This window comes from Mesoplodon densirostris, chromosome 18, assembly GCF_025265405.1.
Source record: "Mesoplodon densirostris isolate mMesDen1 chromosome 18, mMesDen1 primary haplotype, whole genome shotgun sequence".
Lineage (NCBI taxonomy): Eukaryota > Metazoa > Chordata > Mammalia > Artiodactyla > Ziphiidae > Mesoplodon > Mesoplodon densirostris.
In genome coordinates this window covers 52,574,089-52,633,853 of record NC_082678.1, presented here as the reverse complement: position 1 = coordinate 52,633,853, position 59,765 = coordinate 52,574,089, and the positions used below count along the sequence as shown (strand labels likewise).

Genomic DNA, 59,765 nt, shown 5'->3' with positions numbered 1-59,765 from the left:
CCGCACAGCTTGTGGGATCTTAGTTCCCCGACCAGGGATTGAACCTTTGGCCGCAGCAGTCCTAACTAATCCCTGGACCACCGGGGAATTCCCTCCTTTGGTCTCTTAAAAGGACATTTCTCTTAGATTTAGGACCCAGTCACATAATCCAGGATGATCTCATCTCAAGGTCCTCAGTTTATATCTTCAAAGACCCTTTTTCCAAATAAAATCACTATCACAGGTTCTGGCGTGGACATGTCTTTTTGTGGGCCACCATCATTCAACCCTGACGATGGTGTTTGGCTGGAGTGGAGTGGTGGTTGGCTGTAAGTTTGTCTTGCTAGGCTGTCCCTTTCCTGGTCCTTTGGCTACAGAGAGCAGGCTTTTGTTGGGGCTTTTTTGTCTGTGTCTGTTGGCATTTCCATGTTGCTGGCTTCTTCAGCCCCAAGTCTGAGATACATAAGACAACAGAACCCTAGGAATGCACAGTACTGAGTTCCTTGAGTTTTGAGGTCCCTCGGCCATCTGTCAGAATCTTCTTATGTTTGTTTTATATTTTTTCCAGGGTTTTTAGTTGTACTTAGCAGGAGGAATAGGGAAATTATGCTATTCCATCTTCTCAGAAGCATGAATTCTGAAGCTATATAATAGACTTTAATATCAAAACAAAAATAGAAGTAGAGATGAAAGGTAAATACATCTCTTATGAGGGGTTTTCCTGCACAGGGAGCAGAGTGAGCATCTAGCTCCTGTGTTAAATATGAAGGATTTAGTTCAAGAAGTGAGATTTATTCAATTATTGAGAACTATTGTGACAACTGTGATTGGCGGTCACACACTCATTTAGGTATCTCCTAAACTGGTTCAGAACTTTCCATACGTATGTAAATCAACCAGTGTCAGAATGGATAGTTTGCTCAGCTCAAATCTACTGCTGCATTACTTGTTTCCTGTGTCCCATGTCTTCCTCCTTCTTGGATTATTCCTTTATTTTAGTGGAGCACTTCCTCCATTTCCTGAGAAAGGGTGCCCAAGAGGTAAATATTTTGAAAGGTAGAGGTCTGAAAATCTCTTTATCCTACATTTGACTGTGACTCATTAAGAATTCTAGGTTGGAGATGATTTCCCCTCAGAATTTGAATGCATTGCTCTGTTGTCACCTAGGATACAACCAAAAGTTGATGCCGTTCTGGTGCCCATTCGTTTGTAGGTTGTATGTTTTTTCTCTTTGGAAGACTGTGGTATCTTCTCTTTATTCTGTCTTCCTAGGTTGGTATAACACTCAGCTACATAGCTCATTTAACTCCTGACCCTATGGGTAGATGAATTTCTGACACCCGCTTTAAACCCACTAGATTATAAATTCCTTGAGCTTTTGTATCTTCTGTAGCAATTATTCTCAATCCTGCTTGCATGTTAGAATTTCCTGGAGAGCTTTTAAAAATAGCAAAAATTGTGATTTAATTGGTACTAGTGGCACTCACTTTTTTTTTTTTTAAGAAATGAAATTATTCTATTATGAAGGCAGATTTGGGAGTAACTGCTCCAAAGTAACCAAAAGTCCAGTCTCCGTAGTACTTTTTTTTGTAAATCTAGACTTTATTTGAAAGACTCTCCTTTATTCTGAAATTATCCTTCTTGCTCTTTTTGTACTGTGTCCTTCTATAACATGAAAGTGACAGTAGATGTCAGGTTTGCTTGTTTCGTTCATAAATCTTATCTGACAAAAAGTCAAAAATTTTTTGAATGTATATTACTGGTCTATGAAATCCGAAAGTCTGGGATCTACTTATTACCCTACATTTCCTGATACATGGGCATCTGATAAATACTTTTGAACTAAAACCAGTACTTTTCTTTTTAGAAAACAAAAACCATATTCAAAATAAAACTAATCTCTCACAAAAGCCTCTCTCTCATGGAATTTCATGTTGATTAAATGAAAAGTGACCTTTCTATGTCACTTCTATTCATTAGTCTTACATAAGGCAATGTTAGAAAACTTGCAGTTTTGTAGAGAATTAGACTTTGTTAATGTAATCTCAGGAGACGTCTCCATGTTCTTAAAACAGCTTGTGGAAGGGGGAGCAAGCATATGGTTTTTCTTTAGAGGTGAGAGCTGAGGATTGAAGTTGGCAAAACCGTGTGGCCATAGGGAAGGAAACGATGATGCTAACCAAGAGCAGGTTACTGTGCTAGATCCCTTGTTGAAGGGGGCATTTTAATCCCATTTTACAGTTGAAGAAACAAACTCAGTGTCATTAAGTAACTATGAGTTTTGAAGCCGCAAAGGCACCAAGGTTGGCATTCAAATCCAAGGCTGTCGACTATCAGTTCTTCTACCACAATACCCCTCTGCCCACACTACCCAATGTCTCAGGGCACCAGTTGGAGATGAGACACTTGGAAATATGGCTTACTAAGACATGAGTGAATGTCTCCCTCTCGGGAATTTAAGATTCATGAGGACAGGAACAATGTCTGGCTTATTCATCTTTTGATCCTCATGCTTAGCTTAAGGCAAAGGCCATAGTAGGCGCCCAGGAAGTATTTAACGAATAAGTAAGGTTCCTTAAGGCTAATTACCCACATGGCTACCTTGGTCCGACCTTTCCCTACAGGGCTGCACAGAAGAACCAGCCCCCAAAATGAGAATTAGGGATAGACAGAATCCATTCAGAAGAAAATCTTAGTTGAATTAGTGAAGAAGCTAAGATTTATTGGGCCCCTGTTACGTTCTAGGTACTTGTATTACGTGATTCATAAATTTGTCTCAAAATATAAAAAGGTTTTATTCTGATATCTGTATAACTTCACCCCTTCTCTGGAGTAATGAGCAATAAATCTAGCAGAGAGGTATATGATTGTTTAGGGACAGGAGGAGAAAGAAGTGACTGTAGTTTTGATCCATGGGGACTGGGAGAATCCTTGAAACAGGATCTGAGTCTTATTCAACTTCTCATTCCCAGTGCTTAGGACAAGTGCTGGCACACATTCACAGATGACTGACAGAACGGCTGCTAGTGGTAGCACGCTACAAGAGCAGGTGGAAGCTGTTTGGGTTCTGAAAAAGAATGGGGTAGCATGGACAGAAATATGATTCCAGGAGATGGTGCACCTGCAGGTAGCCCCTGGTTGAAGCTTTGCCATGTGGATAGGATGGTAGTCAGAAATGGGAAAAGAGAACAGATGAAATTTAGTAGTCCAGGAGATAGCCACCCTGTTCTCTAGAACCAACTTTATAACGTGATTCATCCATGTGACACTTAAGTAGCAATCTTGTTTGCCTAAGAATGTACTTGAGTGAATTTTTACCTCTGTATAAAAATCAACCTTACACTTGTACAAATAGTACATAGGAATAGAATATGCTCCAGAAACTGGATCGTAGACTATGTACGGAGAACACCCGAATGCATGGTGTGTACCGTGCTGTACTCTGGTATCTCACCTGGTTGGAGGGGAGACTGCATACATGAGAGAGAAGACTGAAAACATAGTGAATTCAGATCAGGGAGGACGAATATGATTTTTACGCTGTCAACAACTGGGAACCATCAATGATCCGTTTTAATATGGTTCTTGGTATAGTTAATAAAACCTCATGTATTTTCCCTTTTCTAAGATCAGCATACTATTTAGATTAACAAACAAAATATAAATTGAATGTTTAGAAACTATTTCTTCACAGTGAACTTCCCGTTTTACTTAATACAAATTTACTATGTTCCAATTCTGTGCTAACCACTTATCCATTTTACCTGGTTCCCAGTGAGAAATCATCCCTCTTCTTGAACTCCCTTATCTGTTTTTTTAGATTTTTAAAATATAAGAACTACAGAAAATAGGCAGTACATTTAGATTTCAGAAATGGCAGTGAAAAGCCGCCTTCATACCTGTCCTTTCATCCAGCCATCTTCTCTGAAAGCAGTTGCTTTTGTGTATCCTTTGTCATATTCTATAACCCAAGCAAATATGGGCATATATTAATTTTTCAAATTTTAAAAAAATGGAACTTATATCTTGGCATTTGTTCCACATTGGTTGAAAACAAACCTTCCCGATCCCCTTTTTATGGCTGAATATTTCCACTTATATGGATTATAACTTACTTAACCAGTCTCCTGATGACTTGTGTCTAATCTGCTCTTTTCAACAGTGGTCACAGTTTGTCAGTTTACATGTGTTCCAGTTTATCTGTAGGATTAAATTCCTGAAGATGAAATTGTTGGGGCAAAGGTTAAACGCATTGTGATTTTAATGGGAAGTACCAAATTGCTCTCTCCAGAGATTGTACTAATTTATTTTCCCACCAGAAATGTCCTGAGTACCCACTTCCCCATTTTTTTTTTTTTTTTTTTTTTTTTTTTCTTTTTGCGGTATGCGGGCCTCTCACTGTTGTGGCCTCTCCCGTTGCGGAGCACAGGCTCCGGATGCGCAGGCCCAGCGGCCATGGCTCACGGGCCCAGCCGCTCCGCGGCATATGGGATCCTCCCAGACCGGGGCACGAACCCGTATCCCCTGCATCGGCAGGCGGACTCTTAACCACTGCGCCACCAGGGAGGCCCCCACTTCCCCATTTTTTAGCAACAGTATTATTAGCAAGCTAAATCCATCTGTGTTCTTGATCTCATTCCTTCCTTTTTCTGGTAACTTGCATCTTTGGTCTTCTCTGTGTCTTCCTCAGTATACTTGCTCAACCTTCCCATCCACTCTCCCCGGTCTCTTCCTTTGCCTGTTTCCTTCTTCCTATGGCCCCGTTTTTCACATCTTCATGATGAACTTCTCCCAACTCATTTTCCATTTACTAAGCTCATTAAACCTGTTTTCTATCACTAAACTCCCTTGAAGGTGCTATCATACTCATTTTCTGTTACAGCACTACCGTTTCCTTTTTGAAACTCTCCTCCCTTGGCTTTGTCACTGCGTATTAGTTCATTTTCATTCCTTCACACCGAAACAAACACCACTCAGTGATTACTTCTTGGGCACTTGCTTCACGACAGGCAGTGTTCTAGTAGTTGGATATTTCACCTGGAGGACTACAACAGCATCCTAGTGATTCTCCCTCTGTAGAGCTTCTCCCCTCCCAAGTTCTTGTAACCATGGCTCACCTATAACACAAATGGGTATGTGTCATGTCTGTGCAGTAAATCTCCAAATACTTCCTACTGCCTGAAATCCAGTCATTAGCATGGCACGTAAAGCCTTCAGTTCATGTGGCAAATGTCTGAACACCAACTAAGATCATGAGGCAGTACTAAGGCCAGTGAGACTGACTTGGCAGTCTAATGAAAAGGAAACAGGTGCTTAGAAGAAACACACACAAACACAGTGAGCTTTGGAAGCAGAGGGGTGCTCAGCTCAAAGAATACAAAGCAACATGTTTACAGGCAAGCTAGTACTTGTAAATAAAGCAAGCACAGTGGAATTGTCAACACTTCCGTAAGGTTTCCCTCAACTCTTCTAAGTTAATTTCAACAAACTATTGACCTCACTGGATGTAGTATACAATTTTATTATATAATATATTGTTATACGTTATCATTTGTATCCCACTCTTAATCTATGGGCTTTTTGAAGGCCAAGATAAAGTCTTTTTCATTCAAAAGAAAATGAAAAAAACAAAGATGGATTAACATTAGGTTAACTAATATTGACATTACTCTGGACTATAAATTTTAAAATATTTATGTAATACCATAAATAACATACTAGTTGCAACTGATGTTACTAGAACTGAAAGCAGGATTTCACATTAATTTTTCTCTTAATTTCTTATTAGCTCTGACGGGTGTAATTTTTTTGGATCCTTACTATCTTAGCCGAGCCCAAATTTTTGTGCATGTATTGACAATGCATAATAATAAAAAACAAAAACAAAACAGAATACAGCTTTTATATTATTGAACTTTATGTACAAAATCATTTGATTTCAAATAAACATTTAATGTAAAAACAAACGTTCTTTTAAACTGATTTTTTTTTTTTACATCTACTGTACCATTCAAATGCTTTATCATCTTACATGATTTCTTCAAAATCTCTTAACAAGGGTACATATAGAAAAGAATTTTTTTTTTATAAATAGAAACAAAGGGATTTTTTCAGCTTTTATTATAAGATGACATAAAAAGTTTACTCAACAGAAGTAATTTCATTACTATTTGGGGGAGGGAATCACCAACTTTTTGTGCAAACAATGCTAGCCTTCTTTTAAGCATTTAAGAGCATAACTGCTTAAGAAATGACATAAGCAATAATTCTACACCTACATCTCCCCTAAAATAATCTATTTTTTTTCTTTTTACATATGTGCACAGCTTTATTAGCAAATTAAAGCCCGAGAAAAATGCTCGAAATCCACTATCCAGAGGCATAATCAGAGTTTACTGTAACTCAGCATTTGGAGAGCTTACCAATCAAGGAGTCTGTAATGAAAGCTGCAGTTTCCCTCTTTCCTATTTTTTTTTTTTAACACAAAAATCAATGACTAAGAACTTAATACTGGATGACAAATCACATCCACACTATTAGTTAAATAGCCTCACAGTTAAACACATCTCAAAGACCAATCAAATCAGTATTTACATTTTATAAATTTCTGAAGACACCATTAGAAAGCTTATATATCCCTTCATTAAACAAAATAGGGAACTGCATCTGATGGTGGTGGAATGAAATAAAAAAATTAAAAATACCTGTATTTACAGCAGCATTGATCCTTTATAAATAAAGAATATGAAAATGCATTTATCTTTAAGGATAATAAAAAATTGAGGTGATGTCACTCAACCACAGTGCTTGGAGTTGGACCAAAAACTCTATTGGTGCTTGTTAATGTGCCAGTAGTGAAACCACTTTCTGTTGGAGAAAATCCAACTGCAAATATGTGCATAAGACACATATAACACAGGGCAAAATTGCTCAAAACGATTCAAGTCAGCTTATTTGTATTGGATATTCTAATCGTGAAATACATTACGAAGACATCCTTGTGAAGAAAAAAAAAGTATCATTTTCTGATTCATTTTTATAGAACATTTCCTCCCTCAAAAGTGGCATCTTAAAAACCTCGAACTCATTCTTCCCTTGGTTTACAATCCTAATGAAGAGATATGGACAGCTGAATTTTCCATGTGATTACCTAATTGGGAAAGAAAAACAAGAAACAAAAAAAGCCAGCAAAATGTTCAAGTTTAAAAAAATATACTGGGTGAGCAATGCACCAAAATTATCCACATAAAAACAAATGGATGGTCAGTAACCTTATAAGCCAACACATTTCACCATCGACAATGTGAAAAATTAACATGCTCTCAAACAGGCATAAGATGAAGAAGTGCTATTTTTAAATTGTAAAATGAACTTACATCATGTAAAATATCTTATGTCGTAATTTTTCATTCCAAATTGATAAATGATTTCAAATCAAGGATCAAGGTTTGACTGCAAATAGTAATGCAACATAATTTCACAAAAATCTTCAATTTCTAAAAAAGGGAATCACATTCCAATTTTCCCTCCCCAAGAAAATGTCTCACAATTACAAAGTAGAAAAACAGCCAGTCACAACTGCAAAAAACCATAATTTAAATATATGAAATAATTTCTCGATTATCAAGTCAATATATTTCATAAGACAATTGTTGAAGTTAAAAATACTTTCTTTGAAGTATTGCTTTTCATGCTCAAACTTGAGAATGTTTTAATGACATCAATAAAACTGATATACATGTAATGCTGCATAATGAAGTGAAATAGAACCCTGATAAAAATATCCTTGTTGAAATCATTTACTTCATCTGACAGTGCCTGTTTGGAACTTATGATTAAAAACAAAAACAAGACTCTTCCTAGAGGCTGAATTCCCTAGAATGAAATTTCAGTGTTTGTCCATAACATGGGGTTAGGCCTTTTCAGAGTTTTTGTTTTTTGCTCTGTTTTGAAACCCCTGAGACACCATCTGTTTCCAAAGCTTTCTCTTTTGAGTTAATTTCACTAAAGCCATTTGCTGTCCCATTTTGTTCTTCAGTGATTTCTTCATTTGCAGGGGAAGCAGATTCTCCTTTTTCTAATTTTTGTTGCATTTCACGGAGCTTGGTAACAGCTTTATCTATTGACATTATGCTAATAAGGTTAAAGTCATGCATGCTGACTAGATGAAGCATGAAGTTTCGACATAAATTCTTCTTAATTATTTTCTGTCCATAGTTTTCTACAAACAGCATACAGGCATGATTCATTTGATTGTCAGCAATAAACCTATTTAATAAAAAACAACACAAAACATCAATAGCAATACAAAGCATTTCTGTCAAATGCCAGTGATAACCATTATAGAACATTAAGACTATATCCAAATCCAGTTAAGTGATGACTTAACAGGTAGTAAAACTATACTGAATCTGAGATTCAATCACCTGAATGAGCTTACGGTTTTAGAAATTTAAACAAATTTAACCAGAGCTTAAATAGATGTCATTTCTGTTGTTCCTAACAAAATAGGAACTCAGCAGTTAAAAGTATAAAACATTTTCTCTTGCCAGCACCACTTTCATTAACTATATAATACTAACTATTCTCTCAGTTTCCTATTTCAGAAGCAGTGTTTCCTCTACATTTTCAGTTCATGGTAAACCTCTGAAAAGATGAAGATGTCACAACAAATGTGGTACAGTGTGATTGTTTTGGTGGAAAGCAATGAATAAAATTTGAGATGCAAGTTAAAATAGGAGAAGGCTGCTCAGTTACCGACTGAAACTGAGACTCTAACAGAGCCTGTAAAAGCCTGCCTGCAGATCTGATAAAATCCAAATAGTTTACCAAATACCTGCCAGTCTGTAATGCCAGTGTATCATGAACCCAGTAGTTGTTATGCTAACAGATTTGGATCAGGAATTAAAACAGAACTCAATTAAGTCATCTGACTAAAATTCTATCTTGAAACTGGCATATCAGGACAAAAGGAAAAACAGATTTCAGGCAAGCCTTCATATACATACTTTACTCATAACTGAGTTTTAGTGACTAGACCAGGGATCAGGCAAACATTTTCTGTAAAAGGGTAGATAGTAAATATTTTAGGTTTTGCAAGCCATATATGATCTCTGTTGTCTTCCTCTTTTTATTTTTTTACAACCCACTAAAAATGTGAAGAATACTCTTAGCTCAAGGCAGTTTACAAAAAAAAAGGCTATAGGCCATGCACCCAGACATCTGGACTAGAAGTTACGTACCAACTCCTCTTCACTCCCCAAGAGTAAGGAAACAAAAGTGCCCCCTCCCACTTATTTAACTATAAATGAAAAAACCTTACATGCTTGTGCTATACAAGAAAGCCTTATATGAGGATCTAATACTAATGAAGGTAGAGAAGAAAAATATATGTACTGACAGGTAAATAGTTCACATAGGGAAGGAAGCAGATCTGCAGGAAAAACAATGCTTCAGCCACAAAGGCACAAGAAATAAGGACTGTTCTACCTTGAGCTTTATGAAATGGTAATAAGAAATCAGAAAAGCTGCTTATATTTTATTCTGAATAATTAAGCAATTTTTAAAAATTGTGGCAATAAGTGTGATAGTTTCCAGGAATTCCAGGTGTGTAGCACATGGCGTATTATTTATGTATCCCCTAGCAATAAAAGGAATAAAAATTGGATTATCATTTTAAAAAAAAGGACATTAAATAAAAACCTGTTAGATGGAGCTAGCACCTTCCTGAAACATTCTTGGAGGATAACCATTTTTCTTTATAAGACTTGAATTAGGATATTTAGGACAAATTATATCTAAACAGAATTTTAAGTAAGGGTCTAACAGATTTATAGAATGTGAAGCAACAAAAAGAACGTAAAGGAAGTGGAATATTTGAATTTAGAAATACCCTACCCATGCTTCATGACATGGAGATTCCAGAGTTTCATCACTTCTTTCTCTCCTTCATTAACATCAGAAAATTCCTCAATTTGCTTTAAAAAGAAAAAAGAGAAAAAGAAGAAATATCTATTAGATACAGAATAAGTATAATTGGTATTTCTAAGAAAAAATTGTGTCAAAAATAGAATTTTTTGCAACTAAAAATACCACAACTTACTTATATAGCAAAGTGGCAATGTTTCTTAAAATCATCTATTTAGGTAGTAACTTTAAAAGGGAAATTCTATGTTATGACAATAGTTACCTTTAAATAAAATGAAAAAACACAATACAGAATCACAAGAAGAAAATCTATATTTCCTTTAGTTGGTTACTGTTAAAATGACACAATTATAAAAATTGTAGATTCCTGAATTCCTTAATTTAGAAAAAGCTCCTTTATACTAAATCAAAATGTAATTCATATTAAACATTAGTTTTCAAACAAAAATCATTTAATCATAAAATTCTAAAGTCACTGTCAACAATAATGATGATAACAGCAACAACAACAACAATAATAATAATTACAGTAATGGTTTTTTCTCTTAGCCATTCAGGATCTTTTTCATCTTCACTATCTACTTCCATTTCTTGTGGACGGAGAGGTAAACAAGTATCACTATGGAAATACAGACGATTGTGTCCACTACTGTATGTTCGTTGCTGTTCCACTTCTCCATCTTCGGATTCAAGAAATTCAGACATGCTTGCTTTTGTTCGTTTTGGCCTAATGAAAAGCAATGTTGATGTAATGTTAAGTAACACAGAGAAGGCTCACACCCCCCAAATAGAGTACTTTCCATTCCTACAGGTTTCTACCTAGGTATGCACACACAAACTTCCACTGGGAGACACTTGAATCCCCCTATAACCACTAGGGCAGTAGCAACATTAACAACACAGGAAAAAGCTGTAAGGAGGAAGTGAGAAAACCTCTGTAGAAACAGGAGTCGTGGGAGGGTTACACAGCACTATACCACCCCAGAGGCTTAGCTAATACTGAAATAAGGATTCCCACCTAAATGTAGCTTTGTCTGGCTTCCCTTTGTTCCTCCAACATCATCAATAGAAGTCAGAATAAATTTTTGTTGTATGACTTTTTTACCTACCTGCACACAAGAATGTGTGTGATAGGTGTTCTCTTTACTGGTCCATTGCGACTAAAAGCAAATCCAGGTTGGCGATGAATATCCTGAGGATTTCCTGCATAGGAGCCATCATAACACTCGTTGATAGAAACATCTATCCTAGCACCTTTTGGATGATACTGTAACAAAAATGGCAAGGTGTTTAGGAAAAGAAAATATTAATTATCCTAACTTAAATACCTATCCTTCCAACTTAATTAACTAAAAAGTACTTGTGGGTTCTTAATGTTTCAAAAACTAAAATATGCTAGGTATACCAGCATGGTGAACAGGAAGTCAGAAGACCTGGAGTCAAAAAGATCTATGTTAAAATCCTGGCTGTGCCATTTATTGGCTTGGTAACTTCGTACAAATGATTTCTTGACTGAGCAAGGATAAGGAAATTACCACTTAATTCAGAGCTGGTGTGAGGATTATGTGAGTCATTATAGGTGTACTGTGCAAATATACATAAACTCTGAATCATTCACTGTTAATTCATGCATAAGCAATCCATCAGTGTAGAGATTTTGGTATTTTGCATAAAGTACAATTTCTGAAAGTCAAATTGTATTATAATGTACAATATATTATGAGTAAGAAAAGATGAAAGTCACTCACCACATAGTTGAAGATAAACCTGCTATGGCAGAGTTTAAGATGTTTGAGCAAGCTGTAGAGTTTGCGGCAGTTCAGAGTGCACCAAGGGCAATGCAGGTCATCTCTTGCTTCAGTTTGCTGTCTTGTATTGTTGTTATAAAGGAACTTTAAAAATAACAGAAAACAAAAAGAAGAACAGCAAATCTCCACTTACATATCTCAAGATATTTTGTTTCACTATTACCTTTAAAAATAGTTAAAACAATTTAAAAGGAAAATCAAGTCAGAGGCATTCTTTTTATTTAAATATGCCAAAATATTTCAGATACAACATGCAAAACAAAGGCATCTCGTGATTACTTAAAAAAGAAGGGTAAGCTTTGTTTACCTGATAAAATATTCTTAATTTTTGTCGGTTTTCATTTGAAGTATCTTTTTCTTTTCTTGTTTGCAGATCTGTAGTCAACGATTCTTTAACAGCTGAAAACACATACTTTTATATTTAATGAAAATAGTTGCTTCTTAAAAGTGAAGTAATACATCTTGTGAAAATAATTAAACAATAAAGGTTTCACAAAATTCTTCTTGTGGTATTTAATACAATGTTTGTTCTCACCCTCAACTGATGTTCAGGGGAACAATCCCCTTAATCAGCAACCCTAATCAGATAGTAACGTCTTTATTGGCAGGAGCCATTTTTTTTTCCTTTAAAAACCACCTATAATGTCCTAAAACATTCTAAAAATAACCCCAAGTAATTATATGTAGTCACTGTAATGCTTTCAGCACTTTGAGGTCAGAGTATGGTTTTGATTGGACTTTGTATTCCCAGTGCACAGCAGTGAGCAGATATCCACTAAATGTTGGTTTAACAGAAATTAAAGTGATTGCACTAATATCATTCCAAATCCAAAAGGTAATCATTTGTTAATAATTCCGGTATATTACTTTACTGACTTAAAAATAAAAATTTTTATTTCCCCTGACATAAGTAATCATTTCATATGTACAATTTTGTATAAAACTCTTCTTCTCAGTTTCTTTGAAACTCTTTTATCTACTTGGCCACAGAATTCTTTGAGAAGTGCCCAGACCACAATTTACTTGGGAAATCTTTCCTCTGACATGGGTCATTTCTTTTATCTCTTGAATCTGACTCTTACAGTGACCTGCACACAATTAATGGACATGAGTGGTATATGTCAAAGACAGCTGTCTTAAGCCTTCTGCCTTCTTAAACAGTCTTAGATAAAAACATACAGATGCTCTCAGGTCAAGGACAGTGTTCTTATCAGGCAGATAAACAAAATGAAAGAATACTGCAACCTGGGCCTTAACTAAGCAGAGCTAACTGCTACAATTTGTAAATGTTTTTCCTCTTAAAAATTTACTGCAAAATTTAACCTGGTAAAATTCAGGTTATGATGATCCTTTTCCAGCCCTAAAATTGTACAAACACTCTGAAATAATGAAGTCAGTTCCATAACATAAACAAATTTTTATATGAATTTTTAAAAGCATACAGTTCCAAAGCCCTTTAAAGCTGCAATTCCAACATCTAAAAAGCTCTGAAAAACAATCATTTTCTCATGAGTTTATTTATTTAATTTATTTAATGGAGACAAATTTATTTAATTTATTTAATGGAGACAAATTTATTTAATGGAAAAACCCTAAACTGACATAAGGCTATCTATAAACCTAATTTGGAGGTGTTATATAGTATACAGCATATATCCTATATACTATACCACACTTATAAAATTAAAGAAACCAAAAAACCCCCAAAATTCCCACATACGTCTGGCACAAAGGTTTTGAGTAAAGGACTAATAATAGGAGAACCCTAATTTACTCATAATATGCCTAATAAGTCAAATAATATTTCCAAAGATGACTGGAGCAAAACACAAACTAATTAATCTAAAGCCTAAGTCCTAACTCTGCAAAGCATTATTTTGACAGCAAAGTTTTCGTACCAATAGTTTGAGTAGGTTTAACTGAACCAGGCTTGTTTTCTTGATGGAGACTCTCTGAATTTCTAGTGGCAAGAGGTTTGGCGATAGGAGCTGTAGATTTATCATTGGTCTCTCCTGTCCAACGAAGAGTGAACTGCAACGTAGGTCCCTGAGAAAATGTTTCAAATGGAGGCAGTCTCTTAAAAAGAAAAAACATGAGAACAGTGAAGATTCCAAATAATGAACTGAAAGAAATTGTAGGAGTAAAAAGAAAATATTTATTATGACATGTTAATGTGAATTTGACTTAACAGATTTTTCCTTAAAAACCCCAAATGCCTACATGGATGGCCAGGCAAATAAAATAAATGTATAGTGTAGTAGAGCCTGTAGTACTGGAGGGCTCAGATTGTCTACAAGAGTGACTACTTATTGGCAATTGCTGAATTGTTGCCCCATACAAACAATGGCCCAACACAGCCAGATTTTCAGATCTTTTTCCAAGTTTCCAAGAGAAATATTCCAATTTTTATTTGGTGGTAATTAAAAAATTAAAACAAAAAACAAAAAAACTATGATACCCAAAGCCTACTGGTCTGCAACCTCCCTTAGATGACCAATTACTTTTTCTGTGTAAACTGAATGATTATTAAAACAATTAGTAATTTTCCTTGACTTCTCTCAGCTTCACTGACGACTGCCCTTACTTCTCTTCTTTGGATTTTAGGACACTGAACTATCTTGGCTTTCTTCCTCCACCTCTAGTCACTTATAAAACCACTCTTCTCTTGGCCTCCTTAATTCCTAGGTAACATTTAGCCATATGCCCGAGTCTCTCACCCATCCTCAAGGATTTACCCATTAGAGAGATGATCCCAAATTGGTTCTCCATTCTTTATACTTGAGCTCTAAACACTGCCACTTGGGTATCAAGGTCACCCTGAACTAAAATATGTTTTTAGATGTGAATGTATTATCTTTTCTTTCCTTCTCAGATACAATTATTTTTGTTCCAAGCATTATCAGTCTACTAGTGACCCTAAACTAAAAATTTCAGAATTACATTTGACCCCTATTCTTGCTTCTGCTTTTCTTACATAATCATCAAGTATAGATCCTTACTATCTTATCAGTACAGTATCTTAGCTGCTCTCCCAGCTTCTAATTTTTACTTCCCAATCCATATCCAGGAGACCAAATAATCTTCTCAAAGACTGCTTTCATGCTATTCCCTTTTACAGAAACCTTCAATGGGCTCCTATTTATTTTTACTGCCACACAAGTCTAATCTCCCTCTACATCTTTATTACAAATAATCCTCTTAAAACTATAATTTTAGACTGGAATGAAGTGAAAGTGTAATCATATAAACCAATTTTGACACAGTTGAGTCCATATCTAGGAATTTATCTTATAAAAATACTTGCAATGCAAAAAGATACATGTATGGGTTGGCCAGAAAGTTTGTTTGGGTTTTTTAAGATCTTACGGAAAAATCTGAACGAACTTTTTGGTCAACCCAATACAAGTATACTCACTACAATATTTTTGAAAATGTAAAAAAAATTAAAATAATCAAATTATCCATTGAAGTGACACTGGTTTAGTAAATTATGGGACATTATTTAAAAGAATAACACAGAGCTGTTAAAAAGAAGCAAATCTATATGACCTGACTTAAAAGGATACCCATTTCATATTGCCTCAATTTCTTGGGAAAACCCAACAACTCATATAACAATCCTTATTCTCCCATGGATAAACGTAACAAACTTTAAAAAAGAAATTTAAAACAGCAAGATAATAAATACCTGCAGAAAATTCAAGCACTGTAGATACATATAAAGAAATAAAAATTATTTAAAATCCAATCACCTAGAGGTAACCACTATTATGATTAGTTTTATAAAAGGTGGATGTATTATTATATAAAAATTAAATATCATGGAAATCTTGTCAAAGTATTGTTCTTTCAATGTATCTTTTTAGAGTTAAGGTGTTTCCAATTTTTCACTATTTAAAATTTTCAGGCAAGACTTGTAATCTACATCTTTTCAGTTAAACAGTTACTACCTTGTGACAAAACTGTAGAATGAAAATTAACTGTTACATAAAACTGTTAATAATTATATACACAATCAAAATTTTTATTCGTATCGCCAGTCTGCCCTCCAATAAGGTTATACCAACTTATTCTTACATTAAAGCATTATTTGAGAGCATGTGTCCTCACGTCTCCAACTAGAAACTGTCAACCCTTTTTAACTGTTGTTAAACTAGTAGTCAAAAGTAGTATCTCTGATTTTGTTTGCATATCTTTGAATACTAGTAAGGTTGAATATCTTTTTAAAAGCTTACTGGTCATCTATATTTGTTGCTTTAAAAACTGTCAGACTGTTCTTTATCCATTTTTTTCTAATTAGATTGCTTATGTTTTTATTAACTGCATATTCATATTAGCCTTTTGTTATGTTACAAATATTAGCCCCAGTCCATCATTTGCTTTTAACTTTAGCTTTGTGCAGTATATGATTCACTTTAGTCATTTTCATTTTATGCTTTCTAGCTTTTGTAGCATACCTAGAAGGGCTTTCCTCATAGCAAGATTACATTAATATTCACCTATATTTTTTTCTGAAGTTATATAGTGTGAATTTTCACATTTACATTTATGAGCCTTCTGGAATTTATTAGGTCTAAGTTTATTTCCAGATGGCTAGAGACCAATTCTGTCACATGGATAATGAACAGTTTATCTTTCCCACACAGATCTAACACCTATTTTATCACAGATTAAATTCAAGATATACAGAAAACTATTTCAAGACTACGCTTCAGTGATGTGCTTATCTATTGCTAAGATTTTACCATAAATTTAAGTTCTTTTAACTTTATACTATGTTCTATTATCTGGTAAGTAAAGGTTCTCAGAAAACTTTTCCATAATTTTCCTTAGTATTATTACATATTGTTCTAGGTTAACTTGAGACTAATTTTTTAAGGCCTAAAAATCAGGATTTTGCTTGTGCTGGTACACTGATCTAATATATTTAGAAATAAATGACATTAGTATTCTGCTGAGTCTGCCTATCCAAGAAATGTATGTATGCCTATTTATTTTTTTAAGTCTCTTAGAAGAGTTATTTTAAGCCTGCTTCATCTAAGATTTGAAGATTTCTTGATAAATTTATTAGTCATATGTTACCTGCTGTTACTATGAATGGAATTTAAAATATCAGTTAACATTTATTGAGCACTTATTTTATGCCAGGCACGGTGCTAAGCATCTTTAATCATTTCATTTAACCCATCAATTCTATGCCTCGTTTCACAAATGAGAAAACCGAGACACACAGGGGATTAAGTAATTTGCCAGATGCCACATAGCTAGGAGTGGAGATTTGAAGCTGGCAGTCTGGTTCCAAGGATGATGCCTTCCATTAAATACTCTGACTAGATAATTTTGACTTGTGTTTTTCAAAGTATAAAAAAAAGGACTCTTCCTTCCAACATGAATTCCTTCCAATGTGAATTTGCATTTGGGGAAGAAAACATCAATCAAAAATGGGAGTTCATAACTATAACGTGCTCAGTCTTCTAAGTAGTCCATACCTTCCCATCAAGAATAGTCTCCCATGTTGCTCTTTTCTTGCTTATTGGACATTCTTCCATTTCCTGCATGGCTACTTCATATTCCCCATCTAAAAGCTGTAAGCGCCTGTTAGACAAACACATACACTTTAAAGTAACCTGAGTATTATTGTAAGTACACAAATTCTACATCTTTAGATTTATACTAAAAAGCATTTATTAAATTTATAAACTAGCTTACATACCCAACAAGACTTAAAAATATACCTACACTCCATTCCTGACAAAAGAAATTTTAATGATTTGTACTGATAATTATTACTAGAGAATTATTTCATTACTGTAGCTACTCAGATATAACTTTAAACATTTAAAGTATAATATGCCTAAGGTCTTAAAACTTGCTAAGTTTTAAACGTTAAGTATAAAGCATGTGTGCAGGCTTTATACTTTTAAAATCAAGGTTAACAATGGTGTTATACTTGCCTTAGGGAACCGCTAAGAATTATGTCTCTGTTAACTTTAACTACTGTAAGTACTTGAACTAGAATTCTTGACTTTTATACTTGACCAGTAAACTAATTAACTGTAAGATCCTGGGGGGCACCTGGCACATATAGGTGCTCAATAAACATTTCATAGGTGAATGAATAAATGGAATACTGGTTGAATCGAAGAATCGATTAAATTCTACCCATACTCACAGTATAGTTTTAATGTGTGTGTACATATCTGTGTGTGTATACATAGTTTATGTTATTTTTTCCATACAATTAAACACTACTAACCTAAATACCATTCTTCAACCATACTCAATAATTAATTGTATATCAAGAATCTGGCATCTCTTCATCAGTCTTAGAGAAATTCTATTAGGTGGTATTAGCTGACATTTATTGAGTGCTTACTATGTGCCAGGCACTATTTTAAAGACTTTACAGAGTTCATTTAATCGTCCCAACACCTCTATGAAGTAGATGCTTTTACTCCATTGTGCAGAAGAAGAAACTGAGGCATAGAGAGGGTTAAATAACTTGCCTTAAGATGACACAGTAAGTAGCCAGAGCTAGCAACAGAATCTAGGTAATCTGCCTCCAAAGTCTGACTCTTAACACCAAATGATTTTGAGCCTTAAGAATTTTTGTCTTTATGCTGTGCTACTGAATTTATTCTACTTCAATAATATATCAACAAGGCTGTTCAACTTAATATTTTTAGAAGCTAATTTTATTTACTAATTTGAATAGGTAATACATTAGTATCCTTCTAAAATGGAAAGGACTTTTCCTCCTGCATGTTTACATGACTACATAATATTCTATTTTATGGCTGAACACGTGATAGCTACAATCCAATGTACTCTCCTACCTGTAGTGTATGAAGAGGCCCTTTTCCCCCACAGCCTCATCAACAGTGCTTTATCAAGTTTTTTGATATCTGTCAAACTGGTAAGTGAAAAAATGACATCTCAGTGTACTTTTATATTCAGATGTTTTACCTTTTAGTTGTTTAAAAACCATATATATTTTCTTTTCTTGTAAACATTTTCACGATATCCCTTCCTCATTCTTCTATTGGCCTGTGGTGTTTTTTTTACTTAGTATAACCTTTTTATATTAAAGGAATGAGGCATCTATCTATATATTATGAGTTGAAATTAATTTTCTCCTGACTTGTCATCTTTATTTTGACTTGGCTTATGATGGTGTTTTTGTTTTCAGAAGAAGTTTTTTTATTTCACTCTATATTTCATACTCTTTCAATATGGCTTTTGAATTTTGGTCATTCTTTAAGGAGACTTTAGCTTCTCAGAGATTATAAAAAGAATTTTTAAAACATCTAACTCCTCAGATCTTGGTTGGCAAATACTTCTCCTCTACTGAAAGGAACTACGACCCTTTGAAGAAATAGCCAATTCCAGAGCAGAGGTAGGAAAAGGAGAATGTAAAGCCTGGAACATCTAGAATATTCCAGAAAACAAGGAAATAAATAAATAAAAACAAGTCAAAGGGACTTAGGAGCCTGCTTGGAGGGGCTCCTCCTGACCAAATTTGGGACAATTTGAGCATTAAAATAGCAACATCAATAGATTAAAACAGACTGAATAAAAGTGGAATTTGTTAATCCATACTGATTAAAAAAAAAAGGTTGAGAGAAGGAACGCTCTTCTTCACAGAAAAATGCCAACAAACCAAACATGGAAGAACTGATAGAAAGTTACCATGTGGCCACCGCCACAGAATAATTTATTCAAGTAAGAATCATCAATGGATGCTAAACTATTGCGTTAAAAAAAAAAGACTATTGGGAGAAAAAGGACATTTATCCAGTTTCATGTATTAATTATTACAGAGGTTGCAAATTAATTAATTAAAGTGAAAAGGGACCATTACAATGGAGAAATATGGTAAATACCACTTTAGCCAAGCAATCAAACCTAGTATCAGCTGTGTCTGTGACGTGCACAAAGAACACATCACCAATTAAGTGTTCCTGCCCAAAATGTTTAACCTGAATCTAAACATAAAGAAACAATCACAAAAATCCAAATTGAACGACATTCTGCAAAACTACAGGCCTGTATTTAAAGTGTTGTTATAAAAGGCAAAAAAAAAAAAAAAAAAAAAAAAAAAAGGCTGGAAAACTGTTCCAAATCGAAGGAGACTGAATAGATATGGCAACTGACAGATCGCAATCCTTGACTGGGATGAGTAGGGAACAGAAAAGGACATTATCGAGGAAACTGGGGGGAGAGTATTGTATTTTTTGTATCATGTTAAATTTCCTGAATATGATAGGCGTACTGTGATTATGGAGGGAAATGTCCTTGCTCTTAGGAGATACACTCTGAATGAAGTGTTTATGAATAAGGAACGAAATCCAGTGTCATGATCTAACCCTCAAATGGTTTGTCACAAAAATACACTCACAAATAAAGCAAATGTGGTAAAATGTTAACAACTGATGAATCTAGGTGAAGGGTACATGGGTATTAATTACTACCTGTATTGTTCTTTCAACTTTTTTATAGGTTTGGAAATTTTCAAAAGAAGTTGGGAGAAAATTCTCCCATGATTTCCTCTTGGTACTTTTTTAAAAAGCAGTTTTTTTGTTTTAACGTACAAGGAGTATGTTAATATAAGGTAGAAAGAATTCTTAAAAGAATATAATATACCCCTCCCCTCACGTTGCCTAAAATATATAGAACATCTACCAACACTGATGAAGCCCAGTGTGCAACAGCAGCCTAATTGCTTCTCCCACAGACACAACCCCTATCTCCTAGCATATATATTTCTGTTGTTCTCCATTTAAATTTTTGATCCACATTCAAATTTCTGACTTTAAAAAAAACACTATATTGGTTTCTGCCAGTAACATTAAACGACATTAAGTGGTATATTCTAGGACAATATGGTAGCAAAATCCATGGCATTATTCCTAATCACCTTTGCTTTCCCATTAAAAGCCCTATAACCTTTCTTTACCCTAGTGGCTAATAAGTGGATTACATTAAAGCAACAATTTACTTTTTAAAGAGCAGGAGAAACACACTAATTGCTTTTCTTGGCTCTTTCTCCTATACCTGACCGTGAACTGTGTTAACTACCAGTGAGCAGCCTAGGACAAGAAATCATGACATATTATAGGTTTCATCCTCCAACCCTATCAAAAAAGAGTGCTGTATTTGCTTCCCAGAGGTTCTTTTACTGGCACTAAGATGCTTCATTCCCAAATGAAAACTGTAGAGATGATTATAAATCCAAGTGTTCCTTGCTACCCTGTGCCAGATGCACACAGAGCCACACAATGATGATTACACACACTTTTCTTCCTTAACTCTAGTAAATACATAATCTCAAGATTTGCATGGGGCCCACTTTGTTCAGGTCTCTGCTCAAATATGACCTTTTCTCAGAGGCTTTCTCTACAAAACCACCATTTATTCTCTTTATTTTTCTTCACAGCATTCCCACTAAGTGACATTAGTTGATACAATTTTGGGGGGTGGTGTCTGTTTCCTCCACTAGAAGTTAAGCTCCATGAGGGCAGGGGTTTTGTTGCCTTCTCACCGCCTAAAACAATGTCTGACAAAGAAGAGACACTCAGAAAATACTTGCTGAATAAACAATCTTAACTGAGCCATTCAAATAGTTCCTCATCTGTGTTTATTGCTTTCTATGTGATAAAGAGAAAAGTTCAGTATTTGCAAATTTGTTTTTTCATCCATAAGAATAAAGAGAAACAAAGGCAAAGAAATAGTATCACCACTATATTCTGCTTCAAAATAAAAACATTTCTAAAACATGGGAGCCTTGCTTGTCCATCAACATTACCTGTTTTTATCAAATACTGTCATTTGTGCAACAAATGTTTTTTCCCCATCTTCACGATTTCGTTTTCTTCTAGCTGGAAGTTCTTCATTGACATCTGAATTTGACAAACATTTCTCATGAATCAAATATTCAAGCAAAAACATATTTATGATATATAGTCCCTTCACATAACATACTACATTAATCCCAAATGAGGTACAAATAAACTTAAGTTACAATATAATAATATCCAAACACTCTTCAACTTTATGTCTCAACCTTATGTCCTTACTTTTTGATATTGACATTATTAACCCCACATTTTTGCAAATATTATTTTCTGTTCAGAATGATCTTTATTTCTAGGCAAGGAGAAAAAAACCCTCCTCATTCATGGTTACTTTCCAGGAACTTCAAAGGATACTTCAAGACTCAAAGATTATTTCTTCCAAGGTGCTTCTCCCCTGAACTTCACAAATACCTCTATTATACCACATATCATTTAGCTGCAATTATATTTTATGTTTATCTCCATACTCTAGGTTATGAGCCTTTGGAAGATGGGACTGGATTTTTTAATCATCTTTGTGTCCCCAGCACCTATATGTTGTTTGAATGATTACCTCAAAGGTGGATTCAGAACTGTTGGGAGGATACAAGGATAGATGTATGGTAAGTATAATAAAATGTTAACTGTAGACTCTAAGTGGTGGGTAGATAGGTGTTCACTACCAAATTCTTTTGTCTGTTCTGTATGTATGAAAATTTTCACAATAAAATGTTGAGGGGGGAATGAATTCATTGTTTGCTGAGAGACTAATTTAAATACCAGTCTTTTCCATCCAGTGTTCAATATATATATATATATTTTTTTTTTTTTTTGCTGCATGTAATGTTTCATCATACAATGAGAATTTTACAGATTAAATACCTAGTACAACACAATAGCCAAAAGCCTAAGAGCAAGGCCTATCTACCATAAAATTAATTATCTCATTAGACTATAAGAGATTTGCAAATAAATAAAGGCCATGCTATTAGAACACATGCGTTTATTTCTAGTTCTGCACCATTTTTCCTCTAATTATGAAAATAACTAAAACAAGGAATATTCTGTACACAATTATGAATACTACGAAGATGTATTAGTTCAATCATTTTCACTGATCACCTTAATAATCTCCAACAACAAAATCTAGTAAAATTATTAAAATAAAAATTACCAATATTTTCATTGGTTTCTCCATTAATCATTCCATTAAACTCTCTTCTTCCTGGACGAGTCACTCTAAATAGCAATGAGTAAGACTTCACCATATGGCTGTTACTAGGTTCAAATTCATTACTGGAAACTGCAAGGGACGGGAAATTTCCAGGTTTTGTTTGATTGAGGTCAGGATTCAAAGGCACCTGCTTTTTACCTGTAGGAACTTGCCTTATTGGACAACTTACATCCTGCAAAGGCAAAGATTATTATATTTATTTATGCATATGCAATTGTAAGAATTACCATAAAACCTCTAATCACAGCTATAGGAAATATGGTATAGGCCATGATTTCCAAATGGCATGCTAAAATTCTAACCGTACGTCTGAAAATTGTGATGAAGCAAAAAGAAAATTTGGATCAGCTATCTTTCAAATATTAGCACAATTGAGGATATCCTCAATATAATGAAAATAATGATATAATAGTATATCTAATATTTAGCTGATGGTCATCTGAAAGTTTTAAGTTAGAAATATAGAACTAAAACCATGCTTAAAATATTACAACTCATGTAAATTAATCTTTTCCCCTTAAATATTCTATTTTAATAAAATGACTGATAGGACTATTAAAAATGAAAAAGATTATTACAATAACCCCATTGTCAACAACACTGAGAAACAGTAAATCCATATATTTAAATATATTGTTTATAAGAAGTAACATTAATCATCTTATGAGTAATGTTCTGTAATTCTATAACTAGAGTTATGCTGAAAGAGCAAAGTTGAAAAATTGCAAGATGCAGAAGACCCTTTTAACAAAAAATATAGTACATATTTTAGGTAACTTCTTTTTAAAAACAAACAGAATACATGCTATGGTCTTAAAATTCTGCTCTACAAGAATATAAAATGAGAAAAATAAAAGTCTCCTCCACCCCCAGGTCTTATACTCCAGAGAAGACTAATATTAGCAATTGGTTGTATATATCCTTTGAAGGAAACATTTACGCCTATTATTTTTTTTAACACAATAAGGATCGTACTATAGTTACAGGCACATATTATCTTGAATTTTCACATCACTACTTGCTGTGTATGGGGTTGGGTGGGAGCGTGGAGTATTACCAACTAACTTCATAGAGTTTTTGATACGTACTTACACTGCTGTCTCCCATCACCTTAGTCTATCACATACCAATGCTCTAGCAGTTTTCACCATAGCACCTTACTGTGATTGATTTTGGAAAAGCATGAGCAATCAGAATCTCTACACAGGTCATTCCTTTTTTTTTTTTTTTTTGGTCTCACCACATGGCTTGTGGGCTTTTACTTCCCCGACGAGGGATCGAGCCCAGGCCCTCTGCAGTGGGAGCATGAAGTCCTAACCACTGGACCGCCAGGGAATTCCCTCCCATTCTTAAAATACCCAAGGACTTAAGGCTACTAAAAGTATATCTGTTGGCTTTGGTGGGTTGCCCAGGAAATTTAACCACCATAATACTTGTTTCTATGGTGAAATGATTTCATCTTATAAATAAAAATTTGAAGCAATATATTTATAAGTTAATGGCTGATAATGCTAGAAACAGAAATTTCTTTGCCTGAGAGTAGTGTTACAAGATAATCCTTTTGGGAAAAACTCTCTCTTAGCCCTTATTTAAAACATTAATGTGTATAAATAGCTAAAACAAATAAGCTAAGAGACTGGAGTGGCAGGAAGCAAATGAATTTATGTCCTAAGGTGCTAAAAGACAGCTTCTTCCCTTCACTGTCATACTCCTGTAACAGAAAGTTTTATGCAGATACCTACAGCCAGATTAGAAAAAACATGAAGATATGGGAGGTTGGCAAAAGATGTTATCAGTTTTACAATTCAGCCATCAACATATTTAAAAGCTTTTAAGGTTTATATGCATAAACAATATATATGCATAAACATATTCAATGAAAAAAATTATTCCATTTCATCTACCAGTATAATCCTATACATTACCTTTCTTTTTTTGTGGCAAACTTTCACAAGCAGGACTTCCAGGGTAACAGAATTTTGTTCATTTTCTGAATTTTGTGATGGCTTATCTAAATAGAAAATCAATACTTTAAAATCGATTTTACACTTGATCTTAGACAAAAGGCCGAGAAGTGATTAAAATCTATTTAAAAAAAATAGTATTCATTTTCCTAAGAAGTCTGAGAATTTACAAAAAAGACTTCCTATAATGAAGTCTTCTCAGAAGTTTACTCATTCCTTTTTCCCAAAATCAGTTTCAAATTTGACAAATACAGTTAAGGCTTCTTAGTAGAAAGCACAAATGAAATAGTTCAGGAGAGGTAACACACAAAATAAACATTAAATTTTTTTTCCTTCTTCTAAAATCTATTAGAAAAATTATTTAGTTTAAGATACATTTAAATTGAACTCGTTACTATTTTACATATTTCATTTCATTTTGAATGCTCAGATATTTAAACTAAAAGGCTCTTTTTGTTGTTGTTGTCTTGTTTTTTTTGTTTTTGCGGTACGCGGGCCTCTCACTGTTGTGGCCTCTCCCGTTGTGAGGCACAGGCTCTGGACGCGCAGGCCCAGCGGCCATGGTTCACAGGCCCATGGAAGTTGGAAAGAACTCGCGGCATGTGGAATCTTCCCAGACCGGGGCACGAACCCGTGTCCCTGCATCGGCAGGCGGACTCTCAACCACTGTGCCACCAGGGAAGCCCACTAAAAGGCTCTTTGATTTGATCAAAACTTATAACCAAAGGGATTAAAAAAAGTTTTCAAAAAATATTAAACATAAAACTTACATGCCTAAATGGGATAGCAAAAATCAAGATATTATTTACTACCTAGGGAAATCTCTTGGTTTATAATGTTTAGGAAATTTAATTTTAAAGTAATAGTCTATATTCTCTATATCAATGAACTAACAAAGGCGCTTCTGCAAATTAAGGTTCCAGAATACTTCCCTACAGCTTGTCTTTAATCCCAAAGGCATTAATAGTCCAAAAAACTTAAATATTTAATCATTCATTCATCATTAAGTTCCTAATATATCAAACTATTATGTACTTCTATATAGTTCTCTATATATTATAAATAAATCCATAAACATATACAGAAATAAAATAATTTTTGTTCTGAGATTTTGGACAATACTTCTTTCTACTTGAAAACATTCTTCTTACTCAGGGTGTATACATAAAATACATTTCAATCAGTCTCTTGAAAGTTGCATCCAGGATAAAAATAATTTAATATACCAAAAAATAACCGAATATCTAAAATGCAGTAACAAAAATACTCTGAACAATACTCACCATGAAAATAGTACCCTAATAATCTTTGTGTATTCATTCTAAGCAGTCTCAAGTAGTAATTGCTAAACAAAAGTCTTCATTTAAAAACAAAAGAAAAAATAATCATATTTTAGGGATTGTGATGGTGCTTTTCTATCCTGATTTCTTAAAAATATTATATCTTAAAAAAAACTACGAATATACCTTGAATAGACAAGGGAGGCAATATATCTGCTTCTTTCCAACTTCCACTAATTTCAAAGTTATAATGGGAAATTATTTTCTGGAAATAGAAGTATCAACAGAGTTTACTTTCTCATTTACTTCAGTAATATCAAGAAAATAAAGTTCAAGTGAATTAGTGCAATTTTTGAACTTTTTTGTCATGTAGATGGGAAAAAAGTTTATCGTACCATGTTCCAGTTAATTTCAACTAATTAATTCAAGTAAATTCAATTACTATTAATTAATCAAATAATATTAATTACTAAGTATTATTCTATTAATATCCATCAATGATTTCAGTGATGAATAATTTATGTTTTATAGAAGTCCCTGAGAACAAAGGGCTAACAAACCTATAAAATTCAAATTATAAGCTTCTAAAGTATTAGAGCTCATGTACTTTTTAAGTATCACAGAAGACCAAGTATGATGAATGATTAGAAATATGAACTCTACAAGATGATTATAAATGATTTAGGAGGAAAAAAAACATGAAAATGCTACTGAGGTTACTGCTATATAAAAAAAATAGACCAGATATAAGGCAAAACTAGAAGTAAAGTTACATTAGCTGCTAATACATATATGACCAGACTTCAAATTTCTTACATTGAAAACCTGACTAGTTATCAAACTGTTCTAATATAACCATTCTGCTTATTATTAAACTTTGTTTCTTACTAAACAATACCAAGGATGACCAACTTGACCTATTTCTTATAAAGGTTTTATTCCATTACATGATTATTAAAGGATACACACACAAATTTAAGATGGACAAGCCTAGAGGCATTTTATCCATTCTGAAACCAACTGAAACTTTACCCAGTATGCTTTCACCTCTTTTAATGAATTAACATTTAAGACTATATAATTTTCTTTATATAATATCTAACACATTGATATATCCCATTGGTAGCAGTGGTTGTTTCAGTTGTCTTATTATTGTATTAAAAAAATACTCAAAATGTATATGCAGAAAAGGGTCCTACTCAGGAGACTCTTCACCTATTCCAGGTTCTAAGGCAATTAATTACAATTCTCATCATAAGTCTTTATAATCTAAAGTTCGAAAAACATTGGAAATAAAAAATCTACGAAATTTAATTTCATTACAAGTCCTTCCCATTATTTTCCACTTACGATCTTTGGAAAGATGATGGCTCTAAGTTGGGTAAGATAATGTTACACAGCATTTTTTAAACTGCAATACTTAGAGCCCTAAAAGGTACGGTTGAGCGGTAAGAGCTGGAATTTCATCTATTTAGATATGAGCCAGATGAAGCTAACGTTTACCTTCAAGAATGATCCCACAAAGCACTGATTATTTTAACAATTAAAAAATCTACTTAAAACTTAAATAGACAGCAAGACAGCAATAAGAAAACCAGGCGATGAACACAACCTTATGTATAAAGTCTACCTACAATTTTTAAAAACTTTTAAGGCAGAGTTTCTTATTTATTTTTATTGAAGTGTAGTTGATTTACAACGTTGTGCCAACCTCTGCTGTACAGCAAAGTGACTCAGTTACACACATATATATTGACATTCTTTTTTTTTTTCTCACATTCTTTTTTTAAAGCCAGAGTTTCTTAAAACTTGCTCCTCAGACAACCAACTTCTGAATTACCTTGGTGCTTTATTAAAATGCAGACTCCTAAGCTCCACCAAAACCCTGCAAGATCTGAGTCCCTGTAGGGTCCAGGTATATGTATTTCAAACAAACTGTCAAAATGTTTCTACACACACTAAAATTTAAGAACTACTACTTTTAAAGTTTAATGAGTTGCAAGTTACCTCCTCCATATCCCACCATTGACCAAATAAAGCAATAATTGAAACTGTTGGAGAAATCCACTAAAGAGAAATTAAATTATCAACATCAACATCTTTTCCATTAAATATAATTTTATGAATTTACATGCAATTTTATTTTTCAGTCACAAAGGTGTTTTGTTGTTAGAATGCCAATATGTTTAAGTACATACCATTTTTGTGGAAGAAACCAGTAAATGTAAGCTGCAGATGAGCTGACAAGCTAAACAGAACAAAAAAATTTTATCACTTTAATATTCTGTAATAAAAATAACCTAAAATTTAAAATATAACACTGAAATCAAAGCTACTTCAGCTAATTTATAAACATTTGGCTGTCTAATTCTTAACTCTGTTCAAGCCCATGACTCCATGCTCTCCCTGTTAAGTATGACACCCAAAACTGTGTTTATACACATTAAAAACACACACATATGTACACACACACACACACACAAATAAAAACAAAAACACCAAAGAAGCAAGGCAGAAAAAAACAGACCACCAAATAAGAGGCAAGATAATTTACTGTGCTTTAGTGTTCTACTTATAAAATGGGGACAGGTTTCCCTCCCCACCCGTCAAAATGGTAGCTGAATCCAGGCAAAAGTGTTTGAGTATTTTCAAGCTACGGAATTTCAGCCTCCTAACAAATGATGCAGAACCATCACTTTCTACTTCAATTAGGGATGAAATACACAATCACAAATCTGCTATAGATTTGTAATTTACTGTTTCAACTTGTCATTTTCACTTTTAGTTTTAGAAGCAATGAAAAGGAAGCATAAACTATAATGATCCTTTTGTTTTGAAAAATATTTACTACCAATGGAAAAACTATTAAGTTGGGATAGACTAAGCAAAAACATCAACAGGCTTTTGTAGTACCTTTAAACTGGAAAAAGAGCAATCTATCTCGTGATCAGGAGCCATTCATAACTTTCCAGAACAGATGTTGGGAAAAGGGAAGCAGTACTTTTACTCAAGAAATTTACTATAGAATCAAAGTAAATAGCAGTAAAAGGGCAATAGGGATCAATAAAGGGTACTTTTTTTTTTTAATGATGGTGACAATCTACGCATTCTTATAATCAGAGGGGAAGAGTTATGTAAAGATTTTGAGGCAAGAGAGCATTAAGGAACAAGTAATGACTGGAAATGAGGACATATTATAAAGAGGTTAGCTTTGTAACTTTGCCCAGGACTCTTCTTCTTAGAGAAACAGGAGGTAAGTGAGATATTTCAACAGAAGATGTGAGGATGCCTCTATTTTCTTAGTGAGGTAATCTATGAAAGTGTATGCTAAAAAAACTACAGGGTGGGGGTCCTGAAGGGCATTTCTAGAACGATACTAAGAAAAGTATGCTAGGATATCAGTAGAGAGCAAAATGACTATGGTGGAGTAAAAGTGTAAGGGTTCAAGCAGAGTTAGAAAGCATAAACATAGAAAGGAAAAACTAAGAATAGCAACTATAACTTAAGTATCAAGAAAATAAAATGGGGGGCTTCCCTGGTGGCGCAGTGGTTGAAAATCTGCCTGCTAATGCAGGGGACACGGGTTCGAGCCCTGGTCTGGGAGGATCCCACATGCCGTGGAGCAACTAGGCCCGTGAGCCACAACTACTGAGGCTGCGCGTCTAGAGCCTGTGCTCCACAACAACCGAGGCCACGATAGTGAGAGGCCCGCGCACCGCGATGAAGAGTGGCCCCCGCTTGCCACAACTAGAGAAAGCCCTCGCACAGAAATGAAGACCCAACACAGCAAAAATAAATAAATTAATTAACAAACTCCTACCCCCAACATTTAAAAAAAGAAAAGAAAATGGGATTCTTGAAAACAGGTAATTCGTGTATATTACTTTCTGACACATATCAGATACATTTCAAAAAAAAAAAAAACACAGCAGCGCGAGTGGGGAGTTGACTATAAACAGGGCATGAGGGAATCTGTAGGGTTTATCTTAATTGTAGTGGTTGTTACCTGACTGAATGCATCAGAACTATACACCAAAGAGTGAATTGGACTGCATATAATTCATACCTCAAAAAAAAAAAAAGTACAGGGCTTCCCTGGTGGTGCAGTGGTTGAGAGTCCGCCTGCCGATGCAGGGGACACGGGTTCGTGCCCCGGTCCGGGAGGATCCCACATGCTGCAGAGCGGCTGGGTCCGTGAACCATGGCCGCTGAGCCTGCGCGTCCGGAGCCTGTGCTCCGCAACGGGAGAGGCCGCAACAGTGAGAGGCCCATGTACCACAAAAAAGAAAAAAAAAAAAAAAAAGTACATTAAGGGGATCAACTGTAAAGGAGCTCAAAGGACTTTTTCAAGGTAATGAAAATGTTCTATATCTTAATTGTGGTTATGCTTGTGCGAATGCATACATTTGTCAAAACTCAAACAATATACTTAGGGTGAGTGTACTTTATTGAATGTTAATTATACCCAAAGTTGATTTTTAAAAAGTATATCTACCATCTATGAAACCTACATGCCATTTTACTAAAAGATAATTGGCATTTTCCTATCAAAACTGTTCCATAAATGTAATCTACAATGCAGAATTGGGGAAACTCCAAAACAAAACTGAAAGAAATATTCTACAGTTTCCATGTTAGAAGATAATCCATTAGTCACAACCAGTCTATCCGATTCTTTTTTTTTTTTTTGCGGTACGCGGGCCTCTCACTGTTATGGCCTCTCCTGTTGCAGAGCACAGGCTCCAGACGCGCAGGCTCAGCGGCCATGGCTCATGGGTCCAGCCGCTCCACAGCATGTGGGATCTTCCCGGACCAGGGCACAAACCCATGTCCCCTGCATCGGCAGGCAGACTCTCAACCACTGCGCCACCAGGGAAGCCCAGTCTATCCTATTCTTAGTTGCTTCAGTTAAACCTACATACTAAGGCCAGGTAAATTTTCTTAAAGTGATTTTGTATGAATCATTCCTTTCTCCAGTTTTCTAATGGGTCCCCAACTGCGAAATCTTTTCTCTAACTGCTGTCTGTAATATGGTTCCCATTCCTTTTTACCTCTACTAAAGCCATATACAGGAAAGTAGAATAGGATGACAAAATCCAAGCTTGAATTCTGGCTCCAGTTATTAGCTGTGACCTGATATCTATAAAATGAGATAACCTCTCTCAAGATTTTGAGGCTTGGATAAAATACTAAACAATCCATCAAAATACCCTCTCCCTCTTCAACAAAGACCCATCCCCAAACATCCCAGAGCTTAATTTCCTTTACAAGCACTTGTATTTACCACTTTTTTGTCACAATTTTTTCACACACATTCTCTTTTGACATATCAGTGTCCTTAGCACCTAGCAGTCTCTTACAGAAAGGCACTCAACAAATGATTTTCAAAAGGAAAATGATGTCCTCCCTAGAGTAATAAGATTTTTAAGGTTAGGGATCAGGACCCATTATACTGTAGTACTTATAATATTATTTACATTGTTTTTATAGGGAATGCGATTCTAAGTTCCAACTGTGAAATGACAGAAATACTTTGCATTGATCTACCCCAGAAAATATTTTAAATTAGTGTTATTCAAAACGTGGTCTGCAAACTGAGGTCATTCGGGAAACTGTTACCATTCCACAAGGCAAGAAGTTGAGAATAAGACTTTAACCACTTTCATAAAAACATAACATTGCCATAACATCCAAGTATGTGATCAGTACATTTACAAAAGTATCCATCTACAAAAGACTGGAAATTAAAAACAAACAAAAAGGTCGCCAAAGGATGGTCTGAGACACAGTTTTAATTGCTACATAAGTTAAATAAGATGGCAAGCACATTCAGCCACCATTATGTTTCTTTGAGAAAAGGAATTCCAAATTTCAATTTACCAACTTAAAAAACAAACGGGAATGTGATTTGCTATGCACAATTTCCCCTCCTCCTTCCCTTCCTAAAAGTAAACACTCTTGATATGTACCTAGAATAAAATGTAACAATGAGGCCTAGTTGATGGCTGAGTCCAAGGAAAAAGGGCAGTTTTCTTTCCCTTTCTGATTTACCCTCTTCCCTCTCTTGTGGCTACTGTGTCCACATCTTAATTGGTTAAACTGGATCAGAAGAAGGGAATGAGAAGAAGGGAATAAAGAAACATGGTCAGGCCTATTTAGTTTTAGGCAGCAAAGGATCTAGCTTAGATGATCAAGATAAGATATCAGATAAGGATTTGGTTCATCTTTGTGATGTGTTCCCTATCCGTATCTTAGGAAGCAAGCAATATGGCAATAGGAAACTAGAGGGGGAATGTGAAATTTGGGGATAAGATTCTAAACACAAGTACCTGACAATTCTAAAGAAGTCTGCAGAACAAGGTTAAGTAAATTTAAATTCATAAGGGACTAACATTTTGAGATGAGAGGAAACTCAAGTTTTAAGAACAGCCAGATCCCACAGAAGGACCAACATTTTTATGCAGGAAAGAAACCAAGATTTGTACCTTGAATTTGTACACACTAATCTCACAGTGGCAGGTGTAAGGCTTCATTTCTAGGGTCATGGCTGTATCACCTCAAAATAGCCCAAGTGTGATGATAAGCTATTTGGCATCTACACTGTTACATTCATGCTATGATGTATTATAAAGCTGAGGAATTGGTGACTGCATCAAGCCCATTATTCTGGAATCCAATGTCTCTTTACAGGTTCAGACCTAAGGATGAGAACACTTTGTAGTGAGAAGATAAAGTTGAATGAGGGGTGGGAGTCCATTACATATAAATGAATCACCTCCCAGAAGTATCCTAGACAGAACATAAAGGGATTATTGTAAAGCCAAAGATTATACAAGAAGGAACATTTAAAAAATTTGTTCCTATCTGGGCTCATTATATCTGGCCTCATTATATAGTGTATATATGTATACATATACATAATATATATGAAAACTGTAAATGTTAAGATGACTAGTGTTCTTATTAGTATATTGCTTCACACCGAAGACTATGTATCGAGCTGTTTCTAAAAGTTGTTTATTTTCTTTAAGAGTGAAAAAACAGCCACTGCATTCAGGAAAAAAGAAAGTCAATAGAGATATGATTGTTTGGGGGAAAAAAAATTTGTTCTTAAATACTTAGATTTTAAGAATCCTATACGTTCAGTGGTGAATGATAAGGCATCTTCAGGAGTAGGTATGTACAAAGAAATCTATGGCCTAGATTCTGAAAAACGAACAAAACTTAAGTTTGAAAAAATGCTGGTTTGAAAACAACTTCAAAACTTACAATCAAGATGGAACTGTTAAAAAAAAAAAAAGAGAGAGAAAGGGGAGGAAGACATCAGATCTTATTATGGTGGAAAAGACAATCAACTTAAGAAGCAGCTTGAAGTTTTAAAAATGCAGCTATATCTGCAAAAGAGGTGGCTAGGGAAACACCATAAATGCAATATATCTATTTAAAATAATTTATGGCTTTCTTAGGATAAAGACCAACATCCTTAAATAGCCTACGAAGCTCTGCATTATCTGGTCATGGCCATCTGCTCTAGCCTCATCAAATGTCACTCTCCCTACTCTCTAGTCAGCGACTCTGGCCTCAAATGAGGTTATGTATAATATTCCCTTTATCGAGAATCACCTATCTGCTCACCCTCTATCCCCATTTTACTCCTATATTCATGTTTCAAATCTCAGCTCATTTCTTCAGGGAAGCCCTCACTGAACATCACTGTTCCCAAATCCAACTTTCAAACAAGAGCTGATTCTCCTGCTTTATACACCCATAGTTTCCCTATGTGCATTTTTCTTTCCCAGCACTTATTTTATAATTATATTTATTATACAATTATGTCTTTTTCTCCTAAATGCCGATAAGTTCCATACAGGCAAGGTCTTCATCTGTTTTGCTCATCATTATATCCCCTAGGACTTAGTATAGTGTCTGGGTCATGGTACACTAAGGAAATGGGAATCCCAGAAAAAAATCCCAAACTTTGTTACAGTACAAAAAGATGATAAAAGGAAGATTACTAATTCAAAAGTTTAGGTTGTAATAACAACAACAAAAAGTGATGAAAGGTACTTTACCTTATCAACCTACTAAAAACATAGGTTTGAAAATATATCTAGTAGATGTTCTAGTTCAGTTACCTTTGGAGGGGATTTCTCCAGCTACTAACAGTGGACCAGGAACAGAAAATGATTAAGTGGAAATGCTTCTAATTTGACCACAGGAAATACTTTTGGAAGCAATTCCAATTTGGGAATCTTTTCATGATACCTTTCAGTCAGTGGAGATGCACTTAGAAGACAAGAGATATGACTAGAGAATTCCAAAATTGGTAGGATTAATAGCCCAAGAGACCCCCTGGGATCCTGCTAGAACAGAAAACTACACAAAGATCAGAGATTTATACCAATAAACCATGGTGCTTGGTCAAAACTCAAAATAAATTCAAAACCCACAATATACTGGCATGCCAGAAACAAGAGATGGAGAAGATAGAATATAAGGCATTATATCAGAAATCCTAAAAAGAAAATAAAGATATTTTAAATATACATAACCACACCAAAAGAGCAAGGAGAAAGATTAGGAAAAACCTGGAGACTAAAGGTTTGGTCACTAGACTATGTGAAAAACCTGGTCAAATAGTGTGACCACTATGAATTTCTAAAATTTGCTAATTGTTGTGGAGTTTCAGAAGCCACTGTTCAAGAAAAGAAACAATCTTCATAGTTGGTGGGTGTTATGGTTGAGTTTTAAGGTTACAAATGCAATTCTGGTCTATTGTCACAATTGGATACCTTAAAGAAGTGAAAACCATAAAATGTCCCATGTTTCTTTCTTCTCTCGGCTCCTTCCCCTAATAAATTTCTGCCATTATCTGCGACAAGCAAGACAAATATAGATCTAGAGTATAAAACACAAAAAAGATCCTGGGACACCAACTTTATTTTGCACAGACAATGCCAGGAATTTGGTTTTGTTTATAAGTCACTACAACTGTCATAAACAGGTCAGGCATTTGACTGTTCTAAGCTTTGGGCTGTAGTACTATAGTAATTTGGGGTAGCTTGATATTCTCCTGGAACTTTGAGAATGAAATACATTGGGTTTGAGAGTGGAGACATTAAAACTGTGGAAGTACTAAAAGAACATGAGTTCCAGTGGAAGACATCCAGATAGTAGCTACTGAACAGACCCAGGATCCAATTAAACTGAACAAGATCTCTATGTTTGAGATGGTAAAGAATAAAAATATAGATGGAAATACCTTTTTGTATATGATTTAAGATTTTAACATCTACTAATTAACGACATGGAACAACAAAGGTTTATTTTGTTCTCTCAGAGAATTTGCCCATAGATTTTACAAGTAAAGTTTTACAATGCTGGCATTATATACTGGTGTCTAGAGAACTTCTTACAATCCTATGTGATAAGTTTAGTAGACCTATTGGTCTACTAAACCAACTGTGCCCAATTTGAGATGAGAAATACACTGAAGAAATTTAATAATATAGGGCCTTGGGGGTAAACTTAAAATGAAGCAATTTCTCAATTAATTTTAGTGACTCGGGGAGCAACAATGAGACGTTCATAAAGATGGGGGCCAGGGGGGTGGTTGAAGCACCTAGTACAGTAACTCAGTACCTCCTGGGCCTAAAGTGCCTCACTGGGTATTAAATAAGCATGGTCAGCTCCAACAGAGTTAGGTCTGTTTCAAAAAAAAAAAAAAAAAAAAGATCTTGGGTGTTGAAATGACCAACTTACTGGTCCCAGCTAGATCCTAAAGAATGAAAAAGTTGTTTTTCAAAATTACAAGCAGGAATTCGATGCAACCCTCTGATGTTTCTGTGAGTTGGTTAACAATACCCCTCTTATAGTACTGGCCTAGCTACTGAACCCACTGGGTCGAAAGAAATAAAATTATTGGGTGAGTGATTATTCAGAGAGAACTGACCAGTATAATCTATCTTCCTCACAACACACATTATAAAGGAAGTTCTGTAATATTTATCAAAGCCAGTGTCACAAGGAGATAGTAGTAAGGTTTAGCAGGGATGAAGGTGGAATCCTGATGGGAAAGATGAAGAAAAGGGTCAAGTTTTCTTCTTCTTGGTTCATTCTTCCTTCTCACATGAGCCCTGAAAGACCTGGAGGGCAAACTATTAAGGTGTTTAGGAGAAAAGAAGTGAGGATGTCAGATCAGGCTCTGACTATAGCTTTATACTTTAAGTTAAAAAGGCCCTGAGGATCCCAAAAGCTCTGTCCAGGGTAGGTGAACAGTCAATGATCTGGAATAGAAATTCAAGCAAAGAATAGAGAGTCCATAGCTGGGAATATTCTCAGTCTTTATAAACCTGTATTGTAAGGTATTCCTTGGGCAATAATAGATTAGGTAAAGATTTGGGAATGGACTATCAAAGTTTATTTACAAATCAAGATTGCCTAGATATGGAAATATAAATTACACTTCAGTCCTACAAGACTGCGAGATACTGATACAAAAATTTTTAAATGCAATAAAGAAATTCCAGTAACAAAATAATCTAATTGAAAAGGCGAACTTAAAATAAAAGCAATTGAAAAATTACATCTTATACTAGTCACAAAAATGAGAAAGCATAAATGAAGCATCATTAAGTCAGTGTACATCCTATCTAAATTGGTAAGATATGATTTAAAACTTCAAGAGAAAAAGAAAAATCCATGTGGCAATTTTCCCAATTCCATTTTTTTTTTTATCTAGTATTTTTAGTTCTACATTCTTCCTAAAAGTAGTCAATGAATAAACAAATACCACCCAAGTCCCTGTTTCTCTTTAGAATAATATTCAACTTTCTTTAGTTTACATATGAAAGAATAAATAGAAGCATACTGTCGAGGAATGGAAGCATACTGTGTAGCCTAGGCAGATATTAGGCTAGTCAGAACATTTAGGGATTAGTTCTGGGTAACACATGTGAAAACAGACAATAAGATTCCATCCAAAGGGCCAGGTTTCTGAAACTATCATGTGATAAACATATTTCAAATATAAACTAAAGTTAAGAATATTTTGCCTGAAAGATGTAAATAAGAGCAAGGACAAGATGGGAAAAAAAAAGAGAGAGCCTCTCTCAGAATTGTAGATGATTACTTAGAAGAGATGTGATGTTGTGAAGCACCTGGCACAGCACCTAGTGTATACATTGAGTATACCATAAAAAATGAGTCTCTGGGGCTTCCGTGGTGGTGCAGTGGTTGAGAGTCTGTCTGCCAAAGCAGGGGACACGGGTTCGTGGCCTGGTCTGGGAAGATCCCACATGCCGCGGAGCGGCTGGGCCCGTGAGCCATGGATGCTGAGCCTGCGCGTCCGGAGCCTGTGCTCCGCAACGGGAGAGGCCACAACACTGAGAGGCCCGCGTACCACAGAAAAATAAATAAATAAATAAAAATAAAAATAAATGAGTCTCCATCATTCTTTAGATGAGGTAGTAGGATTAATACTAACTACAGAAGTTACAAAAACTTTGATTCAGAATGCAAGAAATTGGTAGTAGAGAAAAACAATAATGAACAGAACTGCCTTAGAAAACAGTGAGTTCCCAGCATCAGAGATATTCAAGATGAGGCTTAAGAACTGATTCTCTGCCAGGGATGCTACAGAAGAAGTAATCCCTGATTTGTGAATGAGTTTGGACCAACTGACATCTAAGGTTCATTCTAACTCCTTACAATATTGAGGTGAGCACTAGGAAAATGATCACTGTACTTTTTCCTCTTTCCTGAAGTATGTCACTTTATGTAAACTTATAGGTTATCTTACCTATGAGATTCTTGCTCTCCTTTCATTTTCTCTACTTTTGATAACATATCATCAACTTTAAATGTTTTCCTGGAAGAAACAGATAAACAAAATAATCACTTCTCAACTGGGAAAAACAAACAAATTACACTTTATTGTCACTATAATAGGCAAGTTGGAGATCTGATTTTATTTATAATAAGATAAATTATGGGATGGTTAGCCGTAACAATGAATACTATCCAGACAGTGTATGTTGTAATACAGCAAACAAGCCTTCAAGTCCCATCTCAAATGCTAACTTTTCCACGAAACCTTTTGTAATTATTCCCAAACCAGAGTGATTTTTCCCTACCTATGGCACTTGGTTCACATTTATTTTGACATTTAGTCTCCTAAATGTGAAACTTGCATCAATATTTTATTTCTACTAGATTATTAGCTCCTAAAGGGCAGAGATTTGTTTTCTTCAAGGAAAGCCACATAGTGCTTGGCATATTGCCTTATACTTGGTAGGTGTTCAAGCATTTGTTGGACTGAGCCAAACAAATGCAAATTATGTATATTTTGAAACACTCATATTTCCATTAAGTAACCTGACAAATATGGATATTCCATAAAACAAATATGAAGTTAGTAAAACACCCTCAAAGATTAGCAGCAATGGCTAAAGTATGTCATTTTAAAGAGATGGTTGTCACCATCATGAAAAAAATTTGAAGTTTAAAGGACATACCCATCAAATCATAACAGAATTATCAGCTTTTCACTTAACAACTTAAGAGAAAAAAGTAATTTCCAATAATATAGAAGCTTATATTAAGAATAACCACATCCCTAGCAAGCATTTTAAGAATGAATGGATTCTAGAACAAGCATCATCTTAGTTCTGAAGGTGCTCTACTATATACATTTTCTAGAGGCTGGAAAACCAGACCCATGTATGTTAACTGGAAACAAATATTTCTATTTATACTCATATATTTTCTTCAAATTTAGAACTTGGAAAGATTCATGTATTCTTGTAAAATTTGAATTCAGATATTAGAAATTACTAATATGCTCATTCTTCAAAAACAGCTATTGAGCCAAAAAAACAACAACAACAACAACAAAAAAAACAGCTATTGAGCCTCCCTGGTGGCGCAGTGGTTGAGAGTCCGCCTGCCGATGCAGGGGATACGGGTTCGTGCCCCGGTCTGGGAGGATCCCATATGCCGCGGAGCGGCTGGGCCCGTGAGCCATGGCCGCTGAGCCTGCGCATCCGGAGCCTGTGCTCCGCAACGGGAAAGGCCACAACAGTGAGAGGCCCGCGTACTGAAAAAAAAAAAAAAAAAAAAAAAAAAAAAACAGCTATTGTACTCAATTACTATAATAAAAATTATCAATAGAGAAATGTTAATGTAAATATATTGTAGTAAAACACTGATAGGAAGAGCAGAATTGATACGATCTATATTTCAGGTGAATCAACAGCCTCCATTAACAAAAGATTTTTATAAAAAAGCTTCTCTCTTTACCTTCAGAGTTACTGAAAACCTCAATATTAAAGTTTCACCCAATAAAGCATAGTAAGGAGTACTTTATGAAGGATGGCAGGCAATACATTTTCAATCTCCATAGATAAGAGAGAAGAAGAAAAATGTAGGATTCTCTTAGGCTAGTTACAAAGATCTTTTCGGTATAAATACTGAAATGTACTACTGAGGAGGGTTGTAAAGTTACTGAAAACTTTTTAGAATAATATGTTTATCTTTGTGTAAGGATTAAGAAGAAACCCTGTCTGTAGGAAGAAAACTTAAGACTGTAGGTCACAAGGTTTACCTCTTCCAACTTTATGGAGTTGTACATAGGAAAACTGAATATTAACAACCATTTGAATAGATCATACAGGTAACCCAGCATTCCCCAGGAAAAACAAAACAAACTGTATAGGCAACTATACAAAAGCAGCCCCACCTCCCAACACCAAGTATTTCTGTTTCTTTAGAAAGGTACTGCTACTATAGCTCAGATTTAACAAGGGAAATACTTATCAAAAGGTCATCATGAAGGAGAATATTCTTAAAATTCAAGAAATTTTTTGGGGAGTATTCAGAAACAGCTTACATAAAACCTACTAAAATGGATTCAATAAAAGATGCCGTTGTCCTCACCAGTATTTCCACTGTGCCAGTGTAGTGTCAGCCTACAGAATCTGAATACCTCTATGAAGTGCAACTAAAGTAAAAGGCAAGTTTAACAAATATATCAGATTTAATGTTACACCTGCTTGTACAACTTCAAAAGGAGTGATAAGTGTACTCCAACAATGAATATTATGTTGTTGTGTAACAGTACAAAAGGAGTTCCAAAAACATTCTGAGCAAAGGGATTGTACTAAAAGCAATTCTGTAAAAGCAGTTCCAAAAACATTTGGAACAAAGACCACAATCACTGGGCTGAATTCATCACCTTCCAAAGTCACCAACTACTTTGAAAAGGACAGTGCTCATTTGAAGATATTAAGTTGTAGTATAATTTGTTAAAAATCAGTCTTATTGTCTTATATACGCCAGGCATACAACAAAAGAATTAAGTGATTCCTAATGCATTTTTACACAGAAGTAAACTAAATGGAATGTATATGTTTCTTGGCTGGCAAACTGCTTCGAAACTGTCCAAAAGGACAATTTTTTACCTAAGGGGTACTAAATTAAGAAAGTTCATTTCTACTGCCATGCTTTTAAAATTGCCTCCACTCATTAGCAGACAACAGAAATGTATCCCACAACGAGGCAGTCAAATAGTCTAATAAACAAATATGATGTATATTTTTTAATCCACTTATGGATTAAACTCAAATTTATTTTGAAAACACTTTATCACTTTAAAATTAAAATCGGGGGCTTCCCTGGTGGCGCAGTGGTTGAGAGTCCACCTGCCGATGCAGGGGACACGGGTTCGTGCCCCGGTCCGGGAAGATCCCACATGCTGCGGAGCGGCTGGGCCCGTGAGCCATGGCCGCTGAGCCTGTGCGTCCGGAGCCTGTGCTCCGCAACAGGAGAGGCCACAACAGTGAGAGGTCCGTGTACCGCAAAAAAAAAAAAAAAAAAAAAAAATTCGGGCAGCATTCTAGATGATAACTGCAGTACTTAAAAAACATTTTTTTTTGGCCGCACCTCAGCATGTAGGATCTGAGTTCCCTGACCAGGGATCGAACCTGCGCCCCCTGCAGTGGAAGCACAGAGTCTTAACCACTTGACTGCCAGGGAAGCACTCTAGATGGTAACTGATCTTCCATATTAAAAATACTAAAAGAAAAAGTTTACTACTTAATCAAATTCTCCTAGTTTTATAGAGTAAATCAAGGGTCTGCAAATTATGGACCATTGGCCAAATCCAGCCTACTGTCTGTTTCTGCACAGCCCATGACCTAAGAATGGTTTTTACAGATAAAACATTTGCAAGTGATTTGATAACAGAGAATACTAACTCTAAATCCCAATTAGGCTAAATGTTATCCCTCCCACCCCACCCCACAAAAATAAAAGAATCCCACATTTCTCACTAGTAGGCACATATTATAAAACACTGTACTCCCTGGCTCCAGTGGTTAGGACTTGGCGCTCTCACTGCCAGGGCCGAGGTTCAATCCCTGGTCAGGGAACTAAGTTCCCGAAAGCCGTGCAGCAACCCCCCCCACCCCCCCAAAAAAAAGAAAAGGAAAAAAAAAACCCACTGCACTCAATTATTATGTTTTGAATTTCATCAATAAAAAAATTTGTTGATATTCATTTTCTCTTTTTGTATAAGTACCTACATACTACCTAATATCCTCAATTCCGTTTCCTGGACCACAAAGCCTAAAATATTTACTATCTGGTCCTTTAGAGAAAAAGTTTCCTGAATCCCAGCATAGAGTAGACAGGTAAAGAGCTGACATAATTCTGCTGCCTAATCCATCACCTTCTTCCTAGTTATTTAGGCACCTGGCAGGTTTCACCCGTTAAATGCAATGCGCGCTCTCTCTCTCTCTCTCTCTCTCTCTCTCTCTCTCTCTCTCTCTCTCTCAATTCAGAACGATTACCAGATGACAAATAGTTTTAACGTTTCAATCTTTCAAAATACATCTAGATATATCTACAAAGCTAAACTATGTCTCGCTGTAAAAAACGCGGTGCTCATTTAATAACCAGTAGGAGTCTCCAAAGGAGTTTAGTTTCAAAGTTTATTGAAAAGCTTAATGGTTTTACTAAGTCAAGACTATAACAATACCAAATGCTTAGTAGAGGTTCTCTCCTTTAAAGTTGTTCACTTGATATGCTCAGTAAATAATCATAGGTGCAGAACAAGAAACTACCATTCTATAATTATATATGGTTAAATGTTACAAAGCAAAAACAAGCTGACACCTTCAGATTCCACTTTAAGACTAGGTGATTAAGATTAAGAAGTTTTTAAAGACATTCCTCCTACTGACTTCAAAAGTATTTCCCTTTTAATAAGACAACCACCAAAGATATAAAATGAGACTTTCTGAACCTATCATCATAGAAGTGAATTCTTTATTGTTAGAACATTTAAGAAATATTCAGACATTAACTGTTAAATTTATGTATCAAAGATAATTCCCATGAGCCCTTTAGTAAATATTTAAATCCTCAACTTCTACCAAACTTGAAAATAACTATTAGCACAGAGTAAAAAACATTAGTCAGTAAAATCACTTCATTTACTCCACTACCAAATCATTTTTGTTAGGAAAAAACTAGCAATCAACTGGGATTTACAAAAATGATACTACTAAAAATCACGTTGCAACCAATTCACTCTTTCACCTCAGTTTTCATATTTAAGCTTTCATTAGAAATCATACTTTAAAACAAAATTTTAACATGGTTTGAACAACTTGAAATAAGATTCATAAAATGTACCTTTTGATGTTTGTTCTGGAGTTTCGATGAGACATGTAAGTAAGAGTTCTATGCAAAAATATTGGCTATAAAAAAAGTTAAAATATTAAAATTAAATAGGTGAAATTCTAGGAAAAAAATAATATCAGTAAATTTTGTTGATTACTTACCGCTATAAGATTTCGCGTTCGAAGAAACCTATAGATCTGTGTTGGTTCTAGGTAACAGAAACAAAATCCAAAGTTATCTAAATTTACTCATTACTTAAGTTGTTAAGAAAATACCAACCCAGCCCATGTTATAACCAATATAAACCAATAACCTATTATGGAAACTATGTAGTGAATATTTACATCAAGAAAATAAGTATGCACAATTAGATCAAAAGACGTTCAATCTATAGCATACATTCACAAAATGCATCTACATTTACTTTAAATTTAAGCTTCTCTACAATCTAGTTCTTAAACCTTGCATTTCTAAGGTAGCTATTTTTAAACCAGTCTGTATGCAGAACTGAAAAGAAGTAGTTACATTCATTTAACTTAGTTAATTTAAACTATTTATAACCTATCGCCTTCTAAAAAGTAGCTAAAATGAAGTAGTTGGATTCAGTAAAAGAACTCTTTATTGAAGCCAAATAACAAAATAAAATGTTCACTTTTTAATTGGTCTTTTCAAAAATCTGTACAGTAGTCATCCGAAATGGAATAAAACCGTTACCTAGATAGATGTCCTAATACAGATATAATCAAAGTGAAATCCAAGACATAAGTTAGCTAAAATTTTCGATGAATATTGCTAGTTATAGTTCAAGTTTCTATTTTGCTCAGTGTAAATATTACCTCAGTATGTAAATACTACCTCAACACATATTTTTAAAATAATAGATTCCCAAAGTGTTTTTAATGCTGTTTAGTTAAAATCTGTTATAAAGGACTTAGGTTACAGATAGAAAATATTTTACATCCAAGTACCATAATACCAGTTACATTAATGACCTGTTAGTATTATGTTTCTTTAAATAAAGCAGTACAAAAATGACCTAATATGACTAACTATATTAGTAAATACATCAAAGCATATAAACTTCTCAGAAACTAAGATCAATATCAGAGAAGAATCAAGTTGTTTTGTGACCATATCTAACTCTTAATGACAGTTCATCTCTCTAAAGTAGACTCATCAAAAAAGCAAAACAGCTAAAACTTTCTTGCAGGATTTGTCTTCTCACATTTAGAAAGAATTTTTTAAATTTCCACTTAATCTTCAGTTAGTTTAGTTTTAGTTTCAAATAAACTAAAAGGAGATGAGATGTTTTAGAAAGGCTGCAAATACGTATGTTTACTGTCATCACTGTGCTTTAGTTCTCCACCATATTTCCAACTGAAAGCCTCTCCAGATTTCTGAAAGTATATTGAGCAAACGCTAGAATAATGTGAATCTTTCTCAAGCAGGTTCAATACTAATTTCAGTAAAAACCGAAATTCCTTGTATTAAATTCCAATTAGAATTTCATGAAGCACTAATGAGAGAGAATGAAAGAAGGGTATTAAACAACGCAATACGTCTTTCCAAGAACAGCTGATACCATGCCCTTAACATATGTCACAAAAAAAATTGTAAATAAAGACATTGAGTGGTAGAGCTGAGTTTATTCAAGTCTCTGTAAGATATCTAGCTGTTAAAGATCATCCAAATTACAACATCCATACAAAAGCAAAGAGGAAAACAATCAGGATGCAGTATTCATTAAAGAACAGTTCAAATTACTCATAGTCATGACATTTCTTATATATTCTATTGTTTCTTTCCAGACACCTTGCCCCCCTTCCCAAATTAAGTCGTAGCTTTGCCCTCGAAACAGACCTTAAAAACAGAAACTGACATCAGAAAATGTCCCGAAATTAAGACAACTACAAACGGGCAGAATTCCGAAATCGTCTAGAGAGAAATAAGATGCTTAAACACTGCCTGTCTCAGTTTACGTACCCATGAAACGGGTGGAAAGATGTGAAAGATGTAGAGCATCAAAAGGTGCCATGTTAATGCACCAAGTTAGTGCGAAGGCATTTCAGACTAATGACAATTGGGTCGATTTTACTGCACTCCTCTCTTCACAGGCTTAATTTCGCTCCTCTAAACCTACAACCGACAGCCTTGTACTTCTATAGTACGGAAGGCATGAAAGAAAGCAAGAACTAGTCCTGAGATCTGACGGTAGATCCAACTGTACAGTCCAACTGTGACCTCCCCACCTAAAAAGCAGCCTGCTCTCAACGCGGGGCCCCATGCCTCAGCTCGCGTGTAAATCTTCGGGGAGGCACGAACCTCACCTGGACCCCCTAGTCCACCTCCTCCAAAGGCCCTAGACTTCGGGCCCCCTCGAGCCGTAACCCCGGAAGGCGGAACGGCCCCCTCAATTTCGCCCTCCACTCCCGAATCAAACCGACTCCCGGTGAGGAAAGGGGTCCCAGCACGAGTATCCCGGCCCCCTAACGCTGCAAGAGTGGGGATTCCTGCCCTCAAAGCCTTCATCACACTCACTCTCAAAGGCCTGGAGGAAAAGCTCGTGGTCAGCCTGGACGTGCTCCATTTTCGGCTTCTTCACCGGTAACACCGCGGCCCCCGCCGCTGCCGCCACGGAGGAGGAGGAGGAGGCCGAGTAACTGCCGCCGCCTCCACAGCCCCCGCCGCTGGATTTGCCGCCCGACGCCGTCGCCGCCGCCACCGCCGCCGAACCCCCGAAGCCGCCTCCCCCGGACCCCGCGCTGGGCCCCGAGCCGCCCCCTCCCCCACCGCCGTGCTTCTGAGGCGCCATCGCGGTTCCTGCCTCCTCCCCCCGCCAGCTACCCGCCGGGCGGCCCCGGAGAGTAAGCGCCGGCAATACCAACCGCTCGCCCCAGCAGGCTCCGGCGGACCGAGGGGGGAAGGAGGAGAGAGGGGAGGAGAGGGGAAGGGAAGGGAGGAGGAGAGGAGGGAAGGAGGGAGGAAAAAAAAGTGTCTCCTCCTGAGAGCCCCGCTCCGCTCGGGAGACCGCTCACCCTAGCCTGGCCTTGCTCCGCCCACTTCCCCCGCCCGGCGCTCTGATTGGCCGGCGGGAGCGCGCGCCGCCCGGCCGCCCAGCCTGTTGGCCCGCGGATTCCCCCGTCAGTCACGCGGAGGCGCTTCTCGCGGAGGCGCGGCTTGGTTGGCCCGTGCGCGCTGCCGATCGCGGGCCCGGCCGCCTCTTTGAACTGAATTCGCGGGAAAATTAGGGGTCGGAGCGGCCTTCCTGCTGGCCCCGGTGCATTGTGGGGAGAGAGGGACCCAGCGAGCGGCTTAGGGAGCCGTTTCTCGCCTTCTGAGCGTCGTCAGTCGCCGACCCCGGGGGATACAGGACCCCTGAGGAGAGGCGGGCCTCTGAGGAACGGGGGGGCGGGTGCTGGGGGGGGGGGTCGAGGGGCTTGTTAAATGAACTGAGATCCATGCCGGATCATCGAGTCTCTAACTTCACAGGAAGGGGCCTGCCTGGGGGTTGGTCGGGTCGCTTCTGGTCTGAGGGGCTCGCAGGGCGAGGATCTCTTCCCCGGTCCCCTCGTCACCACGTGCCTCAAGCCACCCTTGGCCGAATCCCACCCAGCGAGCCCTGGAGAGGACTGGGGGCAGCCAAAGGGTTGCGGCTGCTGCTCCACCAAAGGGAGCGATTTCTAGGGAGCAGGAATGTCCTATCAAATGAGGAAAAGGATTTTCTGTAGGTGCGGTGAGGCATCAGGATCGTTACTGAGAGCGGTTGTGGCTTCTCAACGTGTTGGAAGCAAAACTTAGATTTTTGACTCCCGGACACCACAGGAGTGGCCAGAGGGACAAACTGGATGATTTCTTAGAAGTACCTACACCCATCTTGAGAACCTGCTCATCTTGCGCTCAAACACTGGAGAGGGGATCCGGTGTTTAGCCGGTCTCGCTTAAAAAGAGAGATGCATAGGCCCCGACGGGTTTGGAGTTCAGCTAATACTCTTCAAGATTTGAATTTCAGGTCGGACAAGATGATCTCTCAGGATGTTCTTCCAGATCAACTCCTGTAATCTTGTGTTACGTTAAAATGAAACATTATCTTCAAAAATTCCAATCCGTAAACAGAGCCGTTTCATACTTTCAATAATATTTTTTAAATGCCTGCTTTGAGCCCTTTATAGTTCACTTCAAAACGCTGTTTACAAAGCAAGCATCTTTGGAATGGCTGTTTAAATAACCAAAGTGCTGACTTTACAATGCATTTGCTACATAAGAAAGTGAGCTCTACGAATGATGCCAGTAGTATAAAATTTGGCATTTCAGGAACACATCTGAAATTAGGTATACCTGTTGCTGATTTTTAAGTACAGTTTATATTTTTAGTCAGACAAAAAGTTCAGAATGCTCTCTTGTTTTACTGTTCCGTACTCAGTATTTTAAAAAAAAATCCCCCCCTACCAAGAAAAAAAAAAGAGGTTTTGTTTTGGTCTTTAGATTTCTCAAATAAGCCTTCTCTGATTAGTGCCACCCCTAGAGGCTTGTGGCGTTTTAGATCTTGCTAAACTGCTCATCTTTAGCTTTACAGGGTTAGAAAATGAAGTTTCATCAATACAGTCAAGGTCTGGAGAACTAAAGCTCACTAAGCAAATCACAAGATATGAAATTATAAACCAGAATGCTAATTTATTAATTAACAGTAAATGTAACTGGCAGAATTACCAGTCTTCGTCATTTATACAGGGCTCTTCTTTGAGGTGAAGGGAGGGTGGAGATACAGGTACAGTCAAAGAAAAAGACCGAGTCACAGGTTATCATAAATCTTTAATGAACAGAAAAATGGAGCCAAAGGAGTTGGGATGTTCTGAAAGGGTATTTCCTTTAGGAGTGCCATGGTGGCATTCTAGGCTTCAGCATGGACATGGTTTTAACGTACAGTCGCTTACCAGTACTGGTCATGAGAATCAAACCCATCCATTCTATGGGAGGGACATAGTAACAAATTCTCCCTTTTTGTATTCTCCTTTGTGGAGAATGTATGTAGAACACTAAAAAAAATCCTTATACCCTCGGACAAATTAGAATGAATCGAGGGGTTTTCTTGGTTACATTACAGTATTCTTAATCAGACTGTCCTACAGGTAAAATGTCTGTATATCACCTCAGTATTGGTCACTTCTGTGGCCAGCTTATTTATTTTGTGTTGTTGTTTTTAAGTTTGGTGTGGCAACAGTTTCTGACACTTTCAATGCCAATTCACTGTCCAAGACAGGTGTATGTTTAGCCCCTTAACTCACACTGAATTTGAATTGCTTTCCAGGGTTTTGTTTGTTTCTGCCTTCATGCATATTTGGAATTGGTGAACTCCTAAAAAGCAAAGGCCACTGTTCATTTCTTTTATATTTCCTAGCACAGGACTAGACATACGTGCAAGGAAAGAAGAAGAGCAATCGTTTTGACCTTTATAGTTGTGAGTATGCTTTTATATATATTACCTCACTTTGTCATAATGATCCTGTGAAATTGGCACTATTTTCATTTTACAGAAGAGAAAATAGTCTCAGAGAGGTTACGTGATTTGCTCATTTAGTGGCAGAGCTGTGAGTTGGACCCAGGTTTTTTTTTTTTGGTTTTGGCTGCACCATGCAGCATACGGGATCTTAGTTCCCTGACCAGGGATCGAATCCGTGCCCCCTGCATTGGGAGCACGGAGTCTTAACCACTTCCCTGGGAAGTCCCTGGATCCAGGTTTTTAAAATTCACTTTCTATGCACTTTCGCAATCAGAATAAAGTTATCCTCAGTACCTCAAGTTGACTGTTAAGTATGTTTTAAAAACTGAGGACCACTTAGCTTCTCTTACCAAAAAAAAAATCATTTTATACTCCTTCCTACTGTGCCCTTTTTCATCAGTGTCCCCACTTGGCCTTACACAGACTTCTGTGCTGGGATTTTTAACCTTTCTTGTGCCATGGACCCCTTTGGCAGTCTGATGAAGCCTATGAAAACCTCTTTTGTAAATGCACAAATATAAAATGTATTGGATTATAAGGGAAACCAAAAAAGTTGTGATGTGTTAATATAGGTGCTTCTTTTAAAATTTACTACATAAGATCTAGCAGCAGGTCAGTCTTAGGACGATCATAATTTCAAAGCAGTGATGAGGGCAAATAATATTTTGAGATAACTGCAAGAAGTGTAATGTGATATGAAAATATCTGTAACTTCTCTTGGAAACAAAGCCGCAGGCATTGCTAACACTATTGTGATTTGTCACCTATATTAGTAGTTGAAGGAAATGCTAAATTTCAGTTAGTGGTTAATGTACATAAAGATGTAATTTATTTTCTCCTCTGAATTCGGGGACTCCCTGAATTTGATACAGATTTACAACTTGGAGTCACAGCATCAAGTCTTTTTCTTTCTACTTGGCTGTAAGCTCTTGGGGGCAGGGATGATGGGTGATTTGTTTTAGCAACTGAGGTGTCTGTCACTGTGCCTGGCATAGAATAGGGGCTCATCCAATGAGTTTTGATGAATAGGAATGGACACCAGTGCATAAATATAAATACTGATAATAATAATTAAGTACTTACTATGTACCAGGCAGTATTTTAAGCTTTTAACAATTCCAACCCATTCAGACCTCCCACCAACCCTCTGATGTTGGTAACTATTATTTTTCCCATTTTATAGATGAAGAAACAAAGGCAAGCCTTGTTAAGTAACTTGCACAAGATAAGTAATGGAGCTGGTATTCTAATCCAAACAATCTGCTTCCAGAGCCCTCACTCTTGACCATCATGCCATGAAATTGGAGAGCTTTAGAGATATAAAATATTGCACGTGTCATTTCTAGGTCAAGAAGGATTAGTAAATATTGCCTCTGATGCACTGGAATGAATGATCATCAGTATTGAATGCATTTGCTGAAAAATAACCTAGGTATCAGTTTTCCTTTTTACTTGTATAGTGTCTTTCTATCCTCCATCCACTCCCATCACCTTAAGATTAAGCACTGAGTCTAAGCCAACAAAAGCTATATCAGAAAAAAAAAATATGTTTAAGTCTTGCTTTGAGGGAACTGAAGTTATATTTGCTGATAAATTCTTGGAGAGATAGAATCAAATTTGATTTTTCAAAAGGAACAGCCTCCAAAGTAAAAATACTAATAACCTACTAATAAAAGTTAGTGTGAAAGAACAATTTTAACAGTTCTATTTGACATTTAAAATAAATAGCTTGCACATTTTTGTTTCCTTTGTCTAGAAAAGAAAAACATGAGAACCATGGAACGTTCACTGTGTATTATGGGGTTTTCATAATAAACCCCTGATTTGTGTGTGTGTGTGTTTATCTAGGTTTAACTAGATATAATAAGGGTGCTAGTAAGGCATAGTTAGAACCCCTGAGACAAAAAGAAACTTGACACTAATAACTTGAGGGAGGAAAAACCACCTGAGACAAATTGGAAATATCTAAACCTGGATTTTGGGAGGCCTACATCTGCAGATAGCTACTATGCCCATTTTTAAAACTATAGGACAGGTGGTTTTATCTTTAATTTTAAACAAAGGCAGGAGTGAATTGATATTTATTGAGCATTCTATCCATACGATAATCATAAACAGTTATGTTATTTACTATTGTTAGCCTCTCACACACGAGTAACTGAAGTAACTCTCTCCCCATCTCACAGCTCTTAAGTGGGTGAGCTGAGATTTGAACCCAGTTACAGGGGACTCAAAACCCCATGTGTTTTCCAGTATAACAAAGGTATCTAGGAAGCATTTTGGAAGCCCCAGAGTTTCAAAAAGCTACCTCAAAGGAAACAGTGTGGACTCTGCTTCCCCTTTTGTTCATCTTCAATCAGAGCTGTTCTGCTTTTATGTGTTGTATAATTTGTTTGAAGATAATGGATCTACTTGCTGAAAAAATATTTTTTGAAAACCATCGCATTACACTCAGCCACCTTCCCAAGCCTGATCATGAGAAACAACGAGCTAAAATGACACTAATAATGTATTCTGGGCTATACTCACCTCAAAATTTGACACCATTAAAAACAAGAGTATGCTAAGAGTAATGAAGATTACTTTAATAGTAATGAAATAGAGATGAAAAAAATCTGTGTATATCTCACGCACGCCCTGCCCAGAAAAAAAAAATTCAGCCTTGCTGTTGTTACCCCTTATCTTTGTGTGAACTGATTGTTTCCAAACTAAATGTTTCCTTCATTTTCTCAGGAAAAAAGAACATTACTATGTCACCATTCTTCATAAATAATATCAACAAAACTAGGTATTATACCATTTCCATAATAATAGTATAGTCTGGATTTCCATTTAAAGTTTATAAGTTCACCTTCATTTTACAATTGCTGATTACTACTTTTAATCAGAACAAATTAAGAGATACAGGTCTTTATTTTTAGCTAGTTGTCGTTTTACAAATATTGTTCTTCTTTCCATGATATGGTTTTTGTTTGAAGGATACATTTAGCAATTACTGTTTATAAATTAATTTATTATATGAAAACAAATTTTATAGCTAGAGGAAACTTAGATAGTATCTAGCTTAAGCCTCTTTTTATACACCTGAGGAAACTGAGTTCCACAGTTTAATCTGCCAAGATCACACAGGAGGTTTAAGTATATGCTGAGAGAGAATCTATAGGGCTAAATATTTGTGGAAAAGCTGCCTCTTAGCTTATACATTCAGTATTCTTTAGGATGTTTTTTTATGTACTTCATAAAAAAAAAGTCCTCATCCACCTTACTCTACTCAGAATTTTATTTCTGCTTGCACACTATTCAGTGGAACTAGACCCTGGGGAAACATTGCTATTATTCCTGGTGGAATTACTTTTTTTCTTCATACCCATGGCTTCCTACAATAACTTATTCACGTGACTAATTTGAGAAGTTGCCACCCTCATGGTTGAGCTGAATAAGAAAGGTGTACTGAGGAGACCACAGAGTGCTTTAGCAGCTGTTTTTGATAGAACAACACAGACCTTACATGTTGCCACTGGGATAGTTAGTACCCTATGTGCCTGGAAAAAATTCCTTGAGATCATAAAAGCATTTGACAATAGATTTCAGAATTCTGTAACCATTTTCTATCACAGAGGCATTGTAAGTGAGGAGAGAGAGTGACTGGGGGAGTAGGACTTCAACTTCATATCAAGATAAATTGTTTCTGTACTTTTAGTGTATCAGAATCAAAATTAACATGCAGAGGCGAATTTTAATTTGGTTGGGCTTTCTTCAGAGAGTATTCTTCGAGGAGAGTTTTCTTAATAGGAGAGAAATGCTTCCGGCTCTATTTCTATTTTTAAAATCTATTTTTTTCCTCAAGTTCCACTTTGCAACAAACTTAGGAGAAAGAACATTATACTATCAATCAAGACTTGACTTGGTCATTATTTCACAGTGCGAGTTTGAGAAAGTTATTTAAGTTCTCTGGTCTTTCTTTTCTCAAATATAAAATTAAGGATTGATTTAGACCAGTGATTTTTGTCCATAACAGAATCCCTGGAAGTTGAAGGTAGATCATGTGTAATGTGGAAAATCATGTGCAACATTATAATTTTATTTTTGGAAAGCAAAAACAAAGCTATCTGCAGTTTTTACCCTATAATCAGTGAAAATAAAGTTCTTTATCAGTGGGTACATGAAGAGATAGACAGTTTTCCATATATCAGTGTTCTTAAGGCACATCTCCCTAGAAAGATAGACATGGGTTACAGGGGTAGGGGAATAGGAATTTTTTAAAAATCAAATTAGATATCGAGGGAAAAAAATCAAGAAACACTGATATAGGTTATTGTTAAAGTTATCCCCGTTCTTTAATTCTAAGAAAATCACAGAAATCACCTTCTAGTGTGCTATACCAAAGTTAAATTCCAAAAAAAAAAAAGTTAAATTCATCCTAATGTTCCTTTTCTGTAAAAATCATAAAACTTGGGTTCTGTTTTTGGTTCCTGAATGATGAATAAACAAAAGGCAAATAGTGTTATCTTTTCTCCAATGGAGCAAAAAAGGGTTACAAATTCAGCTCAGAACATGTCAAATGATGTAGAAGAGTGCCCGGTAAGAAGGTGAACTGCACAATATTTAGAATGGGAAATGAAAAAGGAAAATTTATATTGTACTTACCATGCAAGAATATAAAAACCTTCTTTCACAGATTAAGACAAAAATATCTGAAAAAATGCTGAGGATACAGAAGGATCTGAGCAGTCTGAATTGCCCACAGACAGGAAGGTTAAAAAATAAGTCGTTAGGCATTTTTAAAAATATTCAATAATTTATTCAACCAATCTTCTATTAATTCTGTGTTACACTATGGTAAGAAGAAAAAAAAGGCCTGTGTAAATTGCTTTTGGGAATTTGTTCAGTCTTTTTGTTTTTAATTATCTTTACTTCTTTTTATTTTTTAATTAATTAATTAATTTTTTGTCTGTGTTAGGTCTTTGTTGCTGCGCACAAGCTTTCTCTAGTTGTGGCGAGCGGGGGCTACTCTTCGTTGCAGTGCACAGGCTTCTCATTGCAGTGGCTTCTCTTGTTGCAGAGCATGGGCTCCAGGCGCACGGCCTTCTGTAGCTGCAGCACACAGGCCTCAGTAGTTGCAGTACACGAGCTCAGTAGTTGCGGCACGTGGGCTCTAGGGCACGCGGGCTTAGTTGTCCCTTGATGGCATGTGCGATCTTCCCGGACCAGGGATGGAACACATGTCCCCTGCATTGGCAGGCAAATTCTTAACCACTGTGCCACCAGGGAAGTCCCCAGTCTTTTTTTCAGGGCCCCAAATGGTCAATTATTTTTAATGTTCCATGGATGTTTCAATAATATGGATATTTTCTGTTGTGTCCAAAGTTAATCATCTAGGGAATTCCCTGGCTGTCCAGTGGTTAGGACTCAACGCTTTAACGGCAGGGGCCTGGGTTCAATCCCTGGTCAGGGAACTAAGATCCCCGCGAGCCACTCGTGGCAAAAAAAAAAAGAAAGAAAGAAAGAAAAAGAAAGAAAGAAAAAGAAAAGAAAACACACACAAATAAAGTTAATCATCTGTGTCTGTCTACCTATCAATCCATCTATCATCATCCAAGATACCACATTACTTTTGGTCCTCATGCTCCTTAGTGTCCTCTGGTCTGTGGCCTGTGACAGCTCTCAGACTTTCCTTGTTTTTGATGACCTTGACAGTTTTAAAGAGTACTGGTATTTTGTATAATGTTCCTCAGTTTGGATTTGTCTGATGTTTTTCTAATAGAGTGGGGTTATGGGTCTTGGGGAGGAAGATCCCAGAGATGAAGTGCCATTTTCATCACTTCATATCCAGGGTATCTGCTATCAACATGATTGTCATTGATGATGTTAACCTTAGCCACCAGACCAACTAAGTATTTCACAGTCTTCTCCACTCTACTCTTTGGAAGCAAGTCCCCACGTGAAGCCCACACTCAGGTGTGGTGATAGAGGTTGTGGTGGTGAATTAAGCTCCACTTCCTTGATGGGGGAGTAGCTTTGTAAGTTATTTACAATTCCTCTGTATAGAAGACTTTTCTCCCTCATTTCTGTATTTATTCAATCATTTATTTATGGATATTTACTTGGATACTTTGGGCCATATTCAGTACTACATCATTTAATTTGTTGTTCAGATCGTTGCTGCTTTGGCCATTGGGGAGGTCTGCCCCTTTGACATAGCACCATCATTTGTGTTTTGCTTTTAGCAATTTCTTACTTTCTTGTACTATGACAAGTGACAGCCTCATCTTGTATATTCCCTACCCCGGTCCTAGAGCAGCCATTTCTCCAAGGAGCTCTGGTTCCTTTCATTATGATAAAATGATGGAGAAACCAAGATGTGGGTGCTGGGTGTGCTCATAGCTTCTGAGGTGTCGTTTCTTCTAGGCCCTCTCAGTGGATAGGATATATGTGTATGTATTCTAGCACGTGCATACACACAAATCTGTAATTATTTCTGCCTGTCATGTCTATTACATGAAGCTTGAGTTTGTACTGATGTCTCTGACTCTATTTCTTTTATTTTAATGTTTGCTTTTCAATAGTAGTAGTCATGTTGTTTTCAATCTCTCTCCCTTTCCTGAGCACTTACCCCAAGAAGCCCCAGATGGTGCTGTTAATATAATTACTTATGTGTTTAACAGGTGTTACCACCTTTTTGTTTTTTGCAACATGCAGGTTTTAATTTATTTTTAATTGAGATATAATTGACATATAACATTATATTCATTTTTTAATAGATCTTTATTGGAGTATAATTGCTTCACAATACTGTGTTAGTTTCTGTTGCACAACAAAAGGAATCAGCCATATGCTCGAGAAAGAACTAATTTCATTTCCCCAGGAAACTTGAAATGTTACAGAGGAGAGAGATGACAACCAAATCCCCCAGTAAAAGGAAGGGTGGCACAGCTCATTGCCCTTCCCAGCAAACACTGAGAGAAAGAGGCAGTGCGGACAGCAAACTAGTTGAAGGTGTACTTCTCAGTTATCCTTCCTCTTTCCTGGCAGAGCTCACTCTCCAGACTGGGGGCTTCCTCTTCACTTTAACGTGAGTCCCCATCATAAGGGGCATGTTTCAGGTTTCTCACGTTAAGGGCTCCTGGAAAATTGTAGTATCAGTTATATCTTTCTGATTCTAATTATGTTTCTTATATACTCAATTATATACTCAAGAGTTCCTTTTTTTCTCATTAGAAGCTAGTTTTCATTTCTTGGAAATCTTAAAATTTTACTGAAGTGTCTGAGCAGAAGAAGGGAGAACAGAATATGTCTTGAACGGAGGGAACTTCACCATGAAACCCCAAACAGAGTTGGGGAACTTATTTTATTCTGGGATAAATGTTTCCTGACACTGTGAATTCAAGAGTATCTCAGTGAGGAGTATGGTATATAGCAAGTAGTCTGGAAGGTCATGAGTCTTGAAGACTTTTTCAAGTACCTAAGCTACTGAATCCTGCTTCAAACAACACTATGACAGAGCCTTTTGCAAAGTTAATAAATATCCCTCATTTCTCAGGAAAACGGCTTGCAAAATCAGAGTCCTTCTGAGACAGGCTGGGACCTGGGACCCTTTGCTGCAGTGCTGCAGTGCTTGCACATGGACACACCTTGAGCAATAAAATACAAAGAAACTGTATGGGACTGCATGCAGGCACAGCTGGGGCAAATTCTGGATCCAAAAGATACAAAGAGACCAAAAAACCCAACTACCACTTTTGAAGGGCCTGGAGCAAAAACAGGTTTGGAAGCAAAAGCCAGGTACTATGCGTGCCCTCTGCACACAACACCACTTAAGGGGTGAGCAAAACACCTAAGCCACCCCTCTGGCCCGACTCCTGGACACACCCCTACCCTCACCCTGTATAAGGAACAAGCTTGCCCCCCCCAGGGAGCCAGCAAGCAAGGGAACCTGTTACTTGTTTTCACTCCCCCCTGGTGCAGCTGGGGCCCCAATAAAGCCTTGCCTGATTTCTTGTCTGGCCTCTGGTCAATTTCTGTTGATTGGGGTAGGCCAAGAACCCTGGTCTGTAACACTTCCTACTTTCACATTTCATCTCTTTCTATTCCTGGCTATACTGCCTGCTCTCCAGTCATACTGGTTTCAGCATTATTCCATGAGCACTTCTATACTTTCTTACTATGCTTGGAATGCCTTCCCCCCTTCCCTCATCAAAGTTCTGCACACTTATCGTTTTCACTTAGATGAAATGAAAATACTGACATGAAAATACTGCCTAATCTTGCCAGATAGAATAAATTACCCATAGTGTATGTGCTTATCTACCCTATTAGCTAACATCTAATTCATCTGTGTATCTTTAAAGCTTATTGCCGAAAAGGCATTCAATAAATGTTTGTTGAACTAATTAACAAAAAATGAATATATCTACATAAAGTTGCTTCAGCGTTGCTTGGTGGACATCAGAGCTTGCCCCTAGGTAAATATTGAAAGTATTTAAAGGGAAAGACACACTGAAGTGGGAGCCAAGTCACCTAGCTTCTCTGATCCTAGCTCAGCCAACATCTACATAGCCTTAGAAAAGTCACTTCAACTTTCTGGGCCTATTTCTTTACACAATTAGAAGATTCCGCTGGATCAGTTATTCTCAGTCTGGCATGAGATCATAGCCTCAAATATTTTGGGTCAGAAAAATCTTTGTGATCCTCTGATAAGAAGATTGCTAGTCCTATGAAATTCTACCTGTATGATTTCTGGAAAGCTTCTTATAGCTCAGTTACAACTGTTGAGTGTATTTCATCCACTGCCTTATATTCTATTACTTCTATTTATGTTTTACATTATTTCTATGACATTTCTTCTACTCATACATGTAAATATGGTCCAGAAACTTAGCATCATATACTTTAATATTCCTGTCTTTCCCATACATAGATAGCTTTAAAAAATCCTCTATTAGTTCAGTCTAAAATTTGTGCACTTAACTGAATTAACCAGCAGTTTATTCTGAGGACATCTCTTGTAGCTAAAAAAAAAAAAAAAATACACTAGCACTTTTCAAAATGAAAACTCCACTTTACCTTTAGGGCTTGTGATGAGAAAAGTATATAATGCTGAATAAAATTTAAAAACCTGACCCACTAGTAGACCTAGAAGACAAGGAAAAACATGCTGATTTTTTTCTTGGTAGATCCCCCAGGCTGAATTAGTCATTTGCTAGACATTCTTATAGTACTTTGTACATACCTTTTTTTTTTTTTTTTTTGAGGTACACGGACCTCTCACTGTTGTGGTCTCTCCCGTTGTGGAGCACAGGCTCTGGACGCGCAGGCTCAGCGGCCATGTCTCACGGGCCTAACCGCTCCACGTCATGTGAGATCTTCCCGGACCCGGACCGGGGCATGAACCCGTGTCCCCTGCATCGGCAGGCGGACTCTCAACCACTGCACCACCAGGGAAGCCCTAAAAATTAATTTTTATTGGAGTATACTTTCTTTACAATGTTGTGTTAGTTTCTGCTGTACAGCAAAGTGAATCAGTTATACGTATACATATATCCACTCTTTTTCAGATTTCCTTCCCATTTAGGTGACCACAGAACACTGAGTAGAGTTCCCTGTGCTATACAGTAGGTTCTCATTAATTATCTATGTTATATATAGTAGTGTTATATTATTCATCCTTGGATCCTCAGCCTCTTTTGATTTAGAACTTAGCAGATACCTGATCAATATTTGTTTGATGAACAAATAAGAAAGGTAGAATGTGAATTGAGCCTTGACTTGAGGGTTTCAGAAGGCAGAGAAGCAATAAAGAGTTTCACAGGGGAGTGATGTGATCAGAACTGCATATGGAGGGTTACTCTGATTTAATTTTATTACATTAGAGACCATGGTTTTTTATTTTGAAACAATAATTTGCAGGAGCTGGCTCATACCAGCTTTCAAGAGCCAACAGGTGGATCTTGAGGAATTTTATAAGCCATTTGTTAAACACAGTTGTTATTTAAAATTAGGTTATATAAGGTTAAAATTAAAGATATTAAAAATAAAAGTAATACTCAAAACCCATCACTTCCAAATTATTTTATTATTGATATTTTATTATCACCTATGCTCTTGAGATTGTCTCTTGTATCTATATTATAGAAATACTAGTATAATGGTATACTATTGTGCTTCTCTTCCCAATTCTGCATTCAACAGTATAATGTTGGTAGCTTAAAATCAGCCACCGTGCAAATATTTACACTTTGAAAATGGGCAAGCACTACCAATCAAGGCTCCACCCCCCCCCCACACACACACACCCCGCCTTTGGAGAGTTGGTTGTTAGTCATTTAATACCACACCATTGTTTAGAAGGCAAAATTGACCAAGGGGTAATGAAAAGTTTGGAAAACAGAGTTGAAGAAATCTGCAGACAGTAGGGAAAAAAAGACATGAGAAGTGGAAGAGAAAAGATGAGAGAATTAGAATTATTTGGAGATTCTGATTACAGATAACAGAAATTTGAGAAGGTAAGAACAGAGAAGCCATGTGGATGGAGTGGAGTATGTGTGTGTGGAGGGGAGAGATCTCATGAGTAATGCAAGGAAAAAAAAATGTTAAGTGAGAAATTTTCCAGAACCAAAGGGCAAGAATTTCTAAATTGAAAGGGCTCTTGAGTGTTTAACACAATGAATGGAAAGATGTATATCAAGGTATATCATTGGGCATTTTCAGAACACCAAAGATAGAAGATAAAGCTTCCAGAAATAAAATACAGTAATACACAAAGGAGTATGGGTCATGTACAAAAGTAAGAATTTCATTAGACTTCTCAACAATAACTGTTGAGATAACTGGAAGCTAGAAGACAATTCATTGTTGTGAGGAAAAATGAATTCCAACCTAGAATTATATACCCAGATGAATTATCACTTCAATCAAGTGAGGAGGTCAAATAAAGATATTTTCAGACATGCAAGATCTCAAAAAAAAATTACCTCCTTTACACTCCTTCTCAGGAAGCTAGCAGATGTGCTGCACCAAAACGAGGGAGAAAAACAAGACATGGGATCCAGGACACAGGGGACTCACACAAAAAGGTAAGGAAAATTCCCAGGATGACGATGAAGGGAAAGCCCAGAACAACAGCTGTGCAATTGGCTTAGTGAGCAACAGTTAAGATTGGAATGGGAGGAAGATTCCGGAGAAAAAACAAAATAGATGTATTTTACCTGATGAATGAATGGGGACTTACAGTTTGGGGAAAAATGAGTGAAATACGGCATGTAGAATGCTTAACAAAGACCTGAGATAGTGATTAACTCCAGGGACTAGACAGGAGATACAATCATAGTATATTACTCAGACCACTGTGAGAAGTATTTTCAATGCATAATAATGTAAATTAAAAATTGATTTAACCCACGGTGTGGAGAAGATGAGTGTGTGTGGAGAAAAGGGGACCGAGTTGGTGAGAGACTGGTAAGAGGATACCACATGGAACGGGAAACAGACTGCCCCGTCCATAAACAAAGGACATTTCCCTCAGAAACTGCTCAAGTCTTGGACCCCCTTAGTCTGCGAAAGA

At 36.3% G+C, this 59,765-nt stretch overlaps 1 protein-coding gene across 1 annotated transcript; it reads right to left on the bottom strand.

Moving 5' to 3' along the window:
- Nucleotides 1–5,952: 5,952 nt before the first annotated feature.
- SUZ12 (SUZ12 polycomb repressive complex 2 subunit) lies at nucleotides 5,953–45,755 on the bottom strand. Its single transcript, XM_060082062.1, has 16 exons — nucleotides 45,247–45,755; nucleotides 42,870–42,916; nucleotides 42,721–42,785; nucleotides 37,826–37,894; nucleotides 28,224–28,273; nucleotides 24,707–24,792; nucleotides 22,722–22,953; nucleotides 21,520–21,613; nucleotides 17,204–17,309; nucleotides 13,613–13,790; nucleotides 12,022–12,113; nucleotides 11,655–11,798; nucleotides 11,016–11,173; nucleotides 10,435–10,633; nucleotides 9,877–9,956; nucleotides 5,953–8,247 (listed from the first exon to the last, which is right to left on the bottom strand). The coding sequence occupies exons 1-16, from the start codon at nucleotides 45,518–45,520 to the stop codon at nucleotides 7,902–7,904; spliced, it is 2,220 nt and encodes a 739-aa protein (XP_059938045.1). The 5' UTR covers nucleotides 45,521–45,755; the 3' UTR covers nucleotides 5,953–7,901.
- Nucleotides 45,756–59,765: the final 14,010 nt, after the last annotated feature.

What these genes read in the sequence shown, in the direction of transcription:
- SUZ12 (XM_060082062.1), bottom strand. Translation starts at nt 45,520, where the DNA reads ATGGCGCCTCAGAAGCACGGCGGTGGGGGAGGGGGCGGCTCGGGGCCC. An exon ending in TTTCCTCCAGGCCTTTGAGA is followed by an intron (nt 42,917 to 45,246) that starts GTGAGTGTGATG and finishes TCTGTTACCTAG; the next exon opens with AACCAACACAGATCTATAGG. An exon ending in GAACGCGAAATCTTATAGCG is followed by an intron (nt 42,786 to 42,869) that starts GTAAGTAATCAA and finishes CTTTTTTTATAG; the next exon opens with CCAATATTTTTGCATAGAAC.